This window comes from Excalfactoria chinensis, chromosome 3 (assembly GCF_039878825.1).
Source record: "Excalfactoria chinensis isolate bCotChi1 chromosome 3, bCotChi1.hap2, whole genome shotgun sequence".
Taxonomy (NCBI): Eukaryota; Metazoa; Chordata; class Aves; order Galliformes; family Phasianidae; genus Excalfactoria; species Excalfactoria chinensis.
The window spans coordinates 68571482-68643570 of record NC_092827.1 but is presented as its reverse complement, the minus strand read 5'-3'; the positions used below and the strand labels follow the sequence as shown (position 1 = coordinate 68643570).

At 40.0% G+C, this 72089-nt stretch overlaps 2 protein-coding genes across 3 annotated transcripts in view; one reads left to right on the top strand and one right to left on the bottom strand.

Annotated features, from left to right (window-relative positions):
• Positions 1-22783: 22783 nt before the first annotated feature.
• Positions 22784-65562, bottom strand: MAP3K21 (mitogen-activated protein kinase kinase kinase 21). Of its 2 annotated transcripts, XM_072333522.1 has the most exons (11): positions 64603-65562; positions 45417-45597; positions 40848-40996; positions 40086-40261; positions 35252-35492; positions 33694-33816; positions 31095-31211; positions 30397-30547; positions 29455-29549; positions 26935-27720; positions 22784-25949 (listed from the first exon to the last, which is right to left on the bottom strand). In XM_072333522.1, exons 1-11 carry the CDS (start codon positions 65321-65323, stop codon positions 25546-25548), a joined length of 3144 nt encoding a protein of 1047 aa, XP_072189623.1. In that variant the 5' UTR covers positions 65324-65562; the 3' UTR covers positions 22784-25545. The 2 variants fall into 2 exon arrangements, with proteins under 2 accessions (XP_072189623.1, XP_072189624.1); XM_072333523.1 differs by lacking the exon at positions 31095-31211.
• Positions 65563-67678: 2116 nt separating this feature from the next.
• Positions 67679-72089, top strand: part of PCNX2 (pecanex 2) — a 145783-nt gene continuing 141372 nt past the window's right edge. The window contains exon 1 of the mRNA XM_072331450.1: positions 67679-67933. Coding sequence (XP_072187551.1) covers positions 67685-67933 — 249 coding nt within the window. The 5' untranslated portion in view covers positions 67679-67684. The remainder of the gene's footprint in view (positions 67934-72089) is intronic.

Sequence of the window (72089 nt, the reverse complement as noted above, 5' to 3'; positions counted from 1 at the left end):
GTCTCGAACGAGACATATTGAATTCAACAATTGCTTAACAGAACCTATTTACAATACAATGTGTATGTGTGTTATGTATCTATTTCTACAGTTACCTTAATTTCTTTCTCATCTGCAACTCTATTATCCACAGGCCATTTTTCAACAGAGGACAAGCCCTGTATTTAAAAGTTCCCCTCATTTCAGTACCAACAAGCCCATTTAAAAAAAACAGATGTATTTATACCATCTTTTTAACAACAAACTTGCTCAGAGCTCAGAAAATGACATTGGTTCTACAGTGTAGGTCTTCTTACAGGGCTGAAACAGATTTCTATCACTTGTCTAATTAGCCAAACCCTGGAGTTAGTTAAACACAGATATTTAAGTGTCAGTTTCTATGACTACAATCATTCTGCTCATTGTCTCTGAAGGATTGCCCAGAGGATTTTCTTTAACAGACACTAAGAAGGAAAAGTCATGATGGCACACTACGCAATCTGATGGGTGATAGAAGTACATACTGCTTTCAAGATCCTCTGTGTGTTAGCCAAATGCATTTGTGCTGTTGGCTCATGACCTGTCATTTACAAACTTTAGAGTGAACAGAAAGGGAGCAGAGTCAAGTGCTGAATCTAAAAATGGTGCCGTACATTGTGTTCCTTCAACTTCTCTAATCCTGTGCTCCAGCCAGGACATGGAAGAAATGCTGTCAGCCAACTGAAGACTACTTAAAAAGAACTTAAATTTCAGTAACTTTGGGGAAATATCTGGAGGGGAAAGGTTTCCTTTAAAAATTAAAAAACTGTGAAGCGATGAATTTCTCTCTCTCTCCCAGTTTTGCTTTTATGCCTGCATCCACAACAAGTGGGAGTTAGTTCCAAATTGCCACGAGGATCGTTCTCTAGAGAAATGACTGAAGAATTTGCTTCCCTGAGGAAACCACTAGACTTCAAAGTCTGCTTTCACTCCAAAAGCAGACTGAGAAAAATCAAATACCTTGTAAAGTTTCCTAAGAAGAGGGGGAAAAAAATGTTACAAAGCTATTAAGACAACTCAGTGGTTTTGAATCAAAACATTATCTCAAACAGCTAAGGAAATTCAAGTTTACACAAGAAACTTCTTTGCAATTGAGTTCTAATGTCACAGCCAAAGCACCAGACAGGCCTTAAAAGTATGGGTGAGCTCTGAGCTGAAGCAGAATTCAACACTAAACACATCATTCTCCATGTAGCTGAGTTGGCACATCCTGGGAGAAGCTCCTGTCTTACACAAGGCAAGAATCATGGCAAATGAATGAGATGTACCAAATGGAAAAGAGTTGGTTCAGGACATGACTGTAGGCTTTCCAATTAAACCTTTCTAGATGCTGCTCACAGAATACTCAAACTAAGGCTCAGTGTAACTTTTATTACCAGCAGTGTACAACTGCTATACAAGAAAGCCCACAGATCTTTGAATGGTTACTGAAGTCTAAAGAGGAAACTGAAAGCATTGTGAAGATCTGGCAAAAATATCTAGATTTTGCATCATATCTGATAGTAGAAATTTACAGAAGTCCTATTAAACCAGCTGCAGCCATTATATAGCTGGTTTAAAGCAACTGAAAAACCTCACAAAATCCAAAATATTTGCGAAGATTTTAAAAGCAGTTGCATATTTAGTTATCTTAAGATAACTGGGAACAAAACTAAGTTAGTCCTATACGACCTTCACACTGGAATAGAACATTCAGTTATACCTTACAGAAATAACTGTTAAATACATCTGTTCTTTTTTGTTTTTAAGCCAGCTATGTTATCATAGTCAGGGTAGTACACAGTGCTAGTACAGCACTTACGTCTTTTCAGAATGCAACCCCGTTATGCTTGAGACTTAATGCTTTCACTGGGTTGGTGTTTCCATGTGTTCTGTGCATGTGAAGGGAGAAATGAGATTTCAGGGAATGCTTTTTTCTTCTAGGCTGTTAATGCAAAGAACAGTAGAGTTATCTTACTCAAAGGAGAACCCATGAGCCAAAAACCAACAAAAATGCTGTCTATAACATAAAGGCACCAAGTTTCCTAAGGTAACAGAAGAATATGCAAAATAAAACCCAGCCTCAAACCTTCAGTAACCTAGGTGAGTATATTAATTATTATTATATTATATTATATTATATTATTATAATTATTATAATTCAGCCATCACTGAAATTTCCCTATACTTAGGTATGAGATTGATGCTTACAATTATCACCCCCAGAGGGCAAGAGATGCCCTTCACTGCTGCAAAACTCAGATCTAACACGTGTATTCTGGCAGCCAAGGCAGGAGAGCAGCGGCACAATGGTTGTAGGTGTGAGAACATACAACCTATGCAACCAAAACCATACACTACTAGTTTAAATTTCAGTCCTAATTCTCTTTGTCTGTATGACGATAATTGCCTTCACACCTATTTCACAACAGTAGTTCCTGTTATTATCTTCTCTGTTTCCAAAAATGTATCTTTGAGAAGCTTAGATCACTGTTGGTCCCAGCGTGCAAGCACTAAGATGTACAGCAATCTCCCAAACAAATTAATGACAAGTGATGGATGGCAAATTAACCCAGAGGAAGGTAAACCAGTACCCAGTGTTCTTTTTGTATCACCATTAAATAGGATTGGAGAGGCACTGTTTTCCTCTGGTGACAGGCTGCATCTCTGATGGGATAAACTTCAGTGTGCTAATTGGCAATAGGCTGAACAAAGCAAATTGCCTGGAGAGATTTGGACAGAAACCCTTAGTCACAGTGTTAATGACAGAACAAGAATTCCAATTTCATCAGAATTAGTTGCCCACATACGGGAGGTGGCTCTTCCTCCAGTTTCTGATTTGCACTGCACAGGGCACACTTCTAGATGGGCCTTACCATTCGAGGAGAAAAGGTGAAGTATTGAGAAATCAGAAACTGGAGGGAGGACACTTAGAAACACTTTTTAGTATCTCAGAAAATCCTTCTGTCTGGTAGAAGGGGGAAAGAGGGAAACTACAGAACCATCAGGGGAAAAAAGGCTTCAGCACTCTGCTGAACATCACTTTAGTGCTGGCCACAATACCCAAAGCTACATCTCTCTCAACAGCTTATATATCTGCTTTCCAGTACTACTGTTATCAGTCTTGGAAAGCACATTGTAAGTTGTTTTTAGGGAACACATCACATTACATCAGGCTGACCTTGGATAGGAAGACAGCTTGCTTAGAAGAGTTTGCTACTGGTTCTAAGCATCAGGAAACACAACCTTTCACCCAAACACATCCAACGTGGCCATTTTCTCCATGAACAAATGACCTCTTTTAAAAAAGCAGGCAGGCCCTAGGCATAATTAGCAATTAAATCCCTATCCACTATCAGCATACTCTAGGCAAGACTAGTTCAAGATGATGGCAAAACCAACCCCTTCTAACCACTATTTTTACCTTGCTTATTATGTATTGTAGGAACATCATATGTATTGTTTTTGTTTTTTTGTTTTGTTTTGTTTTTTTACTTTTGGGAGGATGAAATAGACAAATTGCGACAAACTGGAGTCTCTCTGATTAATGCATAGCTGAAAGTTGATGGATTAGTTCCAACATTTATTAGCTCAGTACAAATTAGTACAACTGCTATATTTGATATAATTTTATGGATGTCTCCTGGCATCCCTGGGATGACAAGAGAATGGACTTCATCCTTTTTGATATAGTTATAGGTAAGAGCAGATGTAATGATGCTTTAATCAGCATTCACTGATAAAGGCAAACAATTAAACACGAAGAAAAAGAGACCAAGTTTTCTTATGTATTTCTTCTTTTTAGGGTTACAAAAGACAAGTCAAAGAATTCAGCAAACATCCCTCTTCCAATATCATCTGACTTTCCCTTTTAGCTACAATAAATATTTGTATACAACAAAATAGAAGACACATGTAACAGTCAGAAAGATAACAGTGGAATGGCAATACAGGAGATGTAACAACAAAGGGACTAGCACAAAAGGAAAGATGTTACAAAGGAAAAGTGCTTGCCTAAAGACAGGGAAAACTCCACAAGGAAGGGACCTCCAACCAAAGATCCTCCCCCAGCTGCAGCCAGCCCTGAAATGAGGTTTAAGAGAGGTGCAGACAGACCCCAACCCTTCTGATCATACAGCTGAATTGCCTCCACATGTGCTCCAAGGGCAGAACAGGTCCTTTCCCCAGGTGCTCAATCAGTGGTTCAGGCTGTGACTCAACAGTTACCATGCAGCAAGGTTACTGACCTTGGGAAGAGCCAAGAGAACCACATTAATGCAACAAACAGAAACAGAAGAGGTGTGCACAAATCTTGTTTTTCCTCCGCTGCTTAGAGGCCCAGCTGGGAACATGCAAGTTCTAATTATTTGCTTCCAGATAGATGTACTTTTCTGTAGACCCTTCCTCCCAAAGGAATACCAGTCTTCCCACAGAAAAATTCTTAAAGGGAACACAGATTCAAAAAAGCAAATTAAAGCTCCCCCTACCCCAGAGAAACCCACCGATTGTCATCTCTCGATTTCTCTGCTTTGTAAAAATTTGCATTTCAAAAAAGAAACCATGGAGAAAGAACAGAGTCCACAGCAGCACCAGCTTAACTAAAACAATATTTGAATATTCATTTTCCCTCCTCTCCACAGAAAGATTGGTCCTGCGATCACAGTTGCGTGATGTGCATGCTGAGGACAGCTCCACTGAGCTCCAATTTCCAGTGAAAGAGCATCAATTGCTTTTCATGCTTGTTAGTGTAATTACAATTCAATATTTGTATTGCAGTAGTGCCTATGCAATCCTGCTGAGATTTGTTCTCAGCCTACAAACACATTGTGCATACAAACACACTGACATGACCCCCAAAAAAGGGTAGGGGGGTTGCCAGTCCCACCTTGCAGAAAGAACGAATGATTTAAAGGCTGAGTCTATGTCAACATTATTGTCAAGACTTGTACAGCTGCCACTTGCATGAGGTCCTGAACTAGGAAACGTGAAATGAACAGAAACAAGAGCTTTAACATGTGTTCTTCTGTTGTACTTGCGCACAGGCTCTTCAATTAGGTGCCTGCAGCAACCAGCTGAAGCCAGCACAGGACATGCATGGATCTAGGCCCAGTTCCCACTCTGGCAGGCCAAAATGCTGTCAGTTTTGGCTAAAGTGCTCCATCTACCTCTGTACTCACAAGCAAGCCAGTAACTGCTAATGCTTCTTTCACTTGTTTTCTTCCATCCCGCGTCCTGCATACTCTCCAGAAAAAGTAATCTTCATGATATTTTAGTTTATGGTATTTCTAAAGAGGCAAAACACCAAACTCACAAACAGTAACTGTTTCTACTATAGGAAATAACCTACTCTTAGAAAGTAAAATAAGTAAATAAACTTACCATTTAATGAGATGTCCAACTCAGAATTCCAGGATATTATCTGATACTTTGAAGACAAATACCATATCCTTTATTCACTGTATTGCTGAAGAACTTTTAGGAGAGGAGGTTTTCAAGTGATTAAAAAAAAAAACTATGGACATGTTGTGCATTTGTGCATACTGACAATGAGTTCCAGGTACAAAAGCATGGCTATAAATACATAGCTGTACACATGCACACACACACTTACAGGCTTTTAGACTCCAAGGACAGAATTCAAGCTCTGAGAGCCCGAAGAAAGAAAAAATAATAATTAATAATAAGAGTCACATATGACCTCAACAGGGGAATGCCTGAGTAGTAAATCCAACCAGCCCCATATCTTCCACTAGGATATATAAGAGACAAACTCATGGCTCAGTAAATCCCCCACATCCCTAGCTTTGGTAAAACATGCTAAAAAAGCCCATAGACTTCTTGATGTCTACAGACCTAAGGACTTGTAAGGTGCTAGAAACAAGCAGCCCATATTTTGGCTATCAGGCTGACCACAACATACCCCAAATGTGCAGAGCAGCTCACTGTTAGCAGTAACAGCTCTGCATCCCACCAATCCCTCCACGGGCCATTAAATCCAACCTTGTTTCAATTAGGCTAATTAATTACTACTTTGCAGCACCTTCCCTCAGCAGGACTCTGCTGCTGCAAAGGTTTTTTTCACACTGACGAGAAAGAAAATTTGCACTGCAGAGATAATCAACAGTTTGCTTCAATGTTCATATTAACACTGAACAGCAATTGTAAAACAGACCAAAAAAAAATTACCTGTGCAGCAGCCGAATGTTACTTGGGCAGCATAAAGCAAGAGTGTTCACGGTCTTAGTCTTAGTGCTCTTGTCTTAGTGATAAGACTAGATGGAATGGTTTCAAGCTGTGGCAGGGGAGATTCAGGCTGGACATTAGGAAACATTACTTCTCAGAAAGAATGGTCAGGCGGTGGAATGGACTGCCCAGGGAGGTGGTGGAGTCACCGACCCTGGGGGTGTTCAAGGAAAGACTGGATGTTGTGTTGAGGGACATGGTTTAGTGGGAGCTATTGGTAATAGGTGAACAGTTGGACTGGATGATCTTTTAGGTCTTTTCCAACCTTGGTGATTCTATGATTCTATTCTATGATTCACCTGACTGCAGCACTTCTAGTAATACCTCTCACCTTGAAATCTCTGAGCTTCTTAAAAGCTCTTAAAAAAAAGGCATGTCCTAAGATGATTTAGAAAACAAATAGATGTGATCAGAGTTGCCTTTATTTTTTTTTTTCCTTTCTCTCTGCAAAAGGGAAAACACCAACAGGTCTTTCTTACGTAGTTCTTGGTCATGCACCATGCAAGTCAGTGATATATTTGCTACATCTCAGTAATGTGAGCAGACTAACATTGCCTTCTGATCTCATTTTGATTAGCTCTGTGTCATGGAAGGTTTTATTACAGCATTAGATTCCCACATCAGCAAAGCAAAGCCATCTTAAAGACAGCGCACACTGCAGAAGGACGGCATACTCCACCCAGTAATGCCCACCTTCCCCTCAAGGCGCAGCACCCGGCCTCTGGAAGAAGCTGTGTCCCTCCCTCCCTGTTCAGTGTATGGTGTTTTGCCAAAGCATGCAGATAAAGCAGTGGTTTGTCGGCCTAATCTGGCTTGGAAATCTTTGCCTTACAGAAAAACATAGTGATTCTGGTAGCCAGGCATAGTATTTTAAATCATGGTGTAGGAAAGGCATTTTAGAAGACAGCTACAAATACATTGCTGAATGTCTGTAAAGAAAACGATCTTTCCAGTGAGATGTTTCCTGTCGTGCTGGGGCTGTAGAGGAGGGGGTAGGCAGCACAGGGCGTGACAAGTGCCATGATGTTTCCACCAGCCACAGGGTTTCACTTGAGCCTTTTATTTATCTGTGCTGAAAGAAAATCCCATGCCATAATTTTCTCACTTCCTCTGAGATGACTAAAGTGCATCTCTTCCAATGAGATGACAATCAGATGTCCATCACAATGACAGTTACCTGCCCTTACTGTCCTTACGCAAATTAATCCCATCAAGGCCTAATGATTCTCAGTTGTGAAAATGTACTATTAATATTGTGTGTCTGACAGGAAATACAAAGCAGCCATGCATACTATCACAAAGCAGCAAGCATTGATTTCATCTCAACAAAGGTTCTTGTTAGAAACAAACAATAAAAACTGTGGCATTACCTTCAGTTCGTTTGACAAGCTAACAGCATTTCTCAGATTTCAGCTCTTCAGTGGGTCTTTGGGTAATGTCTGCTCCTCCTTCATACACTTTTTGTGAGTCACATCTGTGAAGAGAGCCAGTCCATCTACACCTTCTCACACCAGATGCCAGCAGCTCCCTGGGGTTCCCATTAAGGTCACTCCACAACCTGGGGCTGCTCACAGGCAAAAAAACCCAGTGATGTTGGGAAATGGAAGCTGGAAATGGAAGGAAGAGGATATATGTTCATCTAACTTATGACTCCATTTCAAAGTCTTCTGTCCCAGGGTACTGTGGAGACAAAAGCATTGCTGGGCTGAGATGAGAGATTAGCAGATTTCTGGTGGACAGAAATCTGGCTGTAGGTGGCTTCAGACATGGTGATTACAAGTAGTGTTGGGGCAAATAGGGTAATCCCCCTGCTAGCAGTTATCTTGCCCTCTTACTGCTTTCTGGTAGCTGTGTAATTCTGTATTTTCCACATACTGGTGTTTCTTTTCAGTCTACAGTCCTTGAGAAATGTTCTGTCTTTTTTCTTCTCCCTACGTTTTCTCTGTCTTATCAGAGATAGGAAATGAGAGAACACTCTGTAACTGCCCAGAAAGTGCTCCATCAGGCTTTGAACTTTGCTGTTACTAATTATCCCATCCTAGCACTGAATTCTTACTGGAAGGGCTGCACTTAAAAGAAAAACAAGAAAGAAAAGAAAGAAAAAGGGAGGCCAGTTGGAGAAGAAACACTACAATTCCTCTGCATCTTTTAACATCTATTGGTTCTGTGTGTCTCACTCTATTCGTGGAAGATCTCAGTAGTGGCTGCAGGGGAGATGGTAATTCTGTCACTTAGAAATGCCACCATCTCCTCTGTTGCTTGGTATCATGCCACCAGAATTTCACAGCACGGGGTAGGTGAGAGATAACACCTGCTGGCTTGTCATAAGCCAAAGCAATGCACCCTACCGAGTGCATTGCATCAAGAGTCCATCCCAGTGCAATTACTGAGGGTGAGTGGCAAGGAAGGACAGAGCCGATAGCTCAGCTGGCTGCTGAGATTGACACAGACAAGCAGAAAGCTGGAGGAAAGCTGTGCTGTTTCACAGCAATTGAAAATGCTGTAATATACGTGCATCACTCCACATTTCTTCCAAGCTCCATTTCCTAGCTGCTAATACACCATTTCTTACTATATACTTTTTTCCTTTTAACCTATCCTCCTCCTTTATGCCCACCAAACAGGTACAATCAAAGACAGCTGACGGGGAAAAAATCTGATTTCAGGAAGTTGGCCTTGACCCTCACTTAAACTAATTTTCTCAGACTTCCAACCTTCTGCCTGAACTGTGACATGGGAAAGTAGCCAGCAGTTTTTATTTCAGCACACTAAATTGCAAAGAAAACAGGTTCTTCTCACAGCCATCTGTCCCCTCTGTGCCTGCAAGGCCCACTAAAACCTTCACCTGTAGTTATTTTAAGAAAACATGTAATATCTTTTCTCCCATGTGAGCAGGGGAATCTTGGCAGGAACAGTAATGCATAAAAGTAATTGGGCAGAGGTGACAGGCGGGAGCAGGGCTGCCAACCTAAGAGGCAGGTGCAAAACAAACCCAAAGCCTGGTCTCCTGACCTAAAATCTGCCACTACCAGAGATAAATCAGAAGAGTGGCCAGAGCTCCCAGAGGACTGGGGTCTCCTCATGTGTATTCTCCTGGTATGCACGTATCACACTCATAATTGTTTTGTACATTATTAACTAAATAGTGCAAGTATTATTTTATGTTCACCATCGAACCACCTCACAAATACAGCAAGCCTGAGGTCAGGTTAACAGCATCTGCGCTCTGCAAGAGTAGAGAGGCTGTAATTTCTTACTTTTCTTCCCACAGTGACCCCAAAGCAAGCTGAAGGCTGTGGGCTTGCAGCTGTGCCCATGCACCCAAGGCCCTAACAGGCTGTGTGGGGGGGATGCTGCAGGAAAAATGTGGTTCTCCCAGGAGCCATGCTGACTCATCCCTGCTACAAGCTCAGTCCCCAGCTGGATTACAGAGCCAGTGCCAGCAGTACAATGACACCTGCAGAAACAGGCTTCAGAAACACTCTCTGTCAAATGAAAGCAAGCTGCTGGAAATTCAGTAACAGAAAAAAGCCCTTTTGGTGTTGTACAGTTCTGTATTTGTGACTAAAATAAGTCAGATGTGGCATATTCCGTAATCACTTAACAGAGAGTCGTGGTGAGACCAGATGGCTAAAGGGATCAGCCTGCCCACTGCAAGGACTGTCAGGCTGCTGGCTCCTTCGGCACTTAATGAAAATACTAAATTACAAGAAAGAAACACCTGTAAAAAAAAGGACATTAACAACAGAATTACCAGAGAGAAAACAACTTCAGAAGACACTTCAGAAAGCAAATTGCAACCAATTGCAAAAGAAACAGCGGGGAAGACATGGGAGCTCTAGTAGCTCCAGTATTTGGGAAAACATAGGAAGAAAATGGAGTCACTCACTGAGGAGCTCATTCCCAGACACACTGTGCAGCAGCCTGAGGATGGTGGCCCCCAGGGAGTTCCTGGGCCAGAGTGAACGCAGGGGAGTATGGACACCTGCCAGGAGCTGGCAGCTCTCAGGAGGGATCTGGGACCTGTGGCTGGCAGCAAGTTGAACACGAACCAGCAGCATGCCCTGGCAGCCCAAAGTGCCAACTATACCCTGGGGCACACCAGGACCAGAACTTCCAACATGTGAGGGGAGGGCTTGTCCCCTCTGCTTTGTGCAGTCTCACCTCCAGTGCTGGGTGCAGTTTGGGTGCCACTATATAAGGACATAAAGCTTAGCAATGAAGGAGAAAGTAGATTAATTTCCAGGTCTCTATAATGGGACAGGATGGGCATGAGTATATTCATGCTATCAAGAGTATCCTTTGTCATGAAATCTGCAACTTAAAACAAGCAAATAAAACAACAGTAGAAAAAAAGTAGCAATAAGTCACTTGCAGAAATATTTCAGACTCCAAACATTCAGTAAATAAAACTGCCTAACAAAACATTTTTATTGACACAACTGAAGTTCATTATTTTAAATCATTTCTTGCTGGTTCTGGTACATTCCTTTGCATAAGGGGTGTCCAATATGCATTTCCTATATGCCATACAAATACTTTTACAGTCTGCCTACTCTGTGGCTTAAAATCTGTTCCTGGTATTTCTTTCCCCACAAGAAAGTATCACAAATTCCTGAAGGAATACGGGGCAAAACATCTACTGACAATGTCTTTAGAGTACAAGAACAGATTAGAATGAAAGGCTGCAGACAGCATTTAACAGGGCTGAAGTAGCAGAACCAAAATTCAAGAGAGAACATGAAGGTTGTGGAAATAATAGGACTAGGAGAAAGGCTGAAAATAAGAGAACTCATGCAGAGGCATGCAGGCTTATAGTGAACTCATACATTCATACTGTCTTGTCATCTTGAGTTCATCTCCTTGTCCTTGTAACAAGAAAAGGAGCTGGAACATCCTTCTGAGAAGGGATACCTCTGCTTTAAAAGCCTTAAAGGAAAGCTTCCATCCTGGCATGCTTTTACATCAAAGACAGATCAGGTCTTCTACAAAAACCTCAAAAGGCAACATAATGCTTTGTATATGATGAACGCTGGGTGTTAGAGACAAATGCCTCCAGAACTGTAACTGAAACAGAGTGCTGCTGCTCACAGGCACATCGGCATGTTCACAGAGATCCGTTCTGTTAAAAATTGACACTGGCAGTACTTGGTATATGGAGAAGAGTCATGGCTTGAGGAACTGGCCTTTTTTCATCCATTATTGCGCGGCTCATCAGCACTGTGTACACAGCAACAATAGCTGCTGATGGCAGACACGCTCTTGAGCACTTGATCAATCTGCTGTGGAGAAGATGCAAAGAGCGGCAGAGGTGCGTGACTTCCATCTGTAAGAATCAGCGAGTCACAGAAACAACAGAGTGCATTCACAGGAGCGAGAGTAAAAGATGAGATAGTCGCAGAAAGTCATTAAACTTTGCTCACTTGGGTGGCAGTGGAATTATATACCGAGCCTATATTACCAATTCAAATGACCACGGCTTTCTGTAATTGCTGGCTTGCTATTTATGGGTGAGAGAAAAGTGCTGCCAGTGGCACTACAGTCTGACCTGCTTGCTTCTGAGGACATGTGGAGGTCATAGCGGAGCACAAAACACAAAAGAAAACTCGTGATGTCCTGTACTAGCCAGTACGTGGTTGTCTCTGTCAAGACACAGGGGAAGAACATGAGGTAGGTTAGGACTGTGATCTTACAGAAGAAACTGCATTCTCTTCTTCCTGGAAATGAGGATACAGAACAAGAGTCTATTTTCTTCAATATCTCCTCACAAAACAAATCTACTAGACTTGCAGGAATCCTTAACAAAGTGAGTTGAAACAATGATCAGGAGAGAGAAAAATACGTCTCTGTGAGACGAGGCGAGGACATACAGAATACTTGTGAGGCATAATAAGTACTGAAAAAGCAACCTGCATAGCTGAATGAGTTTTGCAACATGATAGAAACCTTAGATAATATGCTCTTCATACAGGTTTTTCATACAGAACAGTTTTAAAAAGGCCTGGTAAAGAAAGTTGGCTGTACACACAGTTTGCTCAAAACAATGCTCACTAAGTTCTCCGAAGTAAGCTGAGATTTCAAGTATGTCTCCTTCTTGAGCCTTGCCTACCAAGTCATACAGAAGTTGAAGTAAACCCAAATATCCTGTGTGGAGCTTCAGCAAGATAACTACTTTCTCCTTCATGTAAAAACAGTAAAGGAATCTCTTCCCATCGAGAAACATGTGAAATTAGGTCAGTTCTGCTATTTTCCTCTTTATATTTGGCCCTTCAAAGAAAAAATACATGGGATTTAACATTCCTGGTCATATTTTAAAGCCCTTTACTACCCTTAAGACCAGTCCTGATTTCCTTTAAATCAAAGGGAAACTTACTGAAAAATTGGAGATAATTAAAACATACAGCATCTCTGCAAGGCATCCTCAATCCCTGGAGGAAGCAGCTAAAGCAGAAAGGAACTTGTCCAAAGCTATAGCTTTGCTGTTTATGTGGCCCACGCTGTACTGCGCACTTCCCTGCCCACATTCCCAAACTTACTCCCTGTCACCAGTACAGTTAGTTGACATCAGAGCTCAATGCTGTGTACAGCAACAGTAAAAACCAGTAAATGAAGTAAGTGAACTCATTTTAAACTGTACATATGCTGCCTCAGCCGGTTCTAGAGGATCAGGAGCTGCAAGAAGTCATGGCCCTGATTGTGCTAACTGGTGAATATCTTGGAGAAGATTTAGGGAAGAAATAGAAGGATTTAGAAGGCGGGTGGCAGAAGAGTCTAATTGGGTGAGAAACCCCATTCCTCTACACAAAACAGTAATATATTATTTCTGTTCCTTGCAACATCGTACTTGTTCTTACCTATTATCTGTCCGTTTATCAAAAAATACCACCAATGTTAACAAATCTTCCCATTAGCTCAAATCTCATATAAAGGGACAGAGACTGGAATGAGAACGGCAGGCGTTGGTGACATCTAGTGGGCACAAGAAGCTTAACAAAACAAAACAAAATCAAGCCAGGTTATTAAGAATTCAGCATATGAAAACAATTTTTGGCCCAGGCTCTATCTACATATTTTGCCTTCGATCTCTTGAGCATAATTTCCACATTAGTGTAAGAGAAAACATCACGCATTTGAACTCTAACCTTACATCTTAAAGTAACAAACTACTCAAGATGCCAACCTATATATTGCAGAGAGCCATCTATTCTGTTCTTGCTCTCCTTTTTCAGACCAAGACAAGCTGACGAGGCCTCCCAATGACCTTGCAAAATTACAAGCAATCCACTATATCACAAATGACTGTACAGTTTCAGGCTCTTAAGGGAAGAAAAATAGGGCACAACCCTGTCAAAGAGAATTGATTTGTCTCATAAAATTACAGTAGTTGTAAGTATTACCACTTGCCAGCCTTAGAAATAGGTTCAACTGGGCTAAGGTCTCCTTCCCTCCCCTCCCCCCGCAGCTGAAAATTAGTCACTGTAAGCAATTAAGCTTACAGTTCCAACTGGATGGATGCTTGTCCCACAGACTGGATTTTGTTAAGTACATAAGTCGCTCTGAAGGTAATGCGTTCCATTCATTTCCACAGAGACAACAACAGGTGCAAAGAACACAATAACACTTGGATGGAGTAAATTCTCAGGTACAAAACACTATTTTTCAACGTGGTCACCACCATTATCTGTGCATTACTGATGAACAAGACTATCTACAGAAAGTAGTAGGATGTTGCTGGGAAGGCTCAACCACTACTGCTGTACCACCAACATCTGCCTCCAAGCTGGGCAGGCACAATCTAATAGGAAGCATAGGAGGCATTACTTTCAGAGCAGCTCTCATATTTTGATTTAACAACTGTAAGGAAATGAAGCTACATGAAGTTTGTTATGCTGGTTTGATCTTCCGTTGTTGTTTGGTTTGAAGCACCTATAGAGAACCCATTCTGGTAGCAAAGACCCAGGGTGATTTCCCTGTCAGCAGTGCTGCCTCCTCATTTCTGACTGTTTCTATAATTTTTCCCTGTGCTTACTTCTAACAGAACAACAGATGCTGGGGGGTGGGAAGCAACACACAACAACAACAACAACAACAAAAGTGGCTCACTTAGCTCAGAGAAAAGATCAAATGTGAGTAGAGCAAAGAGTTCATTTCACTTCTCAGGACTGAAGTCCCAGTTTCTTTTCACATCTACACAGCATTACCAAGACTGCCAAGCTTCTAACCTTGACCATTAGTCTATTATTCCTGGAGCTCAAATGTGGGATTGGAGCTTTAAGGAAGCTAGGAAATCTTTATGCAGAGATTAAGCATGCTTAAAGACTTCTTGGGACTTTTTGGAGCTGCAAGGCTAATTCTGTAGCCATTTTATGGTTCTTCTATACATTCTTTTTTTATTCTGGAAGAAATATCTTTAATTCCCTAAGATAAAGCTTAAAAGTATTTTGAAACAGGATTTTTCACACCAATTCATCCCCAGAAGCACATATTCAACATGCATTTAGGGACCGATATCTTACACTTTAACAGATCTCAAGAGGATTAATTATTAGAATAGAAGCACATTGAAAAAAGAAAAAGTTTTAGAAGGGAATTAAATCAGCATAAGCAGAAAAATTGTTCCTCTCCTCCTGCTTGTAGCCTCAGACTCATTATTCAAAACAAGGGTAGCAACACGATACCTCCACCATACAACATAACGCAGCTCCTCTCATCACAGCACAAGGAATGATGGACTCTGCGCTCAGCCATGTGTGCTTCCTGCATCCTCCTCACTTCAGAGTCAGGATCCTGCATCCTCTGCAGCCAACCCCAACAAAAGATGATCTTTCAGCTCGTGGTCTGTACTGTTAGGGCTCATGATGGGATCATCATCTCCTCATTCCAGAACTGCATCTAGCAAGCCTTCATTTCTTAACCACTCAATCTGGCTGCAGTGTATTTCTACATTGTACAGTCCCAGAAAAGAGACCCAGAATTAATGCTGCGTAATTCCTCTTATATAGCTACCCTGCAAACTACTCTCATCTCATAATGTTTAAAAAAAAAACATCAAGGTAATTAGTTGTGCTATCCTTATACTGGACTAATAGCTTGCTTGCTTAATCACGCTACTTGTAAAGGGAGAATAATTAATAATCCTGCTCCACATGCATCATCATGCAGATTACTGATGCCAGGTAAAGAAAGCCTATTTCTTTAAATAGTTTTGATTCTGCTACACCGTTGTACTTATTTCTTAATAGATATCTTTGTTAGGCTCCTTACCTTACAGTTAAATGCTCAAATAGATAATTAGCTGGAACATAAGGTTCCAAGTTCTACACTGAAGCTAATCTGCTAGACGATCCTTGCATTTCCAAGTGCAAAGAAAACCTTCATCCTCAGTTGATTTTTGCTGTTTCCAGCTTCATCGTTGTGAGCAGTAGATGGATTTAGCAGTGTGCACATTACCACCACTGCTGGAGGAATGAGGAGTCTAATTGGGTTTGATAAGTGAATAGGCCGAAGTTCAGTCTTCCACATAATCCACAAGGACAAGCAGGTGTCAAGTACTTATAACTGGGCAGAAATTGGCTCCGCTCTGCTGCTGTACCCACCCAGTAAAGCCAGAAGAAATAGAAAGAAGCTTTTAAAATGTGCCTGCAGCCTTGGGTGCCAAAAGATGACAGTTTTAAATAGCTATAATGAGTGAAAAAAACAGCTGAAGTTTTATTTTGGTATTTCAGTTCTCAGCTAAGGGAAGAAGAAGTACTCTAATTTTGTGGGAGAAGAGCAGTTTTTACACACATTTAAGTTCAAAAGTCCTATTGTTTTCGATCTTACTCAAAAGGACACAGCTGATCAGCAGAGTTAAGAGTGAGATTAAGACTTATGAGATGTTGCTTTTACCACCCTTGGAAACTAAATCTTGCTTTCCTCTTTAGTCTCCCATTAAAGTGCCATTGGGCAAACTCTCTCCGTGTTAGCTGGTTTTAAGTCTATGAGTTTATAAGATACCACTTTTCGTTTACTGTTTCTCATCTATTCATCATATGATGGATGATTCAACTTGCATTTGAATGTTAATTCTGGTAGATCTTACAATAACTAGTTTGCTTTTCAGTCAAAAGGAGCATACCAGGGTGAGCACATGAAGAATCATTAAATCTTGAGAATCTTAGGCTTTCATGACTCTTACTGAGAGGTATGTATAATAATGTTTGAAATCATAAAGACAAACATGCAAGACAAAGAGAGGAATAACAGTTATTTCTGAAATGCAATGAGCTGAAATGCAAGAATTCTGACTAAGAAGAGTAGAATCTGTTGTGATCAGCAGGAAAATCTATCATAGAATCATTAAGCTAAGATCTTCTAGTCCAAACATCCATCTACCATCAATATTGTCCACTAAACCATGTTCCTTAGTACTACACCTCTTGAACACCTTCAGGGACAGTGGCTCAACCACCTTCCCGGGCAGCCTGTTCCAGAGACTCCCACTCTTTCAGAGAAATTTTTCCAAATATCCAGCCTGAATAACCAACCTCAGTCTTCCAGCCACTCTGCCCCAAGCCCGTAGAAAGTGCAGGACACAGCACTTGGTCTTGAACTTCGTCCCATTGGCCTCCGACCAGTGATCTAGACTGCTCAGATTAACCAAGGCCTTGAGTGTCAATTTTCTTTTGATATCCTAGAGATAAACCAAGAATGAACCAATGATATTCAAAAACACAATTTCACAAAGAGCTTTGGCTTTGACCGTTTTGCTTTTCTTTCATGAAAAAGTACTATTGAAATGTTCCAACCAGCTCTGCTTATAATAATATAACTGAAAGTAATACATCACTGAAAGGAAAGGGAATATCTTTTGGTCACCACTGCAATTTTCTATATGTCTCTGGTTGCTCCCAAATATCACTTGTGTACAAACACAGCTGCAGTTCACAGCTACAGCAGCATCAAAAGATGCATAGTCAAAAGTAAAGATAACAAAAGATTACTTTTAGTCAGTAGACTTTGTAGAAAGCACCTCCTTGGCTATTCTAGGTGGTTAACTTTAAGGGCAGAGAACCATACTTCTGGTTTGTTTAAAGAACTGACTCTTGAAATCATGCTGTGCTGTTGGGCAGTTTCTCTTCTATCAATTCCTTTAGAACGTGAAGCTGGAGGCTTTAAATCTCACATTCTTTCAATCTTACTGGCTTCTTGTACCTTACACTTCTAAAGCATGCAAATACTGTAACTGCAAATGTTGGTAGCAGCGAACTGTTTTTCCCACAAGCTCTGAAACAAACTACTGCACCATCTGTACTTTATGGAGATGAGATTTACAGTATAGCTTTATGCACTCCATTTCTGTAGCTTGGTTATGAGCCAAGGGCTTTCTATACCATCAACAGAGACTCATCCAGTTCTTCCTTCTAATTCACAGTAGCTACTTACTTGTTTAAAGTCAGATGACAAAATCTGTATGACAGAATGGCTTTTCTCCACCCTCATTTTTAAGTTGCACATTAATTTATCAAATCCCATCTCCAAGGTAAAGACAGTTGCAAGACTGAAACACTGCTGTGAAGAAGAGCATAGGAAACTCATCTCGACACTTAGGCCAATAAGCTGTAACATTATTCTTCTCTAGGGAAGACTTGTACTTACTGTCTTCTTGTAAGTGCGCAGCAATCAGATAATGCAGCATTTGCAAAAGTAATACTAAGCACCAGTAGTTGAATGAGAATCCTTTTAATCAGGCACACACACACACAAAGACAAACCTAGTAACTTAAAGAATTTAGGGTAGGGGAACACCAAAAACACCATTTATTGTAAGACACAGGAAATCAGTGCTAAATTTTAACAGTTTTGACCAATCACTGCAATCTTGAATAACTCACTGAACTTTATGTGATTATTTCCCTACTCTGACAATTACTAGTTAAATCACTGTAGATAGTTTTTATTCTAAGTATTCCTTACCAAAGTTAAACTTTAACTTCTAGGAATCTGTGCTCTGAAAGAAAAAGTACATATGGATTCAGTGGATTCAGTTCCCAGGCTAAGGATTAGTGCTACTGTGTGCATAAAGTTAAGGCAATAACCCTGCTGGGGCTCTTGCTTACCACTGAAAAATGATGCGTGCAACCCCTTGAGTGCTTTGCAGAAAAGGATGAAATAATTACGTTCATTTACAGACCAGAGACAGTGTAAAAGCTACAAAATGAGTGAAGTGGCTTGCCCAAGATCAAATGCCAAGCCAGGTGTGGAACTGTGGGTCAGACCTCAGGGTTACATTGCCTGTAGGTACAGCTCCTCTGTTGAAATCATTACACTAAAAAACAGAGAAATAAAGCCATTTTAGAAGCCGCTTTTGAGTGTTTACACAATGAAAAATTAAGCATCAAAATGAGAAGGCAGCATCTAAACATAAGTAGAAAATTTCAGAAGTCCAATCTATCTTCACAAATATTTTTAACATATACACACATACATATTTGTATGTATATAAAACCCCAAATGTAAACTGAGTTGGCTTCATTGTTTCAATGCAATTACATTGGCATGTTTTCGAATCCTCTCTTGAAAAAATACTTAATGATTGTTCAAAGTGGCATGGGAGAGGTCACTGAATTGATAATATTTAAATACAGTGTTTTTAACTCTTCGGTATCACACACCTCTAGGGTGTGTGAGCCTATGTAGTAAAGCTGTTAGGCAAGGACTCCTCCTGGAATGTTGATCTATTGAGATGGATTTTAAGTAAAGATTGCACGGGTGCAGTTGACAAAGGCACACAGGATAATAATAAGGCAAGCTTTACATCAACCTACAAATGAGGAGAAACGTTTTATGAAAATAGCAAGGGGAAAGAAGAGAGTACATAAAACTAGCTTGAGGCTGCACCCTGAGTATGTGTTCAGTTTTGGGCCCCTCACTACAATAAAGACACTGAGGCCCTGGAATGTGTCCAGAGAAGGGCAATGAAACTGGTGAGGTGTCTGGAACACAAGTCTTATGAGGAGCAGCTCAGGGAGGTGGGATTGTTTAGTCTAGAGAAGAGGAGGCTCAGGGAAGACCTCACTGCACACTACAACTTCCTGAAGGGAGGTTGTGATGAGGAGGGGTTTGGCCTCTTCTCCCAGGCCACAAACAGGACCTGAGCAAATGGCCACAAGTTGTACCAGAGGAGGTTTAGACTGGACATAAGGAAAAACTTCTCTCAGAGAGTGGTCAGGCACTGGAATGGCTGCCCAGGGAGGTGGTGGAGTCACTGTCCCTGGCAGTGTTACAAGAGGCACTACAAGATATGGTTTAGTAGCTTGTGGTAGCAACGGTGATGGGAGGATGACTGGACTAGGTGATCTTGCAGGTCCTTTCCAACCTCATGATTCTATGATTCTAGTCTTACATGGCAGTACACGTATAACATCCCAGTAAGAATAAGAGAGTTGAAAGACTTTGACATTGTATTAAGATGAGTCAATTAGCATATTGAAAAAAATAAAGTCTGATTACAAGTCATAAAATTATGGGATTTCCATCAGCCTTGTGGAAAAGGGTCAGATGCTAAGCAGCTACTAGCACAATTACGATCAACACAAAAAGGTAAGAATTCAACCTCGGCAGGTAAAACTCATGCTAAGGAAAGCCTGATAAGCGAGGAAAAATACTTACCTAATTAACAGGGCTAGATGAATGTAATTCTGAAGCTGATCTGATTAAAGCAGTCATTTCTGAGAATCACTGAAAAGACTGTTGAAAGAGCAGATGGCAAGGAGTTGTTTTTTTTACCCACCCCTCTTCTTCCATCCCCTCTATTTTTAATGGAGCTTGCCAGCTCACTTCCAGTGTTCCCTCAAGTATTTGAAAAACAAACAGAAAAACACCCAACCAGAATGACATGCAAGCACCTCATAGACAGAAAGTATTGACAAGACTTCACAAATTAACCTAATTTCTTTTTATGGCAGGGTAACAAGCCATCTGGCAATGGGAGAAATAGCAGATGTATTCTGATCATGACAAGGTTTTTGATGCTCTCACAGATGATGAAAGGGAAGATCTCAGCTGGAGATTTTTGGGCAATGCATTTCTTCCATCCCCAACTGTGAATGCAGTAGAGTGCCCAGTGATGGATCCAATTTCTAGAATGTTATTCAGGAGGAAACACAGAAGGAATTGCAGGGCTTATCCTACTAAAGAAAAGGCTGAGGTGGACTATCGTATACCTGTTTGTACACATGGGAGACCTAATATGCTTTTAAAATCCAGAGAACATTTAAAAGATGAACAAACTTTTTAGTGCTGCTTCCTACCATAGCAATAGCTATTGGATGAAGGCTGACTGACATACAGAATCCTAAGAAGTCCTGAACCAAATTCCACAGCATACTTCTAGAAACAGACTTCAGAGAAACAGGTAAATCTAAGATTACCTAGATTGATCTCCTATTAGGAAAACACACACACAAAAAAGATACATACTCATTTCTCTAAGCCAATCAAGAAGGCACCTGAGCACTGGATTCCCTTTGGGTGAATACTCTACCCTTCAAAATAGCCTGTAAGTGATAACACAGCACAATCAAAAGCCTTGAACTCAAAACAGCTTAAAATCTCTTGACAATGCATATGACTTATCTGGACTACTGACAGACAGACCTTGCTTTTGATCCACCTGCTTCTTAGCACAACTGCCTCTTCATTAGGAATGGGAAAGAATTGTACAAGTCCCACAGCTGTGGACAACATTTATCAGGCAAAATAAGAGGCATTTTAATAGAAGCAACAAACACTGCTTTCAGTCTGGAATATAGCACAGAATTAAGCTTCATAAACTACTACTGCCTACTCCGATCTGACATAAAAAATTTGCAAAACAGTGGAAGAAATGAATAGTCATTTCTGTTTCCTCAGTGGTCCCAAGCACCCAGTTCTGACTCTGCTTTACAAGACAAACAAACATGGGCTTACCAGAGCAAATCCAGTATAGGGCCAGGAAGATTTTTGAGACTTGATCACTTCTTCCATGAGGAAAGGCTTAGAGAGCTGGGTGTGCCTGGAGGAGGCTCCACCGTGACCACAAGAAAACACTTCCACAGTGAAGGCAATCAAACACTGGCACAGAATGCCCAGAGAGGTTGTGAAGTCTCCATCTGTAGAACTGTTTAGAACTTGAATGCACATGGTCATGTGCAAAATGCTCTAGCTGATCCTGCTTTAACGGTGGGGGATGGACTATATTGTCTCTAGAGGTCTCTTCCAACCTAAACAATTCTGTGAATATGTGAAATAAAGTAAATCCATCCTACTTGCAAAGCTCTGTGCATTTGTTCTCTGGTTTATTAGAACAAAACACTTGTTAAGGCACTGTTCAGGGCCCTGGAACAGACGGTGGTCACAGCCCCAGAATGCAGGAGTTCAAGAAGCTTTTGGACAACACTCAGACACAAGGTTTAGATTTTGGGTAGCTGTGTGTGGAGTGAGGAGTTGGGCTCAATGATCCTCGAGCATCCACCAAACTCAGGATATTCTGAAATTGTATGAAAAGAGCTATTCTATCAGTTTACTGGGTTTCTAACAATACTGAGATGGCTAGAGTTCGGTTTGCTCATTTTCACTTACAACCAGAAAGAAATCTCTTACAATCCTGCAAGGGCATTCTGGCCTTAACTTAAAATATCTAATGCTGCAAAACCTTAAGTGTCAGTACCTTACACATGTATCAAAAATGTACCAGAGTCTCATGCTGCATGTACTGTAGCAACCTGATTGGTCATATTAAAAAGGGAGGTGGCTAATGAGCGATGGGATCTTTTCCATTGTCATACAGCTGTCTGCAGATCATTATAACATTGTCTACAGTTTAAACTGCCTGTGCAGCTTGGGTTATAAATACTCACATCTAGGCTCAATACTGACACTCACTGGCTATACGAATGTATGTTACCTCACTAGCCTCACTGAAATCTTCACACGATGTCCTTGTAAGATTGGGCTCACAGCTTGGAATTTCTCTGCACCACCAGAAACTTCATTATGCTGTTGCTTCCTCTTCTCCATACTCAAAGGGGGGGCTAACAAGCCCATGATGGAACGCAGAGAATGGAAAAGGAAAAGGAAAGTTCACAAAAGAAGGTCACAGAAAATATTACAAGAAAAATCATTGCTCCATTTGTCTTAACAACAACCACACAAATAAATCCTTACCTGTATTTCTGATGCTCAATCAGGTGCAAACTCCATTTATACAATTTAACTACTGCTCTACCAACTCAATTATACACAGCTACCATTATAACAGCCCCAAAATATAAATGCTCACAATGAAGAAAGAAAAACCTCACACTATACGTTTCTGCCCACATCAACTACTAGGAACAACAAGAACATTCACCTGCCGAGCTGGATAATTAATCTTAAGTTAACAATTGCACTCTAATGTTCCAAGAACAGGCTGGCAATAGTCTACAGTTCCTGGCTATTCCCTTGAGAACTCATTTGTAAAAGTTAAGATACCATTAATATATCTTTTGCAAGAAAATGCAGGTCACTTTGCAGTACAGTAGCTACAAAACATTTCTTTATTTTTTAAATAAAAACATTTAAATCATCAGGTTTTGTAAAACAGCACGTCAAGTGTTTATCTTAATCCTTGTAGTGTGAGCACCTTCAGTTTTATGCTAAAACAATCAACATAATTTATTATTTGGTCAGACTATTCACCTACATTGAAATAAATATAACTTCAAACAAGACAGATTACTTAAAGCATACCAGATAGCTCTAACGTCATAAAAAGCTTTTCTGGTGACAGGTGAAACAGAGACTGCAAAACTATGACTGCAATATTTTTCTCTTTTATAATTTCAGTGAAGACTGGCCTATGAAACTACTAAAAACAATAAAGTTCTATAGACTAAAGCTTAGAAAGACTGCATTACAAAAGAAAAACAATTCAGACGGCTTACCTAAGCTCTCTCAGAATGAGAGGTGGAATACATACTTCTGAATTAATTATCATACACCGGGCTGGTCATAATATGACCTGTTCTCACGCAAAATTATCCACTGAACAGAAATAGAAATCTTGGTTTAACAATGAGATAAACCACTAATAGGTGAAAACAATATAGCCCACAAAGAGCATTTTAAGCTGACAAAACAAATGGTGCAAAATTCCACAAGTGATATAAACCTTTAAAGTACAGAAGTTTATAAGTCAGAATTAGTTCAGCACCTGAGATTTTCCTTTAGAAAGCAAAACAGAGACACTTTCTTTAGAAACGTAATACAGTCAGCTCCTTTGCTCTGAAGTGTTGCATCAGAGTAACTGATCGGAGCTGAAATACACATAATGTTCTAGATTTCTAATTATGCCCTGAAGATAAATGGACTAGCAAAATAGATTCAAGATTTGATCCATGTGCATTACACAACTGCTCTGCAAAAACATTTTTTCTTTTTATCAAAAGTGGGATAGATTTCATCTACTGAAGCGTAATGATGAAACTGAATTTAAAGAAAAGTCAAAGAACAGCACGCAACTTGAATAACGTGGATAAGGAAATAAGATTACTGAAATAACAGCATTGGAACAAAATGTAATAATCTGCTATGCAGGCATGGAGTTTTACAGACAACTAATTTATTTGTCTTCACTTTTGATTAAAATACTACCCCTAAAGGAAATCCTTTTCTACTTATACTTTGGTAGTTGGGAAGTGATATTTATCTGTGTTCTGCTCCACATGATTTCAGTTTCATGATTTTGTATCATTCTCAACATAACCAACCTACTGCACATACCAGCCTTAGAATAGAAGCTTTCCTTTTTTAATCTCCTGGCTTTGAAGCTTTTAAGTAAATGTGTATTCTATTTAACACTTGAACTCCCAGACCCCAGCACAAATAACAAAAGCCTCAGCAAAGTACTGCTCTGAGAAGTACATGGTAGTTCTGATCTAATGTGTTCTAAGTTTAGTTATGATGAATATTGATCAAAAGATATGCAAATGCAGATTTCAGATAGTGGAATATAATTTAATTCTAGAAACGCTTTCATCAAATAAAAGAGACTGTACACTTGGTTTTACTTATTCACTTAGTGAAACTGTAAACAATCAGTTAAGGCTTTTTATTTGTTAATCAAGGCTAAGCTTCCCACCTCAATTAACTATATGGAATTTTATGAAACTTTTATATCTCTGAAAACCAGGCAAGCACATCTCTCTGCCCTTTGATTTCTAAGATCAGTAGTAACTTCTGGAAGGAAAGCTTCAGAGATTATAATGAAAACATCAACGCTAGGTTTTTGCTGCCCTAAAATTTGAGTGCAGTAAAATGCACCGTTGAATCACCTGAACTCCAAAAATCAGTCATTCTTAATCCCATCAATTTTTTCCAATACAAAGTGCAGCAGAGTTTTTAAAAAATAAAGAGGGGTTGGAGGGCACAATCCTCTCCATCACACACACACAAAAAAAAAAGTTTAAAAAAATCCCAAGCCAAGAACAAATTCTTTTCAGTGCAAACACTGCAGTCTTCAAAAAGTTAAGAGTACAAATATTTACGTTCCAGTGTATCCTTACCTACAAGGAATGTTGTTTCACATTAGAAAGCATGTCAAATACCTTTAATCCAATCAAAATATTGAAGTTTACTCTCTCAAATCAATATAGTGGCTGAAAACCCAAGTGTTTACATAAGCAGTAAAGCTTTCTGAAGAAATTAATGCACACAGTTGAAAGTTCTCTCAAACACCAAGGGCAAACACTGCAAATGCAGCTGCTGGTCCTTAACCAACTCCAGTATAACGTGCTGAAGAGTAACCAGTCATTAATGGGGAGTGAACAGTTCTCTACACTGGCATCTTAAACCCTTGACCCCTTTTATAATCCTAAAGGGCATATAGAAGCTAGCTGCAGATAACTCCTTATACTGAATTCTTCTCGACTGAAGACAACATTACCATATGTCCTTCGGTTTTTCAATGTGCAAAGTTAAATTTCCAGGAAAAAAAATTCAAATTTATAGAAAATAAATGTAACACTGCAGAGGAAGATGGGTTTGTTATTTTAATCATTCAAAATATGCTCAGCAACTTTGTTAAGAAGTATTGTGCTTCTAGGATTACTAGTTGGGATTCTATTTGAAGAAGGCACCTATTAGACTTTCTTAATTAGCTGCCCATTTTGATAATTTTGGTACTATTTGTTACAGTACATAAAAAAAATAAACAAACAAACCAACAGCAGCATAAAGCATTAGGTTGACAGGAATTTTATATTTGTTCTCCTTTGAAATGAAGATATTTAAAATGAAAGGCACTCAAGACAAAAACTCTCTCTCCAGTTCATATATAGATGGCCGGCATGTTTTGCTCTTCATTCGACATAAAGGCACAGTACAGTCTCTATTTTGACCTTCCACATCAATATCAAGTAACGAGGGCATGTGGCAGTTAGTTCTTTCCTCAGTGTCTGGCAAAAGGTGAACATCTGAATCTCTATTGCCCTCTAAGCATTTGGAGTCTTTAGAATTTGGTTTCATAATATGCGGAAGAATCTGCCATGAATCAATTTTACTTCTAACAGAAGAGGGTCGAGGCCTTGATATAATATTCATAGCTCTTTGTTTTTCATTTGAAACACCACAGTGGTTGCTGCTTCTTTGAAGAGACGGAGAATGTAGAGTTCCAGGCAACTTGGAAACATCATCAACAAATCCATTAGCTGAAGGAATGAAAAGGTCAGACAAACACACAAATAAGAGCAGTGTTTAAACTCTGTGGCTCCTTGATTTCTTTGCCATTTACAAAACCAGATTACCACAAGCATTAATGATTTCTTTTTTTTCTTAGCAAGAAATGAAGACATTCATTTACATATTATGGGGAACTTCCTAAGGAAGGACCAGCAGTGCTCAAAGAAATCTTTCTTTTATACTTTCTGTTAGAGACTATAACAATTTCTATTTCATTATTAGAAACAAGAAAAAGCATTAATCATCCAGTTCTTGGATGAATATTAACAGTGGAATACAGCCATCAGTATTTGTCAGGTTATTATGAATAATTACATATGCACAGAGTGCCATAAAGGATACTACATTTAAGTCACTACAGAACATCAACACAGCAGTTTAGAACTCCTGTTCTTTTCAAAAATTTATTAACCATGAAAAAATCCACTTAGACCTTAACCAAATCTAAAGTCATTTTTAGCTTAAATTTTTTAATCAGCAGCTTAGCCCAAAGATTTGCTGAGTATGTGACAACTCCTAGGTTAAACAAGCAAATCAAATCGTATTAGATTCTCTCTTCTTGAACATAAAAATGTTCAGTACTATAGTGATGCTAATTCCCTCACATCTGCAGACTGTGAAACAAGTGTAGATTTTTGTCAGTGTCATGGAGTCCACACACAAAAAGCACGTTATTGCTGACAAAAAAGCTACTGAAATCTGTTTCTGCAATACCTGAGAAAATAACTGATCCACTTGAATCTTAATAATACCTTCCCCTGTAACAGGACACTACTCCAAATGCAGACAGCTCAGTGTTTGGACACTAAAAGCTTAACTGCATGCGTTTATGAATGCTGAGCTTTGAACACATAACAAAGACCCAGCGAATCATTAGTGAATGGTTAGTTTCCCTACATTTTCTATTTCTGAAGTTAACAATCCCCCCAACATTTTAAGTTCTCAGTCACCTACCTGTGGTGTGAAAATTGTTCCCATCCGATAATGTTCGTCTATGACCCAACACACTTAACTTTGTTGAGGAAGCATTTGGAACTTTTTGAGACTCTTGTTGCAGATCTAGATTAAAAGGCTGATTTTTTAATCGTGCGGAAACTGTATTAGGAGCCATCTGTATTCTCTGTTCTCTTTTATTGTCGTACGTTTCAGATAAAAAGTCATCATTAGAATTACGTGGATCACAATCACCAAGCACACTGCTTACAAAGGCATCTTCACCGTCAGACTGAAGTAGGCATTTTGTGGAAATGGAGGGCATAGAGAGAAGATTCACAGTACTTGCAGCTGGGTTTAAGGATGGAATACCTGTTTCCTCTTTTTTGGACTGCAGTCTTGTAGGGCTAGCACTCCTGCGAAATTTTGAAGCACGCTGAAATATTCCATCACGTTTCTTTTTCTCATCTTTAGGCAAGAGTTCATCTGGACCTTGTGATTTGTTCAGCTCTCTAATATCCAAGCCCAGAGCAACAGATGCAAGGAGGACTGCACATCCATAAAGAACTGAATCAGTCTTCTTTTTCTGCAGTGTTCTGCTCAGACTGTTTGTAGGTGTCATTTGAGGAGTACTATTTGTAGAACTGGCAGAGGTTCCCTCTTCAAAGCTCTCATGTTCTACTGTATTCTCTCCTTGATCATCCTTCCAAAGAGGTAGGTTAATATAGGCCTGACTTGGCAACTTAATTGACTTTGGTCTTTTACTGTCCAAACCTTCAGGGAGAAGTCTCTTATCAGTACACACATCTAAAAAAAAGCACAGCATACCACAGAATTACAATTCAACTATTACACGTATATCTGCATATGTATACTGGGATTTCCTCTTACTTGCAGTTATTAAAAATCTTGAGATTTAGAGTAGGTTCCCCTTACATGTAGTCAGAAGATTGGAGAGACTTGCATTTTAAGTTTCAGAAACGTAAATTCTAAGCCCAAACATTTTCAGGTTTCCTATTTAATCTTTAGAATATATGAAGTACTATTTCACCACAGATGTCATACTTTGCGTAACTCAAAAGCAAACTCTAGTGCAAGAAGCTTGCAAATTAAGTTTCCTTAGCGCATAAGATTAATTTTTAGAAAGGAAAAGTATATCTTCCAACCATCAGCAGAATACTGTTTCTGCACGCTTTAGGTAGTGCTTTTTGAAAAATATGAAAAATATTTTATATAAAATATTTTATGAAAAATATTCCCATGTATGCTTTACAGTTAAGTGATTTAATAAACACAAAGTGACTGAGAAGATCTGGAACAGATTCTTTACAACACTTTCAATTAAGCTGTGTTCCAAAAATCAAATGAACTGCTAGAATTTTTCCAATTGTAACTGAAATAAGGGGCAAATGTGATATTTCACACCCAACAACAAAGAAAATGGATCATGCATATAGACCACATGATTTATTCTATCACAAACTGCTGAGCAGTATAGAAGAATCATGGAAATACTTGAAATGCAAACATGTAAACTTGTTTAATCTCTGTACGCAGGGGTTTCGTACATGCTTTTAAACCTATAGAATTGCTCTCTGCTTGGTCTGTGGGTTTTTTTGTTTGTTTGTCTGATTTTTAACAATCCTACCAGCATACATGATTTTTTTTCCACTCAGATAAAACAACCAATCTCCTTACTAGCAGCTTACTATTTCCTCTTCCAGTTGACATAAATCTATAGCTACTGGGCTACAAGTTATACCACAGTTCTATCTCTGTTCTTGTTTTGTTTTTCCTGATAGCATTATTTTCTTAGTTACCTGTCATACAGAAAGCAGACGCAAATGTGAAAATTATAATGAATAGTGCAATGTGCATAGCTACAGCACATTGTAGGAATGGAAATAGAATGCAATATCTTGTTAGCTGTATTTCAAGGTAGTATTATATTCCTTTCTTTTCCTCATGGTTTCCTGTAAATCCCAAAATGTCTCCTAAACAACTCATCTACTTTTTTTTCCCCTTGAACATTTAAATAATAAATATTACTAAAAGAAAAACAAACACAAACCCCAAAAGCAGGAAACTAAGATTTGGAAACATATGAAGACTTACAGGTTTTAACTACAGTTTTAAACTGAGTACACAGAGGTCACTAACAATAGAAGTCATTAATGATTATTTAAATGCTGATGTATTTGTTTAGAGAAGAATCTAAACAGCAGTGACCGCAGACCTAACATACAGATCAGCCTGACAACTCAAAAATGTGGAAAAAAAACTGCATGATATGGCAGACCTCATACAATGTCTGTTTGTTAGCTGCTAGGAATAGAAAGTTAAAGATTATACCACTTAGTGTCATAAATCTTTTTTCCTTTTTTTTTTTTTTCCTTTTTCATTTGCATTGGAATTGTATCTGTAGCATTAGAACTCTTAATAACATGCATAATATTTGAAGAATTCAATGTGCTTTGTAACACTGGGACAGATTTAATGCCATTACGTAGTAACTTCTACTTTTTCAAACATAGCTCTTACCTTGGTCCACAAACAGTGAAGCTAAAGGAACACCCTTCTGATTTTTCATTACAAGTGTTGACCAAGGGTTGCTGCCATCCGAAAGGGGTCTTATCCTGAAACAATGATAGGCACTTTGGTATTTCAGATGATATTGAGCTTATATACACTTAGAAAGATACTGCATTTTCCTTTCAAACTGTAACAATGAGTACATAAGTTGAAAACAGAAAAGCTTCTCAGAGGGAGGAGAAAAAAAAAAAAAAAAAAAAAAAAAGCATGTAAGAAATAGCAGAGACTTAAGACTATAAATTAATATGTAGCTTAGAATCAGGAGTTTACACTGACAAGAAATTTTCAGAATATGACAGCCTAAAAAAATGAAGTCAATGAAAAATGGACCTTGACTCTCTACTGAAGAACAAAAGTCAGTGAAAACCTGGACAACAGATACACTCTCCAAGAAGTGAAACGAGTATCACAAATTACAATCACAAACAGTAATTTTCAAATTAACAAAAATAACAAAGCCAGTTTCAGTAAGACTGTCTGGATCCACCTAGCATATGAACCAGGCAAATGAATGGATGTTTTCACACACAGACAAAAAAAAGAACAGGCTTTAGTAATTCTATGAAGGAAGAATATCTCTCTTTCATCAGAAAACAGCCAACCTCCAATTATCATCAATCCGAAAAGAAATCTGAAAGTAAATGTGCCCAACTGACTTTCAGAACTCTTTTAACCTGTGCTTGTTAGTGTGAATGGTGCTGCTAGTGTGCACTGTGCTTCACATATGCAGTCAGTCTTATGTAATTGCATTGGAAGAGACTACTGAGGGCTATGCTGGCAGTTCCTTAAGTCAGTCGAGGAAAGGCAAGAAAGGGAGGCAATGAATATCTACTACAGTGATGTAGTTGCCAAGGATGCGTAGTATTATCAAACAAAATGCAGTAGACATACTTGTCCTTACAATCTGCACGATCCTTTGTTTGTATTGAACTTGGTCCCCATGTACAACCTCTCTTTTTAAAATTTCTCTTCACTTCTTCAAACTCTTCCTGGTGGTAAGTTGTGCTCCTTCCCCAAGTTTTGTTGCTTTCATCTGAAGTTACTGAAGATTGGATTTAAAAAACACAAAAAAACCTTCACATAAGTAGTTTTTCTATAAATATATATATAATTTGTACGCATTGACAGAACAGCTTTTCTATACCACAAAGTCATTCTGACACAGTAACACAAAGAGTAAACAGAATTTGAGACTTTCTTTTTTACAAAATACACCACACAAATTGCATTGAACCAAAAAGATGAGCAAGCAAGAAAAATAATTTGTGAGCTGACAATAGACCCAAATTAAAGACAAAGTAACAAAATTATCTGCTCCCTTTAACTGAGAACCTTATACTTAGGTAATTTAGATAAGTGAATTAGACTGAGCACTTAAATTCCAACGAAGAAAAAATACGCTATGGAACAATTGGTATCAACTGAAATCATATTCCAATTGTGAGAATGAATAATGTTTTCTTTCTCATTAAAAGTATGATTTGTTTGAGTGAAAAGCATCAGTTCTTCATTAAATGCTTAGTCCGTCACTTCAGGTCAGCTGTGAAATTAAACAGAACCAGCACCTTTGAAACATAATAAAATCTTGCCTTTTTTCATAACCCCACTGGGAAGTTCATATTCACTTGTGATATCTACATCTTGCTGGTACACATATACACTGTTTCTTCGGCCATTAGCTGTGTGTGTATCTGTACTGGGAATCACTGAAGAAAAATTAAGAGATCTTAGTCAAGCTGGTTTCAGAAAGGAATCTTTTTCCCTTCTTCTGGTCATAAAGCCCAAATCTAAAAAGGCTCCAAGCATCTTTTGATAGAGGGTTTTTACTGTAGGGTTTACAGGTTCCTCTTTCTAGGACCAGTCCCAGGCAAGTAGACTTCCGTATGTACTAACTGGAGAAGTAACCTGACAGCAACCAAGCATGCTTACAGCTATGATGAAGACGAGAGAAAAACAACTCAGCTTGTTATAACACAGCATGATTAATGAGGTAGTTTTTTCTTGCCAGCTGTTCAGCCACTTCTGAACCACTGCACTCTTGTCCTCCCTCACCACACACAGCTGCTTATGTACTTCCAGGACCTACTGAACATGTTTTGTTTTTTGTTTTTTTAACTTTCTCCTTTAATCAGCTTTTAAAAGTAGCTGAACTTGATTTTAACCACAAGATTTATAATTCACTAATTTTTTATGTCAAAATACAAAGCATTTACATTTGGAGGCTAGAATTGTTGATGACAAAGTGAAGCAATCAAGCAACCAATTGTTAGAAATGCCTGTTCAAATCACCTCTGTTCAAATAAGTCTTCTAGAAACAATGACACTTATAAGTGAAATCAAGTTAAAAGATTATTGTGGGAAAGAATTTCTTTTGCACAGGTGCAGATGGGTGTGGAAGCTAAACTGTTTCACCTAGATACTTAGGTGATCTATAATCAAAACCAGAAGAGTGCTTCTTTTAAAGGAAAGCCTTTATGTCATCCTTTGTGCTCTAATCCTACAAAAACAAACACCTGCGCAAGGAGAACAGAAAGTCTCCAGGAGCACTGAGCACTTACGCAAAGATTTAGATTGGCACTGCTATAATTTACACAGGCTAGGAGTCACAAAAATAAAGCAAAACAAAACCCACCATCAACAAAACAAAACCTCAAGTTTTCAGAATTGTGCCAATACCAGTTATTTACTGCACTTCCAAGCACTTCTATACAGAACCAGGAAAATGAAAGATCAAACAGGACAGTCTTGTCTATATGTAGTCATGATATTTCACAAGATTAAAAAACTCCATCCCCCCCCCCAAAAAAAAGACAACCTACCACTTTCACTTTATGAGCTCTCCTCATAGAATTTACCTTCAATCTCAAATTTTCTTTAAGAAAAGCAAGATGGAGTCAGTCCATCTCGCTCCATTACATACAACTTATGGGTAGTAACAGTATTTACCCAATGAACAGTGTGAGTTCTGACAATAACAATTCTGGTATTTACTGAACTGGAAAAGGCAGCACTTCACCTTTAGGGAATAATTATTGAAAAGGTCTTCATAAAGCAGAGATATTTCCAAAGAAGAAGAGAGATCTGGTTTCTATCCAAGTTTTGGAGTTTCAAGTAGACTCAAAAAATGAAATAGAAACCTGTAAACAAGCTACAAAATAGCACACAGTGGAAAACAAAAAAAACAGCATGCACATTGATTTCTCCTCCTCCGTATGCATATCTGATATAGATTCTGAAGTACTTTCCTTAAGAGGAAACTCCTTTGGCAACAATATTTAGTCCCTATCCATAAACAACCAGTAGGAACTGGTTCTACTGATTTTAAATGGAGAGAAATTTGAGGGTTTTCCATCTTGTGTAACATTCCACTTTAAATAAGGGCAACCAGGCAATCTACTCTGCACAGTAGATTAGGCAGCATAAAAGCAGGCAGCGAATCACCTAAGAATTTACCCCTATCTACATGCAGTTATCTCAAAGATAAAGGTGGGCTTTATTATAAAAACACAACAAGTTTCCTTCCATATTCATAACTGCTACCTCCACTGTATTCCTTCCATCACCACTATACAGAAAATAATGTAGGTTGTCAAGCACAAGAACCATTAGTTTTATTCTTGTTACTTTTCCTTGTTTGGGGAGGGGGGGGTGAGTATAAAAAAACTAAGAAGGTAAGATTTCATCTTTATTTTCTTCTGTTTTTATATTTGCTTACAGTTTACTTTTCTTTTTTCCTAAGCAAGCTGAGTTGCTGTTTGATACTCAAGTTTTCCAGCTTATGAAACTGCTTCATTCTCTGAATATATATATATTTTTGAACAACTACTGATTTCATTTAGCAACTGTAGTAAACTTAATAAAAAATTGTTTTCCATCTAAGCTTGTTTTGCATTTTGCCTTTGTAAATTGTGATTGTTCTGTGTTTTATTTCAACCTTCATTCAAATGAATTCCTGAAGTTATTAACAAAATATATGGTTTAAAACATCCACAGTCACTCTGAGTTGCTGAAAATCAGTCAGCATTTTAGCAAGATTTTCCTTTCCTATCAAACAACAGCTTGCAAAAGTTAGAACAAGTTAAGGAACCTGGAGAACAGAAACCTGTCTGAAATAATGTGTTTCAGTGAAAATATAAAACAGACATTCTGTATTGACTAGACAAACGATCAGACATGTTGGAGACTTACACTGTATAGCTCGAAGACGAGGAATTATTGTGGGGCTACTTGATGGACTAGAACTGTTACTGTTTAAACTCCTCCTTTTATCCAGATTAGGAGATGCCTGCACCGTTATTTTGTGCTGGAAATCTATTAGAAATAATTAAAAAAAAAAAGTTCTAAATAAAGAATCTTCAGTAGATTGTACTGTTGTACTACCAAATCAATTAAAATTATATAATGAGTTACATTTGATAACAAAAGAGATGTTCAAACTAAATATGATGACAAATTCTGATCCTTAATTCAGCAAATCAGATCTCCTTTTCAAACAGGCATGATTTCACACTCTCACAGACTCCATACAAAAGGTTTGCAGAAACACCCACAAAAGGAGCCTCATTCAGTTGGATCCAAAACTGAGACACATCCAGATTGCCAGCTGTTATTCAAATGTTTGGGCTGTCACAAAAGCTAAACAAATATGTTTCATTAAAGAGGTCATACCCATCAACATGCTGGAAATTCAAGACACCAAAATACAGAACTACGAATATTTACATCAAAATAATAAAAAAAATATACTGGAAAGGAAGAAAAACATAATGTAATGAAGTTTGATCATATGCCCTTCTCTAATCTCTATCAACAATGCAATTAGATTGAATGTTTTTCTTACAACAGAACTGCCTCAAGGACAAGTTCATCTGCATGATTCTTGACAACTAAGCAGTATTTTGGATAAAATTGTTGATATATCACTTTTTCAGATAAGGTAGAGGCAGAATCAGGAAAAAAGAAACAAATATTAAGTTTAAGCTTGTGATTCAACTTAAACCAATACGCTTAAATATTCATGCATTCTTTGTCTCTTCCCAGCTACCAGACAGCTACAGTTTGGTCCACACCGAGTTAACGTGCCATTAGGCTCATGGGGCATTGGTAATAAATTGACAAACCGGGAAACTACTGGAAGGATCCAGCCTATCCCAGAGTACTACTGACATTGGTGAAGGCTTGCAAATCATGGGCATAATCTTGAGTTTGCCTAGTGACATCTAGTGGCAATATTAATAAGGCAACACAATCAGTCTGACAGCAGAATGTTCTGATCAAAAATGCACAAATGCACCTCCTCCACAATGGTTTTATTTAAACATATTTACACCTACTAAATTTATATTTTATGTCTTTATGAAGTACTATTTTTCCACTAGATACTCGCAAGCTTAAGGCAAACAGTTATATTTGATATGAAGTCCTGTGATGTGATAAAAAGGTAGTTCTCTAGAGGCACAAAGACAGCAAAAATCTGAAAGTTCAGATCTTCAGATCTTTTGGTTTTCATGCTTTCCCTCCAGAAACAGTAGATTTGATTGAATCAGGTGAAAGATTCCCCTGAGATGGGGACTAATTAAAAAAAATATAGCATGTAAAAGCGATTCTTACCATATTCTTTGCACTTGTTTGTGGTAGAAGAAACTAGAAATGAATGAAAATACCAGGCAATACTGGAAATTTTAACCACTGAAGCCTGTGCATTTAATCATAATGCATATTGCAAACTTAAAAGAAAATTGCAAACCTGAAGGCAAACTAATTCTGTGTCCATCTTTAAGTTTTAACCGGCTTCTTTTAAATTTGCCCTTTCTCTTCTTCACATTGGGTTTCTCTTGATTTAACTGGAATATCATGATGTTCAGTTCACGCTCCAATACATCTATCTCACGTTCTGCTAACTGTTGCTCACGCCGTTTAAGCAGTTCTTCTTGAGATTTTTGCTGAAGAGCTGCTCTTGTCAGCTCTTCTTCTCGTGATCGAAGCTCCTAAAATAAGATTTGCACAAATGAAACCATGTAACAATGTAAAATCTGTATTAAAGGATATTGCAAGTATTCAGTAAGTTGTATTTCCTTATCTGCTTTCACAATGCACTATATATACTTAACATGCACATACGACCTGACAGTCCACCATTCTGCATGACTGAAGATTCTATATTGGGATGCAAACAAGCATTATACAGATTTCCTTAAAAGAATTTAGCCTGAGATACTTAAGCTAGGTAAGCAATGGTAATGGGGACAACATATCAAACCAAAGATTATCAGCTTACAGCCTAGCACAAAATGTTCTCTAAGTACTTCACATCAGAGACTCTCCCATCCCACGAGGGCTGCTCCTTGATAACTTCCATACACTAAATAAAAAGGAATGACCTGATGAAAACACAAGTGAATACATTCATCTTCATTTTCCTAACCTTTCCTGTTTTTCAGCCATGTATTAGGCTTTTTTCTATCTGAAAAAGCAATCAGCATTATAATGAATGAGAATTAGTGTAATAGGATAAACTAAGAAGACAGCTGTTTCTTAATTAAAATCCAGCAGGTATCTGTGTAGCATCAAGTAGCTAGTCACTGAATTGCACCACATGGTCTCCCAAAGTATCAAGCCCATGCAATAGTTGCTCTTTTGCCTTTCTTTTCTCTCTTCTCGGAAGGAAAAGCTCTATCAAAAAGATTCATTAATTTTTAGGGTAAATAAATTCCCAAGGGTAAAAAGCTGTAATCCTACAATCATAAAATGATCTTTATCTTAAACTTAAAAAAAGGAAAAAGAAAAAAGAAAAACAACCTGTCAAAATATGCTTGAAATTTAAGCAATGAGAAAAGAAGTTACAATGTGACTGATACTCTCACTAGATAACTTTTTCCTTTTAATGGATGATTATGTAAAATCTGTCCAAATTGAAATTTGGCTGAAAACAGAAATTCAACAATGGAAATCAAGCTATACTAAGAGTTCTAGATATTTAGGTATCTTTTTTCCCTAATTAAAACTTATTCATTCAGTTACCGTACATTCTTCCTATAAAAGAAGAACAGACTGCATATTTCTAGCCATCAATATCCACCAACATCATATAGTAGCACTATTCCCCATCTAATGTCCAGCTTTTATTGAAAGACTACCAGCATAAAGCAAATATTCTGCTCTTTCAACACCCATTTTCTTCAGAATAAGGTGGCTTCTGAAAAATATCAGTTTGATGTTCTCAAACAAGTGCAAAAAGTATCCCCCTCTGCTCCTGTCTAAAAGACTGTGGGATTTCAGAAAGACAGGTTACCACTGAATCAAATTAAACCCTGGTTCAGTGAGAAGCAGCTGCTCCTCACAGAGATACTTGTTTTTTTCTCTTTACAATTAGCATACACATATTGCTTATCACTGGTTTCAGATTTAATTTAATTGGCAGACACATTTTAGACAACTTGCTAAGTTGGAGTGAGCCTGTTTCAACAGAACTTTTTTTTTTTTTTTAGAAAAAAAGTATATATTTTTTCCTTTTAAATCCACTCTTCTTAACATACACACCTTGGCAAAAGGTGATTATGCCTCTTGGGAATTCAAAGGGGCCTGTCTTCATGCCAGCAGCAAGTAAAATTTTGGGTGTTTAATAACTTTTAACACTTTTTAATTTAGAGGTTACTGACAGATTTTTCCTTTTTTCTTCCTTCTGCCCAGTCAAAATTGAAGAAACAAACTAAAAGATTTGGAAGCAGAAGACAAATGAATTCAAATTTAGGATAAAGGTACATCAGAGTTTAAAACAGAAAGGATGTTTATTACTATGAAGCTTTGGGAGATACTCTTGAGTATGCACCTCTTATCCTCAACCCCAGGACATAAAGCTCAGTAATGAGGAAAAAACTGAAGGTACAGAAAAGACAGACAATCTAGAAAATGAAAGCATTTCCTCATTGCGAGTTTTAGTATTTAGTCTTTTCCAAATAAACTAATTAAAGATAGACCTACTGCAATTAGTTATGCAATGTTTCTACACCACTCTCCAATTACAACACTCATTATAAGGAAGCTAGGAAAGAGTTCTATATTTAAGTTGCTCAAGAATGCTCATCACAAAAGATTGTAATCTCTTCTTGAAGTGGGTGTCACCATCACTCATTTACAGCAAGCCCTTGAGGAAATTCCTCCAGCTACAGAAGTTTCTCTTTCATAGGGAAAGAGACTCCACACAGGGTTGTTGTTGTTGTTCTTTCTTCATTTTATTATAATAATTATATAAATGCTTCATAAACTTGACTCTCTCCCTAGTACCTGTCAGTAAAATTGATAATGTGCTAAATTAAGCAAGCACAAACATTTGAATAACTTGTCTAAGTCAAAGTTACATGCTTTCATTCTTCAACAAGTTTACCTAATTAGGGCAGATGCCTTTGGAAGTGCACTTAATTTGGCATATGAGAAGTAAATTTCATTAATCTTTTCCTCTCCCTAATTAGGCTTAATTCACTGTTACACCAAAAATATAACTCTTCCCACAAAAATCTGTGCTAACTAATACTTGATTTAGTCAGTATGAGTTTCTTCAAAAGAAAATCTCGTACTGGACTAATACCTACAGAAAATTAACACCCACACCTGCATGGGAATGCCTTTTCTTGTTCCAAGTGCTCCCACAGCAAAAAGGAGAAAATGGTTGGTTGAGCACTTACTGTAGGGGAAAAAAAGAGCTAGGCCCTATGGTAGGTTCTGGCAGTGGCTGTTGGCCTCACAGCTAATGAAAATGAGAGTATCTTCTCTTTGTAGAGGGACCATAATTCAGCTGCAAAGGAAGAAATCTGACAGCTAGAGGGACACATAGCCCACCTCCAACAATCTGTAGGTAGGGAGCGTATAGATAATATGGCTAACACATGCTCAGTTCTATGACATGAAATGGAGAAGGGAAAACCAGAGGGTAGAAACAAAGACAGATTGGAAATAAGGAAGACTGTTATTGAGGATACTACAGACTTGGCAGTGACTGACAAATCTGAATAATCACATGCACTGATGCTACTACCTTAGCAGAGGGCTGTTAAGAGTTAGGGTACTATGGTTAGGCTGTGGTTGGACTTGATGATCTTCGAGGTCTCTTCCAACCTGAGTAATTCTATGATTCTACTACAGAAGATCCATAATGCCACATCCAACATAAACTAATAGGCCACAAGTAGCCATCTCTGGCATTTGGTGGTAAGAGTTGTGGGGCACTGTCAATATTTAAATGACTGTTTTATAAGAATTTCTCTACAGATTCCTGAATCTCAGTAATCTTCTGTACCTATTACATATTTGCTTAATGAAAAATAACGATGTATACTAGGCAACTGTATTATTGCAAGAGATCTACAAGGAAGGCATCCATTTCTGCCAGAAACATTTCTAACTGAGATTCAAAAGGACAACTAAAAGCAAAACATAAAGACAAATATTTTCAGACACTGCACCCCAGAGTTTTAAGGAGAAACAGCCAAAAGATTCTGGACTGGCAGCCTTGACATTTAATAATACCCTGGAGGGAGGGAAAACAACAACAACAAAAACCCCAACAGCACAGAGGATAACTAGCATGGTACCAACTACATACATCCTTGAGGTTGACAGATTTGATACGCACTGTCTGATGAAAATTAAAGAACAATGTAATTAAGGCCAGCCAGCTTGCCTATAAGAAAACAAGAACAGGTCTAGCTGATTAAAGACTATGGTTGTTAATAAAATTTTCACATTTGGTACTGCCCTTGCTCCTAAATGAAATAGAATAAGAATTGACTGGCCAGCCATTATAGCTCAAAGGCATAATTAAACTACAACATTTATGATAAATGGAGATATTAACAGAGTGATCTCAAAAAACTGGCTATTTACTCTTAGCTATTAACATTTTAAATTTATGGAAATAAGAATCATGAAAACCTGCAGTGGCTATAAAAATGAGGATAATAAACTCTTGCTTGTTTTATAAGTGATGCATTCAAATAGTCAGAAAAAAAAACAACATGCTAAAAAAAAATAAATCTACAAGCCTGACCTGAAAACCATTTTCTTTGGGGAAGCAGGTGGGGATATGTTGCCTTTTCAACTGTATTACTCAATGAGTTAATCACACTGCAACCCTCACTCACAACAATAATACTGTTTCCCTGATAAATGTAATGTTTTCGTTCAACTGAAGTACCTCTAATTACAGTTTCAGCACTCAGAACTGTATTGAATTCGTTACAGAAAAAAAGGAGAAGAGCAAAGTGTATGCAATCCAAGAAAATCAATAAGACCTTTTGTCCTTAATTAAGCTTGCTGCAAGTTGATTAAAATGCTGCCAAAAAATACTGACGAGAAACCTAAATGGAATTTAAGAATAATACATCCACCAACAAACATAGGTAATTAAATTAACAACTTGTTATAATGAGAATAAATCTTCTCTAATGTAGTTTAGCCTCTCACTTGTGTCTCACCAACTAAATCAGGTTTCCAGCATTACTTTGAAAAGCCACAATTCAAACATCTGCTGTATCACAACACACATACCATTCCTTTACTGCCATGCAAATGGAAAATGAACTTACTTTTTCCTTGGTCCTCAATTCATTGAATATCTGCTGGATTTCCAATTTCCAGTCATCTTGCATGGAATGGAAAGATTCTTGAGGCATTTCAGTCATTACTGCCCCCTCAATGGCAGTAAGCTGTTCAAGAATTATGGCAAACGATGGTCGGATATGAGGGTCCTGTTCCCAGCATTCTAGAAATTATTAGAATCCCATCAGTGCTTAATAGTACATGTAACTTTTTGAAGAATAAAATGAATTTCCAGTTGTTTGCTTTTGTACCTTAAGTTATAACGCACTATAACCTTCATCTGCAAGGCTTCTGTTTCTGTAATTGATACCTACCTACCTTATTCAAGACTGCTTTTTGTTAATAATCAGATTTTTTTCACCTTTTTTACTTTCAGGAAAAAATAATGAGAAAATGCTATTTGCAGTTCTTCCCTTTGGGAATTTATCATATTTATCTTGCATTGACTCACATTTTAGGAAAATCAATGCAATTTGAGTGTAAAAAGAAATCATTAAAATTAGGGATAAAGTATACTCTGTGACCACTGAAAAACTTAAGTGGTGTACTGTAATGCTGCATGACTTGTTCAGAAGCGTTCAACAGTCGGTAATACCAGATTGCCTCAAAAAGAAGAAAATATTTTATATGCAGTGCATTATCAAATATGGTGTTTATTTTGGATCCTATGACTATTACAGGCAAGGATACACACCCAAACCCTTAACTGTTTAAATATATAAGTGGAAAAAAAACACAAATATATATACCTTTCATTAGTTTTGCAAATGGTTCAGGGCAAGTGGATGGAATGGGCAAAGTAAGCTTATTGACAGCAACTCCATAAGCCACAGCGAGGCCATCAATGCCACGGTAAGGAACTTCTCCTGTAAGCAGTTCCCACAGCAACACTCCATAACTACAAAAAGTAATTTTTAAATGGTTATTTTTCAGAATACTGGTACCTTATTTAATCAACAACAAACAAGTACGTGTTCAACCATGTACTGCAATTCCTGAGGATTTCCCATGTCAAAGTGAATGCCTTAAAGAGTTGACTCTACTTCAGTCATCTTGCACCTCTTCTCCAGTAGCAAATAACCAAATTCAGTATGACTTAGACGCAATCCTACCATACTGTCACATGCTAGCTGAAAAGATATGGACACCAAGGACTCAAAATATAACCTGAAGCCACTTCTCTATAAACACTAGTATCATCTAAATCTCACTTTGGACTAGAAGTTTGAACCAGAGGAAAACAAGCAATCCTTTCTCCATCAAAGTCAAACAAAAGATCAACAACAACAACAACAAAAAAACAACACCCCACCACCTCACCAGAGCATTCAGGCCATACACCTTTCCAGACATTTCAGTTTCCTAGATGCACTGGTGAGGCCTCACCTTGAGTACTGTGTTCAGTTTTGGGCACCTCAGTACAGAAAGGACATTGAGGTGCTGGAGCAGGTCCAAAGAAGGGCAACAAGGCTTGTGAAGGGCTTGGAGAATATGCCCTATGAGGAGAGGCTGAAGGAACTGGGGCTGTTTAGTCTGGGGAAAAGGAAGCTGAGGGGAGACCTTACTGCTCTCTTCCAATACCTGAAAGGTGCTTACAGCGAGAGTGGGGTTGGTCTCTTCTCACTGGTGACAGGATGAGGGGAAACAGCCTCAAGTTGTGCCAGGGGAGGTTTAGGTTGGGTATCAGAAAACACTTCTTTACAGAAAGGGCTGTTAAGCATTAGGTACCCCTTCATATCCAACATTCCTTCCATGTACCCCACCTAGTACCATCAAGTACTAGAAGTACAACCCCAACTACAGCAGATGCGACAAGCAGAAGAATATAACCAGTGATATTTTTCTATCACTGCCTTCTTCTTCAAAGTCATTCAGCATTGTGCAAAACCTTGTACCATTAGAATATGTAAATAAAGAAACAAAAACCAATAAACTACACAATTTCAGCACAAACAGAACATACTTCTTACAGGAAGCAGTTAGAATTAAATAGCAGTGTTCTGTTTATCTAAGCAATTTTAGCTATCATGAAAATCTCAGGAAATTAATGAATTCACCAGACTAACAATGAATTAAAAGCTAAGTAGTATTGTTTATTCCTAAAAAAAGCAAAAAAAGTAAAAAATGTCAGGATTCTCAATCATTTCCCACTTTTTCCTCAGTCTAATCTATACATCCAGTCATACGCTCAAACCTTCTAAGACCAATTTCATGCTAAAACAGTTATACTTCTGACAATAATAGACACAACATTTTCTGCAGTTTTGTATATGACGGAAAAATTCTACTGAAGGTTGTTTCTTTAATATTCTTAAAAATAATCTTACACTTTCCCAGCAGGTGAAGGTTGCTTTTCATTCAAGGAATTCCCTGGTTCAGACTATTCTATACCTATTTTGGCATGAATTCTAAAGTTAAGCAGAATCATAATAAAATTAACTAAAAAGAAATAATCTTTTATAAAAAACTTGCGTTGCAACATTAATTTTTGTTACATCTACGGTTTTAGCCTTTAACAGTCAGTAATTTTCCATGCTGCCAAAAAGATTAACCTCTTTTAGGGAAGGCAGTCTTAACTTCATGTACCAAGAGCCAATACGGGCTGGGGAGGAATTCTACAGATTTTTCTAGTCCTTCTGTGTTGGAGTTTTTGGGAGGTGTTAGTCAGTCCATCATTATCCAGGACAACCATTACTTATTACTCAACTATGGAAGTTGCTACTTTGTGCATTAAATTCCACCAGCACGCATACAGTCATCCTATGCATACAGTCAAAGGTACTAAGAAACAACATCTGCAAAAGAGTAAGGGAGTAATACCCATCTCCTTTTACATCTTGGGGAAAAAAGAAAAACAAAGAAACATGCCCAAAAATACAGGCACAATATAAATTAAATTATAGATTAAGGTCACAAACTAATGCTTTCAGTAAGTAGATCCTTAAACATTTTGGCTATAATTTTCTTTTATTCTCCTGCTGTCCAGTGTGATTTAAGCCTTTCTTTCTATATCTCATTCCAACAATAACTTGCTGTTGCAATGTATTTTAAAAGCTGATCAAAATGGAAGTAATCAAAGGTCTCAAAGTTTCTTTTAATTTACAACCCATCTTCTAAAGCAGAGGTCACTATGCACTGCCACACGAATCCCTTCAAAGAGTACATGAACATGCCAGGCTGCAAAGGCAGCTATTCAGCAAGAGCTTCCTGATTTTGTTGAGAACTTGCACTTTCAGGCTTTTTACATAAGACTGACATGCTTAGACTGAAATATGCAATAAGTGATGAAAAGATAGGAGTGAAAAAGTAGAATTCCTCTTTGTTGTTATTTTTGTATATAGCTATAAATTCCCCAAAACAGTAGTTGTAATTTGGGTTTGTGAAGCAGAAGGGTACAAGTTCAGGGCCTAGAAAGAACACACTCTGCTATCTAGGAGGACACTTGAGAAATGCTGCCTGCAAGACAGCGTGAAAACCCTGCCATAACAAACCCCAGCACTGGCTGATTTTGGAATGCTGCTTGCATGTGCAATCATATTTAAGCAGTCTCAATTGCTCGGGAGTTTGCTTGTTTTTAGTAAGTGGTCTAGAGACATCTCATGTAGAGACATCAGTTCTCAGTACACGTAATTTCAGTTTAAAACGTTCCTTAAAAATATTCTTGTCTTAGAGAGACACATGCTCACAAATGTAACCCAAGTGTTTTTAAAATAAAAAGCACCCCAATAACCAGAGTATTGCTAGATTTGCAGAATCATTTGTCTTTTAAAGAAGGAGTAAAGATAAGCAACAGAACAGACCGAGGTATAGTAAGCAGAAAATCTTTAGAAGCCAAGAAGGACTAATCTATACTGTAAAACAGAGCCTTTCTACTCAAAAACCTCTCCTGTTACAAGTCCGTCATTGAACTAATACTTACATTTTTACAAGAGAGGCGTGCAGGAGAGAAGGCGAAGAAGAGAAATACTGTAGGTTCCAAAAATGTAAACTAATGTTGCAGCAGAATATAAAATAATTGCACCAAATCATACCCCCTCAGATACCTAAAATCACAGCAACAAGACTGGACAGGACCTGTAATTAAGCATGGAATACAGCTGATTAGGGAAAACGCCTACACCCAAACTCCACCCCGCAAAAGAAAAAGGAAAATAAAAAAAAAGAAAAAAAGGAAGAAAGAATGGAAAAAAGAATGAAGGGAATGATGTTTCTCAACTGGTCATCAACTCAAGACTGATGTAAACAACATGCTGAAAATCAGCTGCAGACAAATGGGTGTCACAAAACAGTAACGCAGATACAGAATCATCCTGAGAACACCGAAAATGTTACTTCATGCTGTAGAATATCTAGCATCCACACAAAATGAGACCATACTTAACAACTACACAACACAGTGCATGCATAAAAGGCATGAAAAAACAGATTGAAGTCCTCCCCTCCTTCCCCAAATAGCTTCCTTAGATCATTCACAAACAATTTAAAAAGAAAAAAAACAGAGACTTTTCAGAGGCATTGCAGCTATTAAAGGCTACTGTGCAATCATAACTATTCCCCTGAAATACATCTATCCCATACTACATCACTCAAAACCAGCATCAGTATTGAGAACCATATTATGTATCTGATCCACCAAGATGTCTTCAATGAGAAATTCACAAACTTAACATAGTGAGATACATGCTTTCCAACTTAGAAAACACCTTAAAATAATTTTATGAGAACACACTCTTCTCACTACGGTTAGTAGAAGCAAAATCTCTATGAAGTTAAAAAAGCCAACTGTTTAATTTTACACATGATCACATTTTAGATTCCTAGAAAGCAGAACAAACTTCAAGTCGGCATCTGGCAAAGTTCTGGTTTGCCACGATTTTTTATTTTACAGGCACACAAGGGGATGGCTGGTCCTATTTCTTTATGCAGAATGAGACTTTTTCAAACATCTGATTTGGAGCAAATATACTGTTACCGATTGATCATATGGTAGTATATCAAGAGCATATCACTCTTCATATTAACGTTCTAGATAAGTTACTTCACCAACAGATTTTTAAGGGTTTCTCTCAACGAGATCTTGCTTTCTCTTCAAAAATATGCTTTTCTGTTATTTTCCCTCTCTTTCTTTCCAATTTTTAAGTCATGGTAGGTAGATCAGAAGTAGATGCTGATAAATTAATATCTTTCTTAGAACATCTATACCTGCCGTATCCTGAGATAACTTGGGAATCCATCAGGAAAAAGATTCAAGTCAAAATTCATTCAAAAACCTCAGTTCAATTCTACTGAATATGGTCTTTAGTAGATTGACTTCTTACCTCCAAATATCACTTCCTTTAGAAAACAGGGAGGACTTGATAACTTCTGGAGCCATCCAGGCGTATGTCCCTGCTGCACTCATTTTGGTTGTTCTGTGCCATTCTCTAGCCAGCCCAAAGTCTGTAATCTTCAAAGTTTTATTGCAAATGTCATCATGTTCCATCTTCTCTAGCAACAAAACTGCAAAACATTGAGTTTGTAAATTAATTCAGTGGGAATCAAAACAAAACCACCATTCTTGTTATTAATTCCACACACAGTTTTGATATCTGCAAAGAACTGTATGATCTAAACATTGTGAAAATACTATTAACTTTTTTTTTTATTAAATAAAAATGAACAAGTTTATTGATAATTCCAAGCACTTCTAAGTAAAGAAAGGGAGAAATACCTGCAGTGTCACGACTTTCCAGCAATTATGTGAGTAGATATTAAACAAGTACGAGAGATACACCAAGATGTAAAAGAAAGCATGCAAGTTTAAGAGAGCACAGAGTAGTAATATCCCACAGATGATGACAGGTTGTGAAAATGGGAATCACTTTAGAATAAGATCTGAAGTAGTAAAAGTAACGGCAGGAGTTGAACTAAAACATTATGAATTTCTATAATAGACCTAGAAAACAAAACAGGAAATATTATCTCACTGTGTAAAATCCATCCCTCGTACTGCACCCAACCTGGGTTCATCATCTCAAAATACATCTAATAAAACTCTAAGCACAGAGAAGAACGCAAGCAGGGCGCTCCCAACAGCCTGTTCTCAGCTCCAAAAGCAGTTAATAGACTGAGGCTCTTCAGTAAAAACAAGCTGGGTAGTGACAAACTCGATAACTTGCACCAAAGAAAGTTGTAGGTAGCGAATGCTTACAGCTACTGATCAGAAAATAATGGACTACACCAGACAAAATTAGTGGTTAAGAATCAAAACCACGTGGCAGTTGATCACACAATGCACAGGAAGGTGAACTTTGTCATTTTTGCCACAGATTGTAACTGCTACCATTTTACATAGATTTTAAAAGGACAATATGAATTCTCAGAAGACATCTCCATGCATTTACATACAAAAATACAGGTACAGGTTCAAGAAATCCCCAGGCCACAAATCATTAGAGGTAGGGAGGGCACAACAGGGAAGTCAGTTTGCCTCAGGAATATGCAACCAGCAGCAGGACACTGGAGCTGCATGAAACCCATGTGCTGTTATACCCACTGTAACTTCACACCTGTTAAACAGAAAATCATCTTCTTTTGCTGTTGCATCCCACAGCGTATATTCACTGTCTGGCTTGCTCTTAACACTACTGACAAACTTGTAGTACAGCTTCATAAAAGTGTTGAAAGGAATGAGTGGATTTACTGTGTTCAAGCAGAGCAAGACAACAGGTGCAAAAGAATCACTATTAAGGCTCTACAATCTTAATTCCATATTCAGCACCTCTGCCACTGCCAGTGGTAGTAACTGTTACTGCTACTTTTCCATTGCAATGACCTCCTGGGACAAAGCTCAAAGGCTGAATTACAAATAAGAATCATTAATGCATGTGTTTTCCAAGCATGTGTACCGAGCAGTTCAAGGCAAAGCACCGGGACAAAGCAGATGAAGAATGATCTTGCCTCACAGAAGAAAAACTGGTGAGCTTGCATTTGCAATTGCAAGAAGTCTATTTTAGTGGTACAGATTAATCACAAGTATTTCAAAAACGATGTCAGCTCCAGATTAGAAAAGGCAGAGCCCACATTCCATTTTCAGTAAGCGTCTTAACACAGAGGAGAAGAAACAAGGGCCAAAATGGTGTAGACAAACTACGAGCTCCAAGTCAGCACCACCAGAACAAGTTAAATTCATGCAAGAGTTTTTATAACTGTGATACTTGAATGAAAGACCTATTGTTTGCTCTTCCATTTGAAACACGTTCAGCAGAATTCCTAACATTCCTTGTCAGTCAATGTGACCGAAACCAAAAACAGTCAGTCTTGCAAAAGGTAATAACGGGCAAGCAGCCAGGTTTCATCCTACGGAGGGACCACGTTCCTCTTCAATCCACACTTCCGCTTCCGGCCATGGTCCAGAGGGCAGCTGTAGCACACACAGGCAAAGCAGTAACGCTGCTCAGCACAGGTAGACAGTGCCAGGCAGTACCTCCCAGCCCTTGCTGTTCAGTCCTGTACAGCTTCCCACCCGAAAGCAGTAATTTCTGCAACCTTCTACTCACTCGGCCCCTGCATATTGGGGCCAAGTGAGCAGGGTGAGCAGAACCCATCCAGTTGGCATTCCAGGCACCGATTCACCCCCAGTATTCAGTTTGGCAAGAGCCAGTTGAGCATTTCCTGGTTTATTTTAACATTTTTCAGGCTTTACACTCTCCACAGAGAGCAAAGTTCATACTTATATAAGCAAAACTGACCGTTTTGGAATGATTCAAAATCTATTAGCAGGAGACTGCTTGTGATAAGAATGCTTTGCGTCAGTCAAGCCAACATAAAACCTTATCTTAGCCTGCAATTCAAACACTGAATGTCCTATGGCCAGGAATCAACACCTGACTCCTTATTTTGAGGCTGCAAATGTTTTCTATTGTTTACACCATTTTCAGCTCAATTCCAAACTTCGAACCACTTGCAGTGTGGCTGGGATCTCCCCATTCTCACCTCCCAGGGAGAAGGACAAAGTCAATTAATTAGCATCACAGCACCGGAGGTCTGGGTACCACACACTGGGTGCTGCCCAAATATAAGACACAGCATGCGCCTGGAACCCTTTATGACTGGGGAACAAAGAGTTGTTGTTACATGCTATTTTCAATAATTTCATGAAATTTAAATGAATAAAAAGTATAAATGCTACATGGTGAAGTGGCTTTGAAACTAGTAGCTATGATATTCTGCATGTCCTAAAAATCTAATAGTTTTATGATAGTGCAGCAAGCATACAGGGGTATTGTAACAGCAGCCCTAACAAATTCCTACTTAACCACACAGATTAAAAAGAACTTTTAATGCAATGTTACTAAAGAGAAACTGGAAATCTGAGTATTGCTTACATACACTGCTGAAAGAAGCAGCTCAGAGTTATGAAATAATTTAGGCTTTTTCTAATAGGCAGTTCCCTAGAAAGGGCTAAGGTAGGGGACCTCAGATGCAAGAACTTTTTAGGAATTTAATCATACAGACAGAATAAGATTTAATCAAAGAAGTCTACACAAAAGTCTACACTTCCACATAACGAAAGATCTTAAAATCCAAGTTATCAGGATAACATCATTACTGTGTTTATTAGGAAGTAGGCTTGCTCCACATGCCAATTAGCAATCAGAAGAAACAAGCCCACTCTGAAGAAGACCGGATCATCATACTTGAAACACATGCAAAGTTGGAAGGGATCAACTGCAAAATCAAGAGCTTTCAAGCAGAGGTGAATGGAGAGGAAAGGTTGGGCTCTTCTGCCTAGCAGAAGGAGAACCAAAACAGCAGCTGCACACAGTTGTGGAAGTAGTGCACGCAATTCTTAAAGATGCTAAAAAAAAAAAAGGCTTTTTTCTGTAGAAATGGAGAAGTATTATTAGAACTGTACAAGACATTAGACTTCACATATATATATATTCAACAACAACATGAGGAACTTAGACTGAAGCAGGTGTAAAAAACAATAATAAGGAGCCGGTCACTTTTCTTATTTAGATAAGTAAGAAGAGCTTGTCCTTTTTGCTAGGACAAACAATGTCTGGGAGCAGAAATCAGACACATCTATGAACAGGATTCAGGTCTAAAGCACTGGTGCTCTTACCTATGCAATACTCTCCCAGGTACCCTGCCCAATCCATTTTACTCACGTGCTCATGACTAAACTCAGTTCTAGATCAGGAGCTGCAGGGGTGGGGAGAGCTTCACATCATATTCCAAGATAACACCTCTCTTCTCCCACCTCCCTTCTGCTGTTTCCCTCCCAACCCCTGCAGCACAGTGGACAGCACAGGTTACTCCTCATAAAGTCATAAAATGCAACATATTGTCCTATGAAACCTACTGGTTCCTTAAATAGCAATGTCATTAATCCGTCCTGCTTGCTTTCTGCCTTATCAGTTACAACCGGAGTATTTTTCTACAGGTCTTATAGCACCCTGCAAGCATTTTATGGTGCAGCAATGTGCAGATAAAACATCCTGCATGCTCTAAAACTCAGACTGCAATGGGACTGGACCTGTGGGGCTAGACTGTTCTTTCCAATTTTGTATTCCTCTATTTACTGGCAACATCCCTACAGAACCAGTTTTGTTCCCATACACACCTGTTATCCATCAGGAAACCACAGTTACGATTGAAAAGAGAGAAAAGTCCCAGCAACAACCCATCCTTGTGCTCCTGCTCTTTCTCCTGTGCCATCCCCCCTTTCTAGCTCCCTCCTGCTCTTTGCTCCATCTCCAAACTATTGTCTCCTGCAGTAAAACTTGCTTTGAGCTATTGAGCATAAAAGGTAAGACAACAACTGTAGCAGTCATGATTAGAGGATATGCATAATGCAGCAGGCCAGGCTTGGCCACATTTGGACAAGAGCTGCTTTCTCTGATCCATTCTCTTTTTTGCAAGCTTGGGTTGAAAATATACTGGGGCAAAAAAAGAAGATAAAATAAAAAAGTGAAGTGAAAGACAGTACATAGATGACTGTCTTCCAAGAAACAGAGGACTGAAGGTTGCAGGGTTCTGCTACCCATTAAAAAAGTGCAAAGAAGAAGAGAGGAACTGACTGACTACAGAAATGCAGAAGGGATCCAATTCTTTTTTTTTTTTTTTTTTTTTTTTTTTTTTAAGACGTGAAACATTACTGCCATGAGCTACAGCCAGGAAGTAAGTGGTCAAGAAATAATGGGGAAGAGCATATTTAGACAAGTCAAATTCCTGGGGTGGATGCAAACTCAGACAGGTTCAGGACTACACCCTTGATGCAAGCTTCAGCACTAAGCTGAACTTCCAAAGGGGAATTGACATGACTTGTTTCAACAGCCAGCATTTTGTTTAACACAGTTTTACACAAAGAGCTCACCTTTTTGCCTCAGCCTCTTTCCTTTTTATGCTTTAAGATGTACGCAGGTTTAGAAACAGTATTTACAGCGAACATGAGGGAATCATGGACAGACCTCCTAACTGTCAGCACAACCAGGAAACTTCCACTTAGTACTCAAGACTTCAATTCTTTTACTGTTATTTCCTAAAGTCTCGGTTTTCTCTTTGTTACTAAAAAATATGCAGATTATTATACTTCTCTGATGTTATTAACTATCCAAAAGCCAGCAATTAATTCAATCTCTCATTTGACAAGAAATCCAAATCTTGCAATCCAGTGACTTTATGCAATTAAATCAATTTTATTTCATAATGCATTCCGACACTTCCAGCAGACCATTATCAGTGACACAACTGGTTTAAGCAGCTACACAAGGTTTTCTTAGAAAAGCCAAGACAAGGGATCAAATGATTATACAGGGAGTTTAGGTGTACTTCAAATGCTTGTATTTACAGAAATTAACCTGAAATGCTGAAGTCATTTGGATCCCTCCCCTCTTCTTTATACTCTACAGTTTCTACCATACCCTATTCATAGCATCTGCTTTGTTGACTGTAAAAATGAAGAGTTAAGCACTTACTTTCATGAGCTAGCAGTGACTAGCTACCTTTACCTACAGTTCTCTAAGCAGTTAACTGCTCTATTTTTCACTAACAAAAGGTATTTAATCTTACAGCTGTTTAAATTAATGGAATTACAGGTTGAGTGCCTACCTGCCACTCCATTTACCACCACTGATAACATCTTTCTGAAGAGCATACCAGAAAGAAAGTAAAGAGCTTCTAATACACAGCCCTACTTGCCAAGAAAAGATTGTCCTGACAATGCTGGTACTGTGGTCCCCATACAGCTCCCCCAGTCAGGTCCCCCTCCATTTGTTTGCAAGTGAATCTGGTTCCTGGTAATTCACTAAATCAACATGCAACAATACCAGCAGGGAAACCTTGTATCTCTACCTGGGGAACTAACAGGGAGAAAAAAAGAACATGCAAAAAACTTCCTTAAGCACATCACATATTCAGCTAATGAAACACAATACCTTGTCAAGAGAACTATCTACATCACTTGGAGTTATTAGGTACCAATTGCAATTAGAAATTTAAATTTCAACACTTTTTATAGAAGTCACACAGAGCTCCACTAAACATTTCAACTGCAAATTGAATACCACAGTGAAAACATTAACTGACCAGGACGTCTTTAATCCATAAAGGGATGATCCATTTGTCTTTGCAGCACAGTTTCTTAGCTACCTTGCTTTTCTTCTGTCAGTTCTCAGGTAGCAGCTGTCAGCACCTCTGCAGCCCTGATCTGTTAGACTGTCATCATCTCACTGCATAAGTTTAGAGCTCACCATTCACAAAGGAATTCCATCCATTAAATAGAGATTACAAACACAGGACACATTTAATCTACCTTTTATTATAGGTATACAGTGGTTCTGTATCCTTTGTCCTTTCACAGCAGATATATAACCATTTCTTAGTTTTCATACAACATTGAAAGCAGCTCAACAATTTGGTCTTACATGCATTTGTTTAAGAACATCTAGCTTAAAAAAATAATCCTGCCTCACATGAGCCAACATATATTTAAGAAGTCCTGAACAAAGCGTTCCCAATTGGAAAGCCAAAACAAGACAAGACTTGACAGAAAATGTCCTTGATAGCAAGGATTTACAAATATACACCAACCACATAAGACAAATATATCCCATAGTGGGCCACCTAAAGAACAAGAAATCAGCAAAAAATCGCCTGACTGTCTGCAAGAAAGGAGGGAAGAAAAGGAGAGTGAAGAGGAGAATGGAACGATTTCAACAGCTGCAGCATAACTTGCATCACCATTTTTTGCTTCCCCTTTACTTCTTTAATAACCATTATTAAAGCAACTTTGGGCAAATGGAAACTTGAGAGAAAAGCCGTTTTAACAAGTTATTGGCACAGGCTGCAGATGCTGCGAGTTATTTTCCTGCCTGCCATCTGTACTTCACTTGCTACTCTGATAGTTCTGTAACACAAACCAGAAATTTCTGTTGTGCCTTAAGAGAAAGCACCAGAGGTAACGAGCATCTGTAATTAGACATCAATTATTGTTTCAACAGTAAATTCTGAAAAGGATTTGGATTCTGCGTTACACAGAAAAGCAGACTGTACTCTAAACATTATTAAGTTCTTTGTTTAATAAAATACCAAGATTAGTTCTTCTATTTAGTTTTACACTTAAGAAAAGTTACTTTGCTGCAGCAATTCCTCTACAATTTTACAATTACATGGAAATCAGTCCACGCTGAAACTTGGATTTAAAACTCACTCAGTTATGCTGCACCTACCAGGAAATTTCATCCTTAATAGAAACAGAGCAATTACTTTGCTTTTGTGACCTTCTAAGCTTTTTTCTTCTTTGTTTGTTAATTATTAAAAGGAAGCTGTGCAGTAAAAACAATGACCAAAATGAAGGGAGATCAGAAATACATGCTAAGAACTACTAAGAATAATAGTTTGGTGGTAAATCAGTCATTCCTGACTGAGGATGTTTACAGTTCCAAGCTTTACAGAGCAAAGTGCTCATCTATTCCTTAAAGACCATCAACTGTGTTAGGAAATAGTGAATTACATTTTTTTTTTTGCAAGCAATTCTTTTTTCTATTCTTAAAAAACAAGCAAACCATAAAAGGTGAGGCAAACCATAACTGTTATATGCATGTAACTGCAAAAGGAGAGTCAGAGCCAGTACATAATGCATCAGGTGGTCTCCTCCAAAAAATAAGCTTGCAGAAAATGTACTGTCATCTTCCTTACCTCAAACTCAAGCAAGACCTGACCACTCTCTTCAGAACAGAGCAAATCAATATATGCCAAACATAACCAAATTCATAAAGACAATGCACACAACACGAGGCTCGCATTCCCCAAAACAACACCCAGGGCCAAGAGGTTCCCTTCATTCAGAAGCCAGCAAATGCATTAACTTAGCTATCATTAGTAAGATCATCTTCTCAATACTTCTTAACTCAAATTTGTTTTGGTCTTAAACTAATATCTTCTTGCAGTAAATAGAAAATCACTCATTTTGATACCTCAACCTAATCAGGAAATGACACAACTTCTGAATACATGCAATTATTTACATACTTGGCTTACTTTCCCTATCTGTAACATTACATTTGTCAATCACGTGCTTTCTTGTTTCTTTATACAGATCACAAAAAAGGTTGCATTTGATGTACTTACGTTAGAATATTTAATGTACAAATATGTCAGTCTGAAATCAAAGGTTAGAAAAGTTTTCATGTGATTATAAACATTAAAAATAGATATTCACGTTAAAAATAAATAAACTAAAGCACATTCTACCTTTAAAGGTGATTTACTAACTAACTTGAAGCATTAGGGCTGTTATCAAAGCAAAGACTCTCCAAGAGCCGGCAGTCACTAAAATACTTTAGTCTCCTCTCCAGTTACAGCCTCTCATCCTCTAAGCCTTTATAGGGCTGAGTCTTAGCAACCAGGTAGTCCGGATGGTTCTGCAAAAAATGAAGCCTCCAGAGAAAACTTTAGAACAGTTTTCTGCTGGGATCCATCATCTGATCTAACTCCTATCTATCACCTATAGATAAGTCTGCATCAACCATAGACATGTAAGTCCGCTGACATAAAGGAAGGAGTAAGGCCTATGTGTAGAGATGAGAGGGAAAGCCTTGTAGCACAGCTAGCTGCTAAACTGAACCAAAGCCAACATGCTATAAGAAATGGAAAAATGAGCAGTATTTCATAATTAATAGAACTCTTCTACATCTAGCTATATAATGATAGAATCCAGCTTTGTTGCTTTTTTCTATTAAAAAAAAAATCACTGCTATGCAAAACTAGCCTAAAAATCCAAACTAACTTTAGTTGTAGATGCTTTGTCAAGTATAGTCACCAAGTTCTGCTAGAAACTCATTATTTCACACAAAACCCTTCTAATATCATTTCTGGGAGATTTTACTAGGTTATACACCGTAAAATGTCTGAAATTTGGTCTTACAAGGAGTGGCTCAGGGAGCTGAAATTGTTTAGCTTGGAGGAGGCTCAGGGGAGACTTCATTGCACTTTACAACTTCCTGAAGGAAGGCTGTGATGAGGAAGGGCTTGGGCTCTTCTCCCAGGCAACGAACAGGACCCGAGGAAATGGCCACAAGTTGTATCAGAGGAGGTTTAGACTGGAAGAAAAAGGAACTTTTTCCTCTCAGAGAGTGGTCAGGCACTGGAATAGCCTGCCCAGGGAGGTGGTGGAGTCACCATCCCTGGCAGTGTTCAAGAAGCATTTGGATAGGGAGCTAGGAGATATGGTTTAGCAGTTTTCTTTAGGTATGGTAAAGGGAAGACAGTTGGACTAGCTGATCTTGTAGGTCCTTTTCCAACCTTGTGATTCTCTGATTCTGAGAACTAAAGCAATCTATTCTATACAGAACAATTGAAAGAGTTTTGTTGATTTAAAACTTCTTTTTTGCCAAGCTTAAGCTTTCCCCAAACAAATCAGAAAATGACTGAATTTTGATCTCATATTTCTATATTTCTAAATACAAAACTTGACAGAAAAAAAAATTGTTCCATCCTCGTAGCTTCTACAGCTGCAGAACAGCCTCTCCAGACTGAAGTTCCAGAACTCTAATCTCCTTCAAAGGCAAAATGCTTGATTTAAAATGAGAACTCAGTAAGCTTGGCAGGATTCTTTCTCTTGGGAAGAGAAAATGGAAGGGTTAATCTGCTTTTTTGACTCAGTAATTAATGGAGATTTAGTAATGAGTTAAAAAAAGAAAATAACTTTTTTCCTTTTAAATAATACTTTAGGAAATAAATACAATTAGTTCCATGAGAAATATTAGTGACATCGAATCCTAGTGGTAAAGAGAATGAGAAAATTTTGCAAACATACAAAACTGAGTATATTCAGTTCCAAGGGTTAATTTGTCCCATAGTGAGGCACAGAAGCAGTTACTCCTGCATTTTTCAGAGGGAGGGCTGGCTTATCAGCTCCAAGTTAATAGCACACCTGCCAAAACACAGATTTTAGTAGCTATGAAGAGAACAAAGCATGATTATGCAGCCAACACTGGCATGTCTAGGACTGATTTAACTGGAGCTGTGACCTCCCACAAAAAAAAAAGGTTAAACTTGGCTGGAAACTCTAAGAAGAGAGAATATTTCTGTGGTGATATTTTACATTATTTTATCTCTCTCTCTACAAAAAACAAAACAACCACCTGTAGTAAGATGCACTAAGTGGTTTAAAATTTGCACATCCACTCACTAGCAGTTACTGATGTAGGTAAGTGCTCAGTAAATAAGTGTAAGTGCTCAGTAAAATAGCAAAGAAAAGTAAAAACAGTGAAAATTCATTTTTAAAAAGTCAGTGCAGGAATGTAAATTTATGACACCAGATGTTAGTCTGTACTGCTACCCTCGATAGGCAAGTCGTTTAGTATTTAATATACTCCCCCTGTACTCAGCTCTGGTGAGGCTGCACTTCGAGTACTGTGTTTGCATTTAGACCCCTCAGTACAAGAGAAACATTGAGGCCTTGGAGCGCACCCAGAGAAGGGCCACAAAGCTGTGAGGGGTTTGGAACACAAGTCTTATGGAAGAAGGTGAGGGAACTGGGATTTTCCCTGTCTGCAAACAAGGAGGCTCAGGGGAGACATCATCACTCTCTACAACTCCCTGAAAGGAGGTTGTGGTGAGGTGGAGGTTGGACTCTTCTCCCAAGTAACAGTGATAGGGCAAGAGGGTATGGTCTCAAGTTGCACCAGAGGAGGTCCAGGTTGGATATTAAGAAAAATTTCTTCTCTGAAAGAATGGCAAGGCATTGGAATGGGCTGCTCAGGGAGGGGGTAGAGTCACTGTCCCTGCAGGTGTTCAAGAAAAGTTTTATGTTGTAATAAAGGATATGGTTTAGTGGGAAACATTGGTGGGAGGTGGACAGTTGGACTGAACAATCTTAGAGGTCTTTTCCAACCTTGGTGACTCTATATCTACATCTATCTATCTATATTTTAAACTCCAATGCCATAATTATACCCCTAATGAGGAAAAAAAACCCCAAAACATAAGAAGAAACAAAAAATTGCTGCACATTTAATAAGCATTGTCATTGAAGATCAGTGAGCCAAATTTCAATGTTTCAAAATGTAACAGATCATCAGAAATGAAAAATCAAGGGCAGAAGTCACTCGTGCTGTAAAGGCTCCTTGAAGAGGATCATGCTACAAGGCCACTGTTTCAGAACTTGAAACAATGAAGCACATTTAAAGGAAAGTTCAAGCTTAGTGATAAAAGAAGAAAAACAAAAAACAATACAAACTAAAACAGAGGCTGCAAAGAAAAAGCTGTTATCTCCTAAGGTCAAAGAAACCACAAAACAGTATTCAGCATCCAAGTACAGTACGATGATGTGTTGCTTCGCTGTTCTTTTGAGGCTGCAGAACATAACTACTTAATCGAACTTCCAGTATTTAGTCAGAGCATCCAAACACACAGGCTGGACTTGCAGTCCCAAAGCAGAGTGTGGGGGGACAGCACTGGAACTGAAAACTCAGATCTCTCTCAAGTCTTTCTGATGATAGAGTAACGACACTATCAATGCCCACATCTCAGTTACACAATTACATTTTGCATTATACTTATGTATGTACAATACCTCATTACACAGATGTTACAATCAGCATGTAAAGCTGTTTTTTCACAGCCCAGGAGAACAAACAGAACTGAATAAGTATTTTAGCAGCTAATGGGAGCTGCTCATTTTTCCACTGACTTCTGTGGCAGCTAATTGCTCTTTGTGCCACTTTCAGAGACAGGTAGGAATGTGACCATACACTAGAACACCAGCTTTTGAAAAAAAATAAGCCAGTATTGCTTAAAGCTTTGTTTAATATACCGGATTCTTTACAAATACTGTAGTTAAAACTCTCGCACTAAGACTTGCAATGCTACCCCCAAACCATTCAGTTCAGAAAAACAGTCAGAAAACCCAGGAGTGACAGACTAGAATATGACTCCCCCGTGGCAAAAAGGTGGCACCAAAAACCTTGGTGAAAATGGACCTCCTGCAGAAACCTCCCAGGGAAGACTCCAATGAGGAACAGGAAGAGAACAACTTCTAAAAACAGTGTAAGAACAACAGTAAAACAGCTTCTTTGGAGACAGAAGAAAGATAGGGAGAAGAGAAAGACATGAAGAACCAAGTAAGATCCAGAAGGAGAGCAAAGCAACACTATTTTTTGATTAATCATACAATCAGTTGAAGACGCAGCGTCTTAACTCCAAATAAGAGAAAGCAATAACTCTGCAGCTGTCGGTGTACATAGCTGGGGAAACAAACGAGGAGTTAAAATAACGATATTCCAAGTAAGCATTTTTAAATTAGTTGCATTAAATTCAGCTAGTGTTTCAGTCTAGAATCTTGCTTTCAAGCATTAAGGAGTGCATGTGAATATACTTGAACACATTGCCTCAAAATTAATGAGGGTCTAAAGTGATTAGAATTTTTCCTCCACTTCTTAATGTCCAGATTTGAGATCCACAAAAACATCAAACAGCAGCAAATTTAGAAGATACCAGGCTAAGATCAAATAAATGACTACTGCAGTTAAGCCTTAAATCTACAAGTACAATAACTGCTAGATGCTACTCTGGAAGCATTCTGAATACATTCTGTGCAATGAAATGTTATATTAGAGTAGTAGTTCACAACATTTCATTTGACAGAAAAACACAATAAAGTCATTAATTCCCTGCATGTTGTATTTAAATACAGAAACACATCTTCAGTTGGAAGTTATTCTCCGACATTTTAGCACTAGTTATTTCTACTATGATGGTGACAACCACAGCAATGAGCCACTTAAAATTGCTCTTTCTTGAATTCCAGCATCTCTTTTTTTTTTTTATTGAAGGGCCTGGACCATCTCCCCTACGAGGAGAGACTTAGGGAACTGGGTCTGTTTAGCCTTGAGAAAAGAAGGCTGAGAGGGGACTTGATCCAGGTTTATAAATACCTGAGGTGTGGGAGCTATAGTGGCGAGGCTGGTCTCTTTTCAGTAGTGCGTGGGGACAGGACTAGGGGCAATGGGCTGAAACTCCAGCATAGGAAGTTCCGCACGAATGTGCGCAAGAACTTCTTTACGGTGAGGGTGACGGAGCACTGGAACAGGCTGCCCAGGGAGGTGGTGGAGTCTCCTTCTCTGGAGATATTCAAGACCCGCCTGGACGCCTACCTGTGCGACGTGGTGTAGGGAGCCTGCTTTGGCAGGGGGGTTGGACTCGATGATCTCTAGAGGTCCCTTCCAACCCCTATAATTCTGTGATTCTGTGATTCTGTGATTCTTTTTGAACACAAAACACATGCAGCAAGTAAATAAATGTAACAGGCAAAAACAAAACAGGCAAAACATTTCCTTCGCTGCACTGCAAGATGCTACAGCTCAAGGTACTTGCTGCTCTCACAGTATCTCACTTTCCTTCAGGGTCTCTAAGGAAATAAACTCCCCATCTATGTAGTCAGAGCACATCAAATCATGTAACAGATTACTGGGAGCAATGTTTTATGAAACAAAACATAACACTTGAACTGAGCGTCATGCTGTCTTCTAATAGACCCAAAAGAGATGCTGTTCTCAAGTTGATGAAATTCTGCAGTACTTCTATGGCTTTTTTTTTTTTTTTTTTAAACATACTAATCAGATAAGATTACCAAATCCTCCTTCCTGCTATACATTCCAGGAATGTATGACCAGCTTTTAATGTTGTAATGCAGCAGCATTATCTTTAGTGCAAAGCAGAAGGCAGGGCTACTTACACACATAAAGATGGGCTAGGAAGCTGGTACACCTAGGACATTTTCTAATCTTTATGTAATTTAGGTAATTAAGAATAGCAGCACTTAATTACCATGACTTCCTATATGAATACAGCATGGAAAAATGAGGCACAAGAATTGTGAATTGCTAACACACAAATGGCTCAAACACTTGCAAAAGTATTTATATTCTGAACACCTTCCTAACTAGAAAATGATCTCACACATAGGCTAGGAATTGCAGTTCGCTGCCTGTGGGACAAGGGCCTTCTTCCTGAAGAAAAATCTGTCAGTCCTTACCCCATGCCCCAGTTACTTTCAGTCCCACCATTTTATCTGACTCTCAGATAAAATAGTCAAAGCAATGTCACCTCCTCAGAGCTGCCAAGTTTGTGTGGGTTTTACAGAAGTCTTACAGAAGAGGAACTTCAGTTCTGCCAGACAAATGTTTGTTCCTCTCCAGACCTCACAGACATAAGCCAGTACTGCCAGCTCAGCAGTTAGCAAAGTTACAGATGTCTCAAACCAATTATAGCAGACACAGACTATTAGAGCAGATGACAGGAAGCCCTGTTCTGGAGGTGGTACCCCAGGACAGCTGGGGCTAGCTCAGAAGGGACACTGGGAACATGGAAGAGAACAGAAGAGCACAAGTCCAATGAATGAGAGCATTACAAAGAGGCGAGGGAGACACAGATCACCTTCCCACCAGAAAATATCTTTTTTATATATTTAAGTCTTGATGCAATCTAAAAAGTAAACTGTGATCAGCTTATGGCTATTGAACAACTACAAATTCCACTGTCATTAGAGGGCATCTTGAGATGAAGCTTTTTTTTTCCCCATTTATAACCACGCATTAGAAAATACTGAATAGGAACGCATTTAATAATGCATAAGCAGTCCTTGCAACTTAACAGCTGAAGTGAGCAAGTTATCTTCAAAACTGAGCCAAGAGACAGATAATGCACCCCAGTGATTTCAGAATAAAATCAGTAAAGAGACAGGTAAGTTTCCATCTAGCTCCCTTCTTATTTCCTAGCCCAACAGCCACCATAAAGCTGCTAGGTAGGGAAGTTTGCGGGGAAGTATTTTTTAATAGGAATCCTGTAAAGCCACATCAAACTGCCCATGGAGATCTTAAACCCAAATTCTCTTTTCTGAGTTATTACATGAGATTATTTTGAAGGATGCAATATTATCACAGGTTGCTCAACTGCTGTTTCTTCTGTATGTTCGATCTCTTAAGTTTTCAAGTATTGCTCTCATTATAATTGTTAAGGCCTTAGCTTTATTCAATAGTCTTTGAAAGTCAATCTGTTCTTGATGATTTCTATATGTAATACAAACCTGGTGCACTCTAGCAAACTGAGGGCCGCGAAGGATCCTGGGAAGCTGGAAGAATTAGTGAGTCAAAACCTACTCTCATATCCATCTACAATAAATGAACAGGACTCACCAGTATTATGCACATATACATAATCTGCACGGAATCAACTCTGTGCTTCGCCTTGTATTCACGGATTGGATCATGCCATAAGCAAGATATTATGAACCTTCTGTTGTTTTCTATAAGAACACAAAGTTGCTGTACTACAGATAAAACACAGTTTTTAGACAGAAGTACTGCGCAATCTGAAATCAGTCCCAAAACCACAAACCTCTGCTTATTCTACACTAGACTTCAGAAAGTGAAACCGTGAATGTTTTATCTGAACATACTGTTAGCTTTATTAACGCCCCTAAGAAAGCAATATAAAAGACTGTACTGAGCCCCTAAATAACCAGGGTTCATTGAGGCATCCTAATTAATGAGGTGCCCTTGGCCAAAAGAAAATAATTTTACTCCCACAGAGAAAAACTAGAGAAAACTGGTTATACTGTGTCCAGTCCAGGGACCCCACCACAAGAAAGACATGGAACTCTTGGAGCAGGTCCAGAGGAAGGCCATGAAGATGATCAAAGAGCTGGAGCACCAATCCTATGCAGAAAGGTTGAAGGGGATGGGATTGTTCATTCTGGAGAAGAGAAGGCTCTGGGGAAACTTCATTGTGACTTTTCAGTAGACACAATGAGGGAGCCTACAGAAGAGGTGGGGTGGGATGTTTTACATGGCCTGGCTGCTTGAAGACAAGGGGTAAAAGCTTGAAACTGAAAGAGGGAAGATTTAGATTAGACATTAGGAAGAAATAATTTACTTCGAAGCTGGTGAGCTGCCCAGAGAAGCCATAAGTGCCCCATTCCTGGAGGTGCTCAATGGCAGGTTAGCTGGGGTCTTGGGCAGCCTGAGCTGGTAGGGGGCAACCCTGCACACAGAAGGAGGTTAGATGGGCTTTAAGGTCTCTTCCAATACAAGCCACTCTATGATAAAAAGTCACAAACATGCTGAGATGTGAAGAAGGAAAAAAAAAGAAAGGCTTGTTTTTTATTTCTCTTGTTTCAGCATTAGTTTCTGGTCTTGAAGATGAACTTTTTTTAAAACTTATTTTCAGTAAGAACACAGCTTTTTCATAATCAACTAGCATGCTAACCAGGACTATACCTGTACCCAGGAGGTACTAGTTTTTCCTGTTTAAGATATTTCACTCCATTCAAATTCCTATTTAATTCAGAATTCCTTAACTATATATGCCAGTTTGAAAAACCTCTAATTTACTTTCAGATTTTCCTTCAGAATTTATTTAGGTAAAGTCCATCCTAATTTTAGATAATCTCCTTAATCTATGCATCCAAGATCATAAAAGCTGCTTATTAGAAAGATACTCTCAAAATAGACTGCTCTTTTCCAAAGAAACTTATGACCATGCTACCTGCACAAGGTTTTATTAAACACCCACATCCAATTTGCAAATCGCCACTAATAGCCATGTTTATTATGTTTCATTTCACCAGAAACAAAACACCTTTTCTCACCTCCCAAAAGCAGTCTAAAGAAATTTATGCATACAAAAGAAGTCAGGCACTGCTGTCAAAACATAAAATACATTCTACTGCTCTCATTACTTCTGTTCAGTCTGTGGGGATCTCTTACCAGTTGTGTCTGTTTGACATCAGTGCCAGATACACTGTCCTACAGATCTCAATTTCATGGAAGGGAATGGAGAGAAATAACACACTTGCCTTCAAGAAGCCTGCTTTGCCTATTGCCTACCAGCCACAAGTCCTGACATACATCTTTTCCATAGCAAATACGCTGGTAGAAGGGGCTGAAAACACAGTTCTTTGGTATTTGCTAATGAAATATTTTATTCGGCATCCCATCCCATGCCTTATTAAGGGAAGTCATTTTTTCCAATTTGTTGTCTAAGGAAGAACACCTCCTCAGTGAAAAAAACAACAACTGGTAAAGTGGCAAACTATCAGGAATTACTTCATGGAGAACACTGACCACCACCACTAATGGGCCATGGAAAGCAGCAAGCAACAGCTGATCAACGGGAGCAGTCAGAGCCCTGTCTGTGGTTACAGACATTGCCAAGCTGATGCTACCCACACCAAGCACCACACACCTTAGCAGCCTTCTATTCCCAGTCACGTAAGGCTGGAAAAGATGACAGTAACAGAACAAAGTGAAATCCTGGAGAAACAGACAGGTAACGTAACAGGAGAAACTATCAGGATTTAAATTCATGTAAAACATGATTTAATGATCACAGTACTTTCTGCCATTAGCATACTGTTGACTTCCAACATTATTCAGTTAGATGATCAAGACCATCGTCAGGCTTCACCATGATTAAGAAACATGGGTGAGAAAACTACGCAGCTGAAGTCAATCACATGGGCAACCACAGTAAATAATAGAAGCAGTGAATAAGCACATATATTGAGGTTATAATTAAAAGCATTTTTTAAAAGGCTCTGCCATTATCTACGTACACAGAGATGATAATGGCAATCAGTACACAGCAGTCACCAACACGGCACTGAGTGTTGTGCTGAACCAGGGTTAGAAGTTCATTCCAAATGTGGACTTTGCCATTGTCACATCAGGAGTGTAGCAGAGGTACAGCAGCTCGGTCTGAGCAACACAGTGAACTAGGATACGAGCTGCCTACTAACAGCTGCCTAGGATTTAATACATTGGCCATGAAGCCTGTTAGACCCTGAAGCAACGTTCCAGGAGTTCATCATCTTGCGCTACAATCAGAACCACAAATACAGCTGAGCCAGGTCCTTTCTTTATCAAACAAATAGTGAAAGTGTTCTCAGGAGCAGTCCCATGACTGAGCCTTGTCTTAACAATCCATGCATGATGACCTTCAAGACACACTACAAAAGCCTTTCAAACAAAATGCTTCAAACTTGAATGAAGCTTTTTCATTTTAACTTAACCACTTTAGGATGCCCAACTGAAAACAGGGGAACACTTCTGTTCCAAATGGGCCAAATCTGCAGCAAGACTGCAGAAACTGCTTCAAACATTCTTGAAAGGGCACAAATTTCCACTTTCAGGCCACTAATTTGAAACACAACCACGACGGTAGGACTTAAACATCTCCATTCCTGTGAAGCCAGTTTTCAACTCGACTGTCTTAAGACACCCCACACACAGATGGGTGAAGGATTCATTACGGATGAACTGAACAAATCCCTCACTCTTTCAGGTCCTTCTGTCCTCACCAAATGCTGAAAGCACCAGAGTTTCTACTGTTTTTAAAATACTGTTTTTCCCATCACAGCTCACTACGCAGGTGAATGTTATCAAATGAAAAACAAAACCTCATGCAGATGTCCAGAAGTGAAACAGAAGCAATATCTTTATTATTAATAGAAGCAAAACCTGCCTTTATCCCTAGAGGCATTCAAGGCCAGGCTGCATGGGGCCCTGGGCAGACTGATTTAGTAAGCGGCAGCACTTCCCCCATGGCAGGGGGGTGGAACTGGATAATCTTTAAGGTCCCTTCCAATCCAAGCTGTTCTATGATTAACCTTTCCTTTAAAAGCTATACCGATCTAAGGTCCGGCAAAAACTAGAAGAGCAGACCGTGCTCAAGAAAAAGAAGTCTAGTGAAACTACAGCTGTGACCACGCACCGGATTTCATCCTGCTTCGCTTCTGACTGTGTTCCTTTCTACCTGAAAATACAGGACTCGGTCCTGCCGCGTTTCAAGCCCTCCCACTTCCCCCCCCAACGACCAGCTCACAGGCGCACAGACCCACCTGCTGCCAGCCCACCTCGGGGCACGGCAGGCCCCGCTGCCCCGGCCGCCCGGGCCCGAAGGCCGCTCCCCGAACCGGCCGCCCCCCGCCCCCGGCCGCCTCCCCGAGGGACTCACTGTTGCTGGACTTGAGGTCGCGGTGCAGGATAGGGACGATGGCCTGGTCGTGCAGGTAGAGCATGCCGCGGGCGATCTGCACCGCCCAGTTCACCAGGACGTGCGGGGGGATGCGGCGGCCCCCTCGGGCGGCCCCGGGGGTGACCGCGGCGGAGGAGGAGGCGGCGGCCAGGGCCCGGTTGAGGGAACCGCCGCGGGCGAACTCCATGACGAGGCAGAGGTTGGGCTCCCGCAGGCAGACCCCGTGCAGGGCGATGATGTTGGGGTGCCGCAGCATGGCGAACAGCTTGGCCTCCTGCCGTACGCTCTCGGCCGTGGCCGTGATGTCCTCGTCGGGGTCCTGCCGCGCCGCCTTCACGGCCACCTCGCGGCCGCGCCAGGTGGCGCGATACACCTTGCCGAACCCCCCCACGCCGATGATCTCCTGCAGCTCCAGGTGCTGGAAGTCGATCTCGGTCAGGCTGCCCGCCGCCTCCTCGCCCGCCGCGCCGCGGGGCTGCCGGGTCACGTAGTTGGCGGGGAAGATACCGAGCCGCTGCCGGATCTTGCCCGCCCACCACCCGTCGTCTCCGGACACGGCCGCATCCTGCGACAGCACCTCCACCACGTCGCCCCGCCGCAGGCTCAGCTCGTCCTCGCCGCTCGCCTCGTAGTCGTACAGCGCCGTCCACAGCGGGCACGGCCCCCCGGAGCCCGACGCCCCGGCGCCCGGCGCGGCCATGGCGGCGACTTCAACCCCGGCAGCCGCCACGGCGGGGGCGCCCGCCCGGCCGCATCCTCACCTGCCGCCGCCGAGCGGGAGCCGCGGGAGGGGCGGGGCCTGGCGCCGCCGGGCTGACACAGGTAGGGCGCAAGCGCGGGTAGAGAGGGTGGGGAGGGGAGTGGCGCTGCTCCCGCCTCCCCGCTCCGCGCCGCTGATTGGCTGTCGTTCGTCACGTGGCGGCGAGAGCTGGGATGGGGTTGGAGGGAGGGGGGCGGTGGCGGGTGTGGAGACGTGGGCAGGTAGGTGACTTCCGCGCGCGCGCGGCCTGAGCGTGACTGTGGGGCAGCCCCAGGGGGATGAAGGGGCGCGGGGAAGGTGCGGGGCCGCGCCGCCAGGCGGAACCACCATCGTGTTCGGTGCAGCTGTGTATCATCAACCACGTTTCTGACCTAGCTGTTCTTAAACTTAAACCGAAGTTAATAAACTCCCGCTCGTCCCGCAGGAGAAAGCACGTCTCTAAGCTCTAGGCAAAACTAAAGTGCTGCGGTGATTACTGAAACACCTTCACCAAAAAGAAGTAATGCAGAACCGGCGTGTCTATCAGGTCTTTTCCCATTGCCTTTAATATGCGAGAATGACCCGCGGCTATTCAGAGAGATAATTGCGAACCTTTTCCTTATCTGCATATTTGCCTTATTATAAAAGCCATCAAGTATGTTGTAATACAAGCGCTCTGCCACACAAATTCCACCTTGAACTTTATCGGAAGGGATCTGCAGGAACTAATTAACTGTGGAATGTTTTGGGTCAGGCGAAAGGTGTTGGTTGCAGTACGGTGAAAAGTTTAAATATTGATTTAGAGCTAGTGTTCCAAAATGGGCTCCCTGAAGTACCATTATGCACCAGCAATTGCTACACTGGGGTTGTTACTCGGAGTTTCTGCAGCACGGAGCACTTCAGGATCTTGGTTGCGCCAAGGTAAGTTTAGGTTGGATATTAGGAAACACTTCTTTACAGAAAGGGTAGCTAAACACTGGAATAGGCTCCCCAGGGAAGTGGTTGAGTCGCCGACCCTGGATGTGTTTAAGAGCCGTTTGGATGTGGTGCTCAGGGATATGATTTAGCAGAGGGTTGTTAGAGTTAGGGTAATATGGTTGGACTTGATGATCTTCGAGGTATTTTCTGAGCTGTGTGATTCTATGATCGCTGTTCCCGGCTCGTCTAATGCAAACAGATTTGCGCAGGGCAACGTGAAGTGCCTGTGACTTTTCTCATGGCACCACCTAGTGGAGTTATCATTAAGGAGAACAGCGTGCAGGTTGCTGATGGCGAAGCTCATATACATATATAGGAAACAACTTGGGTAGTTCCTGAAAAATTACTATTTGGAATCACTACCTATTAAAATCTTATTGATGGCTGGTGATTGTGTTTGATGTGTGTGTTAACAAAATTTGCCGCCTTTGAAAAAAAAATCCACCTTACTGTGCAAAAGGTAATATAAAAATTTCCATTTGCCAAAGGGAGAGAGATGTAATGCAAGACATGTTTAATGGGACGGCATGCGGGGCAATGCCAGAACACATAGCCCCCCTGCTATGTGCACCACCCACCAGACCAGGCTGTGCAGAGCCACGTCCAGCCTGGCCTTGAATGCCTCCAGGGATGGGGCACCCACAATATTACAGATTAGAAGACTTCTTGGCAAGGACAAACCAAGCAAATACCTCGTCCCATGGCTGTAATCCCACAGACATCTGCAATAAGTGGTGCCATCCCTCCTGTTTGTATGGCTCTCAAACCTATCAAGCATCCAGCACAGGCATCCAATGTGGCTGCAGCATTGGGAGCTGAGCTTAGATATGTTGAATTACCTCTCAGACACGTTGTTTAATGGCACCCGTTGCCTGCCACCTTCCCTCAGGCGTGCCACAGGGATGTGGCCCGTGTCCCCTGTGCTGCCTTCAGCTTACCTGCTCTTGGTCCCCTCTCACTGCCATGCACACCTACCTTCTGACCCCCCTCGCGTACTATAAAATCTCTAATTCAAGCTCAGTTGTCATCAAACTCAAAGCAGAGCTCGGGGTACCACCAAGTGGGCCGAGGTTTGGCTGACAAACACCTGACGAATTGGGTAAAATAACCTCGTGGCGGTGAATGGGGGGATTGCGCCGGGCCCAGCGCGGTGCCGCCCGGTGGGCCGGGCCTTCCCCGCACCTGCGAGCCGCCGCGCTCCGGGACGCGGTTCCGCTGCGCCGTCCGTCCGCTCGCCCACAGCGGCCGCCCCTCTGGCGCTACCGGCAGCCGGGCGCGGCCCCGTGAGCGGCTTGGCGGCGGGGCCGAGTGGAGGGAGGCCCGGCCCGGCCGGGGTGGGGCGGGATGCTCAGCGTCGCGGGGCACCATGGGAGAATCCGCCGGCACCCGGCATGGCGGCGGCGGAGGCGCCGGGTGGCTGAGGGGCGGCGAGGGGCGGCCATGGTGTCGCCGGCGGCGCGGCTGGTGGGGCAGGGCGTGTGGGCGGCGCTGACCGGCGGCTGGTACCACGACCCGGAGCAGGGCGCCTTCACCAACAGCTGCCACCTCTATCTCTGGCTCTTCCTGCTGACGCTGCCGCTCGCCATGCACCTGGTGAGCACCGTGGGGCGGGGGTGGGGGCGCGGGGAGCGGCCCGGCGGTTGGGGCCGCGCCGCACCTCGGCCTTGCGGCAGAGGCAGCGCGCGGCCTCGGCCTCGAGCTCCGCGTCCCCGCCGTGACCGCCCGAGGAGGCCGCGCCCCGCCACTGGGGCGGCCTGGGGAGGCGGGGGGCTGCGGCGGCTTCTCAGAACCCCCTTCGGGGGCGGCTTCTTGTTTGCCGCCCGCTCTGGTCTGACCAGCCGAGAGGGGTAAATAATGTCAGAAAATCAAGTGCCTGAATGTCACTGGTGAGTCGCAGTGCTCCTCGTGCCATGCAACTCACCTTGTGCTAAGCATTGCAGGTCAGTGGTATTACTAATTGGGATTCGCTTGCCGAACTTTAATATAGAACCTGGAAGTTTGACTCAGTTTTGGCGTGCTTCCCTCTGCCCAAGGAAAGCTCGGAAGTAGTTTGCAGGATCATTGCATCCATTCTTTGGTGAACTCTTTAGTGTCTGTAGCTTAGCAAAAATTCATGGCAGGTCTTTTTCCCCTGTCTGTGGAATTGGACTGGATGACTGGTTGACCTTTGAAGGTCCCTTCAACCTCAAATGATTCTATGGTCAGAGATGACCCTGATTTGCAAAGGACATTCATGAGTCTCTCTGGAATTCCAGTGAGAGGTCAGTTATGTATGTTTAAAAATCAATTAGTATGCGTGACTTTTGGCACGGATTGTGTTCAATCCCTGTAAGCGTGGGTTGTGGAGCTCTTAAGCCAACATAACTTTGTTTTCTGGTGAATAGAGTCTCTGTCTTCTGCAAGCCAACAAGAGCCTAATGTGATAAGAATTGCTGCCAAAGTGGCATGCATGATTTTTCAAAAAAAGATGATGGAAAAAAAGGTGATGGTTAACTTTGTTTTCCAGCCAGAGTAAGTAGGTATATATCCAAAAGAGTGTGTTGCCTTCTGGGACATTTTTAGACTAATAGTGTTGCACAAAAGAACGCCACAGTTTGAAGCAAATGTTAAATGGGAGAAATGATATAAAGGGAGAAAGAAGAAAACCGGATTTATCAATCTGACTTTTTCCTTCCTTTCTCCTGGGCTTTGTGTTTGTCTGTCTTGATGGATGTACTCCTGCAGACTGGCTGGCTTTCTGATGAATCATCTGGTTAAATGAAGGACTTGTGTTCTTGAGCTAATGTGTCGCTATGGGAGTTCTTTATCCTTGATAAGAATAATGCATTTATGGTGCTGCTTGCTCAAGTAATGATGTCCTCAAGTATTTGTTTTCCTGCTTTTAAGTGGGTTTTGTAAACTTTGTGGGCGACAGATATTTTTGCCACTTAGAAACTTGAACCTCTTTTTTTAATTCAAGGATTTCTTTGGGGAATTTTACGTACAATCTTTGGTGATATTTGGAGTGGTATTCGTGTTATTTCAGAATCAGCTTAAGCAGTCACCAGTATCTCTTGGAATGGCAAAGTCAGAACAAATTAGAGTGCTGCTACTAAAAACATTCCTTTGCTTTGGATTGTCTCAGTTACACTTCTAACAAAGCCAGAAAGTCTCCCTGAAACAGTTTGATTGGAATGAAGCGACAAAACCCATCCTGCTGCTTTTAGATTTTTCCCACTGGCTCAGCTGAGATGTGCTGACAGTAGCATTGAGGAGCTTATAGTATCAAGTTGTTTCTGTTGTGTGGATCGAGGATTTTGTTTTCCAGCACTGTCAGCACAGCTTACTCTGGTACTAATTGTTCCCTTGTGAACTTCACCATTCCTGAAAATGCAGTTCTGTTTCATCTTTTCTTTTTCATTTATTCTTTGTAGCAACAGATATGCTATTAAAAATATACATTGAAAACTATTTGGAACATCGTTGCTATTAAAAATCAACTTTCAATATTGTTAGGTTATTTTATAAACTTGCCAGGGCAGATCTTGTAACAGATTATGGTTTGGTGGATTAAAGTAACAGACAGCACAGGGCTCCCAGGTGCTGTGTGTATGTGTGCTATTAGTGACACTGACAAGCAGAGATGCCTGTCCGCGGTCAGCCCCAGTGCAACACCAGTAAAGCAGAGAAATGGCTTTGGAGATGCTTATATTGCAGCCTGTTCTAGGAGCCTCAAGACAGCGTGCACCTGCCTTTTTGTGAGTCCTTGAGATAGCTTAGTGATTGTTTCTTCTGTCTTTTGCTGGACAGGAAGCTTTTGAGTTGAACGTTAGGTCTTCAAGTCATACCATGATAAATACAGCATGGCAATATAAGGGTGTGGGCACGTAAACAAATTACTCAGAGGTAAACTGTGATAAAGCTGGCAGTGTGTCAGCTGCTTCCAGTCCCAGCTGACCACACTTTAATCTAATTTCTCCTTCTGTAACAGTAAGGATATGTGTATCACTGGAATAGATAGCTAAACTATGCTGCTCTTAGCATATTTATTAGGAGACAGAATGCACTCTTAAAGCTGAGTTTACACCCCTAGGATTTGCTACCTGTTTTTCCATGTTCTACAATGTGTTAGGGACATCTCTTAGACATTAATTCAGCTAAAAGAACTTCAGTGTATGTATCTTTGATGTCAGTGCTATGGTATATCCCAATCTTTCTTTACCAAGCCTCATTGTAGTGTCTGACTGCACATTTCCCATCATTTTTGTGCTGTAGCACACCAAGGCTGAGATGAGGGCAATGTACCATCTACATCTAGGTGCATCAGGTGGGTTATGTCTGGGTCTAACCAACTTAATCGTTCAGTCCAGTTATTTACAAGATGCAATATTTTGGTCAAACGTTACATGTTTGGAAATGTACATATTAGGAAATATGCACCTTAGTCACCTCTACCTTTGAGCTAGTGAAATAATGTTAGTAGGCATAAGTTGGCCATTTCCCTGGCAGTGGCCTGTGGGCTGGCAGAAACCCCAGGCAGAGATGTTCTGTCTGCATGGGCAGGCCAACCCTGCTGCATCCACAGCAGGAAGCCAAGTGGCATTTCAAACATGTGAACCTGAGTGTCTGCCTGTGGCCCACAGTGTTCTGATATTGGAAGCTACTGGCCTGCTTTGAGCAGGTGTTTTATCAAAATTAGGTGACAGTTGCTAAAGAGTTAAAAAGTTCTTCATCGGCGGGGCTGGAGAGTTGATGAGCAAACAGACACATGGTGTGATTATAAAACCTAATTTCTGTAGGAAATGAGGCTGATAATAACTCTAGTACAGCAAAAGTGAACCTATAATATAATTCCTCAGTGGTCTGTAATTTAATTTCCCCTAGCTCAGGCAAATTTTTGTAGCTTTCACATATCCGTACCTGGGAACACCAGCTGCACTCAGATGACACTTCTACCCTTACACAAGAGGCCTCTTTCTGAAAGTCCAAGGCTTTCCATCCCCACCTTCATCTTTTTCCCAATTCCTTGCATGAACAGCAAGGAAGCTGCCAGCTTCTTCTGCCTAGCTTCTTCCAAGATCCAGAATATTAAGAATATGCTGATCTTATTTATTTATGTATTTATTTATAGGCAGATCTTGAATTGTGAGCGTGCTTAGCATGTACTCCATTGGAAGCACTGTATGTTGGGTGCAAGGAGACCACGGGGAGGCACCAACTGTGTCTGGGAGCTCTGGTCAGAAGGCAGGGATGAGAACACGCAGCACTGAGTGTCAGCTACAACCAATCCTCTTTTTCATTTAGGGATTCAGGAGCTTCTGATGATTCTCTCCTGTAGTGTACTCTATGTAAACATAGACTGGGTTGTTGGAAGTTTGTTTCTGTTGTGTCCTTTTGACGTTATTCGTTTAAAATGTATTAAGCTTTATAGGTGTCACCTATGAAGTCCTTCGATTCTGGTGTCTCACTCTGAGGTGTTTTTTTATCACTGAGTGGGCAGTCCATGCTTTTAGTGTGTAGTTGAAGAGATTTCCTGGAATGTGAACGCACCTCTTTGAAAGACACCCTTGCAGACATTTGGCAGTCATTCTCTGTGAAACCAAGCGATTTTTAACTCATGTTTTGCAAATGTTTTGATCATAAAACACAAATTCTTCAACTTTATCTACCAAGCCTTCTACTGTGAAAGCACTGCTTTGCAAATACATCTTCTTTCTGGCCCAGATTCGGTAAATGACCAAAGAGCATGCTGAGTTCTGGTGTATGCATA

What these genes read in the sequence shown, in the direction of transcription:
- MAP3K21 (XM_072333522.1), bottom strand. Translation starts at nt 65,323, where the DNA reads ATGGCCGCGCCGGGCGCCGGGGCGTCGGGCTCCGGGGGGCCGTGCCCG. An exon ending in CGTGCAGATTGTAAGGACAA is followed by an intron (nt 29,550 to 30,396) that starts GTATGTCTACTG and finishes TCATTGTTTCAG; the next exon opens with GATAAGACCCCTTTCGGATG. An exon ending in TTCACTGTTTGTGGACCAAG is followed by an intron (nt 27,721 to 29,454) that starts GTAAGAGCTATG and finishes GCTTTTTTTTAG; the next exon opens with ATGTGTGTACTGATAAGAGA.